The sequence below is a fragment of the Aulostomus chinensis genome, chromosome 20, assembly GCF_037954235.1.
Source record: "Aulostomus chinensis isolate RoL2024-O1b breed Wild chromosome 20, RoL_Achi_v1.0, whole genome shotgun sequence".
Classification (NCBI taxonomy): domain Eukaryota; kingdom Metazoa; phylum Chordata; class Actinopteri; order Syngnathiformes; family Aulostomidae; genus Aulostomus; species Aulostomus chinensis.
In genome coordinates this window covers 15,813,409-15,884,857 of record NC_141339.1, presented here as the reverse complement: position 1 = coordinate 15,884,857, position 71,449 = coordinate 15,813,409, and the positions used below count along the sequence as shown (strand labels likewise).

The 71,449-nt window shown below is 41.8% G+C and overlaps 4 protein-coding genes across 10 annotated transcripts; 3 read left to right on the top strand and 1 right to left on the bottom strand.

The window, feature by feature from the left end:
• The first annotated feature begins 12,032 nt into the window (after positions 1-12,032).
• On the top strand, positions 12,033-20,290 carry LOC147242986 (fibrinogen-like protein 1). Of its 5 annotated transcripts, none has more exons than XM_086188660.1 (10): positions 12,033-12,171; positions 13,064-13,102; positions 13,233-13,309; positions 14,942-15,157; positions 16,585-16,704; positions 16,779-16,893; positions 16,973-17,110; positions 17,197-17,413; positions 17,495-17,690; positions 17,764-20,290. In XM_086188660.1, exons 1-10 carry the CDS (start codon positions 12,144-12,146, stop codon positions 17,908-17,910), a joined length of 1,293 nt encoding a protein of 430 aa, XP_086044786.1. In that variant the 5' UTR covers positions 12,033-12,143; the 3' UTR covers positions 17,911-20,290. The 5 variants fall into 5 exon arrangements, with proteins under 5 accessions (XP_086044786.1, XP_086044784.1, XP_086044787.1 ...); XM_086188661.1 differs by having other exon boundaries at positions 12,055-12,171; positions 13,068-13,102; XM_086188658.1 differs by having other exon boundaries at positions 12,040-12,171; positions 13,068-13,309.
• A 325-nt stretch (positions 20,291-20,615) lies between these two features.
• Positions 20,616-36,644, bottom strand: snx9b (sorting nexin 9b). 2 transcript variants are annotated; one of them, XM_086188654.1, is made up of 18 exons: positions 36,310-36,644; positions 34,644-34,730; positions 32,533-32,607; positions 31,251-31,373; positions 28,974-29,139; positions 26,165-26,303; positions 25,754-25,841; positions 25,254-25,379; positions 25,014-25,131; positions 24,790-24,920; positions 24,508-24,611; positions 24,283-24,386; positions 23,443-23,520; positions 23,146-23,222; positions 21,670-21,759; positions 21,432-21,546; positions 21,259-21,350; positions 20,616-21,084 (listed from the first exon to the last, which is right to left on the bottom strand). In XM_086188654.1, exons 1-18 carry the CDS (start codon positions 36,319-36,321, stop codon positions 21,037-21,039), a joined length of 1,773 nt encoding a protein of 590 aa, XP_086044780.1. In that variant the 5' UTR covers positions 36,322-36,644; the 3' UTR covers positions 20,616-21,036. The 2 variants fall into 2 exon arrangements, with proteins under 2 accessions (XP_086044780.1, XP_086044781.1); XM_086188655.1 differs by having other exon boundaries at positions 25,754-25,838; positions 36,310-36,642.
• On the top strand, positions 36,365-44,144 carry moxd1l (monooxygenase, DBH-like 1, like; the record flags this gene model as incomplete). The annotated part of the gene is made up of 13 exons (XM_086189134.1): positions 36,365-36,433; positions 39,194-39,340; positions 39,942-40,094; positions 40,230-40,313; positions 40,608-40,763; positions 40,862-40,964; positions 41,777-41,949; positions 42,094-42,182; positions 42,349-42,445; positions 42,657-42,716; positions 42,983-43,104; positions 43,212-43,311; positions 43,407-44,144. Coding segments are annotated over 13 exons (1,515 nt in total), but the record flags the coding sequence as incomplete, so codon positions are not given.
• Positions 44,145-44,692: 548 nt separating this feature from the next.
• rps6kc1 (ribosomal protein S6 kinase B1) lies at positions 44,693-67,748 on the top strand. 2 transcript variants are annotated; one of them, XM_086189790.1, is made up of 16 exons: positions 44,693-44,885; positions 46,830-46,865; positions 47,667-47,787; positions 48,573-48,688; positions 48,767-48,860; positions 48,946-48,999; positions 49,086-49,511; positions 49,767-49,891; positions 50,517-50,615; positions 53,090-53,137; positions 53,795-53,927; positions 54,995-56,635; positions 58,091-58,180; positions 62,656-62,738; positions 64,843-64,938; positions 65,657-67,748. In XM_086189790.1, exons 1-16 carry the CDS (start codon positions 44,784-44,786, stop codon positions 65,756-65,758), a joined length of 3,366 nt encoding a protein of 1,121 aa, XP_086045916.1. In that variant the 5' UTR covers positions 44,693-44,783; the 3' UTR covers positions 65,759-67,748. The 2 variants fall into 2 exon arrangements, with proteins under 2 accessions (XP_086045916.1, XP_086045917.1); XM_086189791.1 differs by lacking the exon at positions 53,090-53,137.
• Positions 67,749-71,449: the final 3,701 nt, after the last annotated feature.

Here is a 71,449-nt window from a genome sequence, read left to right as displayed (position 1 = left end):
TACCTGAATGTATAATAAATATATTTGTACTCGCCCAATGCTGTTTTTTCACCTAAAAAAGTACTCCAAATGAGGGGAAAATCACCCAGGCTGGCAACTCTGAAGCTCAGGGCTTCTAAATAATCATGAATCAAACCGACATCACTTACAACTTTCTATTCTCTGATAATCTGGAGGTTTTAAACAAACAGAGGAGACAGTATGACATTTACCACTTTACATTTTACATTATTTGAGTCTCGAGTCTATGAATTTAGAGTTTTGATGTGGTGTAATTAAGTTTCCATTGCTTGAAAGGGGGAACCAATTAAAATGGGTTAATAGTTCTCTAGATCAAGGCAGCAGGATCCTCTAATTACACATCACCAGGAATAGACAAATAAATACACACACACACACACACACACACACCTGTAATTGCTATTTTACACATTCTTCTTGACTTTTTCATTACCCTAATGCAAATGAAAGAAGACTGATTGGCAAACAACGTGGGCACACAGAGCTTAAGTTGAAAGGCCACAGTGGGAGATGTTTTGACGTTTGGAGGTGTTACATAAATCAATCACTCACAAGCAGTCACATGAGCCAACAGGAACTGAACAGAAATCATCCCTGAGCGAGGAGGAGGCACTTTCCCCCCCATAAATGACCATGCTGCTGTTGTTGCTATAGTTACCAGGTCACGTGAGGTAAAATGTAATTTAAATCAAGGTATTACTGCATATCCTATAGTACGGTGCTCTGAAACAGCCTCTCTGTAAGTCAGTATTCACTCAGTGTGTGCACTCTTTCATATTAGCGTTTTATTTGCACGTTTCTCTGGATTACAAAATAAAAGCCTGAGCAGAACGGGACTGAAGTATAAAGAACTGGCCAGTACAGTTATGATGCTGCAGCCTCCAACAAAGTAGAGTGGAGAAGCCCACACACAGATCAAGTCACTGAAAGTACTACATGGATGAGTACAGTAAGTACAGTTTTATAAAATACTTGTTATTCTGAATGTCAGGGATCATTACTTCAAACATTTTAGCTGAAAGTTTCATAATGCAGGTTAGCTTCAAGTGTTAAAGCTTACTTTGGCAGGTGACAGAAAGCAGTACTGCCCCATGAACCCACTCTAGTTTGAACAATATAAATATATATAATTAAAATTAATACGAATAATTTGAAAACCCCAAAATGTAGCCTTGGGAAATGATGATTCTTTTTAAATACCTGATGAATTTACTAAGAGAATTTAGCAGTTGTTTTTAGATTAAAGCAATACTTGACCCAAAAAGTCTATTTTCCTTTCCAAGCTCTCACAAACAGTTGTTTTGAGCTCACAAAGATGTGTTGTTTTTTTTTCTCATCCTACATCAATACTTCATGACTCCAGAATGTAGAAAGAGCCGGCCATGTATAAGTAGCTGGATGCTAATAGTGATAGCTAACGACAGATACTCAAACGAAATGACAGAAACTGCCCAAACACATCTCCTAAATTTAAACTCTAAAGTGAAGTCTGGTATTACCCACAGCTACATTATCCACCCGTTTGGTCAGAATTCCACAAACGATTTGATTTGAGCGAAAAAAAAAGAAAAAAAGAAAAACCTTTTTCTTTTACTTGTACCCTGAAATCAGTGGTCCTCATAATCACTTGCAGAATCAGGTCACCAAATATGATTTCTACATTATAGATATGTAAGATCATGCGGAGCTATTTAAATAGATTTTCAGTGCCCAACAGCCTGCAGAACATCCACGGCTGCTGATAATACTGTTGCTCTAATTCAGTGTGAAAAAACATTGTGGTGTGATTCAGCATATTCCCAGTGTGGTTATGCGTTTATCTAACTATTTCGCTTCACACAATCGCTTTCTTATGAAAAAGACATTTGTAATGTGAGGCACTGTCGCAAGCATTTCTTTTAATTTGTGTTGAGCTGTAAGCGCCCTTATCATCAGTGTATAATCTGAAGAAACACGCGGCAGAACAAAACGTACCGCATGGGTAATGCAACAGACAGAAAACCACAATCCCATTTGGCATCATCGCTGGATGAAAGAGGAGGGCCAAAGAGAGACTCCACATTCATAAAACATTAATTCAGCTCATGCTGCTGGAGAGAGCCTCATGCTGGGAGTGTGGATGTTGCAGTAAATGCTACAATTTACTGTACGCATAATCGTCAGACGGAATTGCTGAACGAAGTAGCATTGACATGATTGTTAAGAAATATTAACCCAACATTGAGAGCTACATGATGGATAATAATGAGAAGCAGAGAATCAAGCAGAGCAGCAGTAAAGTGTGTCCATTTGTCACTCCTCATGAATTAATTAAATCTGGTTGCAACACTCTGTATTTCTATCCAAGGCTTGCCGTTTCCGCTTAGCCTGACCAGATTGTGAGTTAGTCTGGTGGTTGTCTCTTTCCTCCCCTGCTTGTCTACAATGCTTCAGCTAGGCAGTAGATTTGTATGGACATAGAATCAACAACAAATGTAAACTATTCCTTTGAGAAAGAAGGAAATTATTCCCAAATCTGATGCCGGACATCCTTAGCTTAGCACAGGTTAGCCGAACTAAGCTGTGACGCATATTACAGTAGTGTAGCACAAAAGTGGTACTTCACCTTAAATGGGTATTTTGCTTTTCAGGTACTCACAAATGGGTGTCATGAGGTCATGAAGATGTTCATGGTAGAGCTGAGTGGACCAGCTGGTGCATTTAGGGGAACCAACTTGATAGTCCACACTTTGTTCATGGTGTCACGATCCCTGTCTCGTGTTTCCTGTTTTATTTTGTAGTCATGTCTTGTCTTCCTGACCTCCCTCATGTCATTACCTTATGTGTCTCACCTGGGTGATTGCACCACCTGTGTCTTGTTTCCCCTCCTGTATTTAACCTCTGTGTTTTTCCCCTGTTCGGGGTTGGGCCATTTTTTTTTTTTTGTATATATCACATTATGTGCTGTCGTGGTGTGCAAACTAAACTAATTGTTGTCACGGAGTCACCAGTCTCAAGTCATCGCTCTCCAGCGTCGGGTCGCCAGTCACACGTCTCCAGTCTCAAGCCTCTTTTGTGCACCGTCCCACTCTGTCTGCCCTTGGGTCTACTTCCCTCCTCTGCCCCACGTAACACATGGTAGCGTTGAAATTGAAGTGTTAGGTTGTTTTTAGCTCAAATCAAACTTCTCACTGATTACACAGCATGAAGAAAACATGGATGTGATGTGGGTGAGAGGTTAAAAGTATGCCTTTGGGCTGTTTTGTTTCCTGTCAGTCGCCATTTGGTTTAAGCTTAGTATACATGTCTGACTCTTTCTGCGTTCTGGAGTAACTAAGAAATGTCATGGTCAGCAGTTCTCGCCACTGATTTTTCATTGTCACCCTGAAAACATCTCCACTCACTCCCTCAGCCAATCTCCTCAGCTAATCAGCCTCAACCACCTGCACCTGTCCCCTTGTTATTGAGGTCTCCCTTTCCCTCAGCTCTCTGCCAGATTGTTACACTCTTGCAAGATTCTCCATTATCCTTTGGACTGACTTTCTGGCTTTAACCCTGCTTGTTTCAGCCACGCTTCTGTCAGCCCCTACATCTCTGGACCTCCCAGTACCGACCTACGCCTGCACCTCGACCACGCTCCTGTCTGCCCTCATGTCTCTGGATCTCACAGTGTCCCCCTGCCCATCAAACAACTGCCTGTGTGATTGCATTTGGGTCGATACAAACCCCGTTTCAATAATACAGGAGGGGTAAATACTGTCTCTGCGAGCTTAAGACACCTATTTGTGAGGCAATTAAATTTTTTTGAAGGAAGTATTGTTCTAAAGTGTGTCTTCTGACACCTTTAAATCAGAACCAGGATTTGCTTTTGCAGCAATTTGATCAGCAGTAGCTCCTCTGTGCGATGGAGCAATACAGGATCACCCATGAAGCTGTTGCCATTTCATCGGTTTTCCTACCTCTGACCACTTTTTGTAGGTCCTGACCACCACAGCCCATGCAGGAACATCCCTGAAGAACTGCAGTTTTGGAAATATTCTGACCCAGTTGTCTCTCTATCACTTGTGGTGGTGGCTCAGATCCTCATGCTCCCCTTTTTTTTGTTGTTGCTTCCAACACATCAAGGACATAATGTTCACTTCCTGCCTAACAGCCCCCTTCCCTCCCAAGGCTGACTGGTGTAGACCTGGTTGTCTGTGTGCAGATTATCAGATTGAGGATAAATTGATAAAAGTTAACCCCTGAGCATCATGAATGTTAAAAAAAACAACTTCTTGGGGTCCTCAAAATCACAATTATTTCCCAGTAGGATTCAGTTTTTCTAAGACTGGCTTATTAGCTGAAGGAGGATAATCAGCGATTCTTCCGAGCTTTAGCACTAATGTTTTAATAACATGCAGACCGAATCACTACTAACATTCTTGTTACATTAGGAAATAGATCTGTGTTTGGGAGGACATGAAAAAAAAAATGTACATAGTTTCCATCTGGGAGCTTCCTTTCATATCATCAAATGTTCACTGAGTTCAACTGTAAGGATCTGATGGCTTTACAAGCTCTAAACCAATTTCCAGGTCACGCCAAGCGTGTGTTTCTCACGCCTGTGCTCTTTTCAGGTTGTGTTGGGTATCTCCGTGCTAAAGTTAGCAGGCCAGAGGGTATTAAGGCACGAACTGTCTCATTCACTCAGTTGTCTCAGTCAAATTTTGGGGGAGCTTTTAAAAATAGCTAAATAAAGTCCAGTAAAGTGTGGATGTAGTCTTATCTGCGCTCCTGGTTTTTTTTTTTTTTTGCCACTGGGAGCCGGGTGCTGTTTTATGTCTCTCCCCCCATTGCTTTTGATTTGCACCTTAAGGTGAGAGCTGAACTAAGTTGCATCAGCTTCAGTCGGCATTTTCTGAGATTTCTTTTTTATTTGGTGCATGAGAGAACGTGATGCAAGTCTGCACCAGAAACAACATGACTATGAAGGTCAGGAAGAGGACTTAAAAGAAGGACTGGTTTTGAGTCACTTTCCACAACATGCATTAGGTTGGGAGACCAGTCTGAACATTCACTTCCAAAACTCTGCAGGTATAATGTACAACCTAACATACCATGCATAGGACCTGCTGTTCTCGCTGATCTCACTCATCACCCAGGTACATCTTTATCCTGTACTCCTGTACACACAAACACACACACACACACACACACACACACACACACACACACACACACACACACACACACTTGGCCACTGAGTTCAGGAGGAGCCTCATTTTAAGTGTGAAATGCAGTTTTCATCCTTTCCACCAAGGTCAAGCATGATGTTACCACTGGAGAGACAAACAAGAAAAACAGAAGAGATAAGTGGAAGAAACAGGATAGAGTGCAGCTAGCTTCATTATCGGTGTGTGTGTGTGTGTGTGTGTGTGTGTGTGTGTGTGTGTGTGTGTGTGTGTGTATGTGTGTGTGTGTGTGTGTGAGAGAGAGACAGCAAGAAGTGTAGATAAATATCAAAACATAAAACCACACAAACAACTGATAGATATTGATTGATCTTGTATGATTGACTGGTGAGGATTCAGTGCACCACCACCACCAGCAGGTGACATTATAGGTTCAGCGTGCAGGTCACAGCTCTGGTTTGTGTTTGACATCCCGTTCTGTGTGTTGGAAGGTAATTTTACCAAACTGGACAGTAATCAGTCCGAGCTGCGTGGGAAGCACTTGGGTTTTTCTTATAAATCATTCAAGGAGAGACATGAGGAGAATATAAAGTTGGACAGAATGTATGATGCTTAGTTACATTAAATGTACCCCTCTTATCTGACATACTACCTCGTCTATATACTCAGCTTAAGAAAGGTTTTAAGGAACCTTTTCAAAGCTACTGTATACAATTAAGATTTAAGCTGCGCAAAAATAGAGTGAAAATTTAATACACAAAATAATGGCAGGAAAGAGAAGACATTCTAACAAACACTCGACATTTTAGATAATCCGTCCCATTTATGACAAAAAAAATCTCTTTGCAACACTAATTAAAAGACCTGAGTTCTCTACACTGCCGCATGGAAGAGTCGGTCCATTCACAGGAACTGCAAAGTGACAGCTGCGGTATTTTTAATGACTCTGCCGACAGGGCGGTGAAAATCATAAATGAGGCCAGGTGATGTTTCTGAAGTGTTTCTGCAGAGGAAGGAAATAAGCTTCCAGGATTCTCTTATAAATCATTCAAACAGGCTGGAAAAAGTATGTCAGACATGCATCATTACATGGGATTTACTTTGGGAAAAAAAATGGAATGTCAAGCAGTATCAAGGCAGTCTTAGGTTTGGTTGGAAAAATGGCAGATTTGGATGTGATGGTCCCTGGATCGCCAGCTTTCTAACTGTCAGCTCTGAATAAAACGCGTCACCCGAGGAGAGTTTGAGGAGGTGAATCAAGCATCAAGCCGCCTTTGCTCCCCTCCGAGCTGTTTTGCAGGTCTCTGTGATGAAGAGACGTTGACAATGAGGATGGAACGACCATTGCCATGAACACAACTGGCACGACTAACAAACGCCAGGACAAAGTGGAAGGAACGACCATTGCCATGAACACAACTGGCACGACTAACAAACGCCAGGACAAAGTGGAAGGAACGACCATTGCCATGAACACAACTGGCACGACTAACAAACGGCAGGACAAAGTGGAAGGAACGACCATTGCCATGAACACAACTGGCACGACTAACAAACGCCAGGACAAAGTGGTAGGAACGACCATTGCCATGAACACAACTGGCACGACTAACAAACGCCAGGATAAAGTGGTAGGAACGACCATTGCCATGAACACAACTGGCACGACTAACAAACGCCAGGATAAAGTGGAAGGAACGACCATTGCCATGAACACAACTGGCACGACTAACAAACGCCAGGATAAAGTGGAAGGAACGACCATTGCCATGAACACAACTGGCACGACTAACAAACGCCAGGACAAAGTGGAAGGAACGACCATTGCCATGAACACAACTGGCACGACTAACAAACGCCAGGACAAAGTGGAAGGAACGACCATTGCCATGAACACAACTGGCACGACTAACAAACGCCAGGACAAAGTGGTAGGAACGACCATTGCCATGAACACAACTGGCACGACTAACAAACGCCAGGACAAAGTGGAAGGAACGACCATTGCCATGAACACAACTGGCACGACTAACAAACGCCAGGATAAATTGGAAGGAACGACCATTGCCATGAACACAACTGGCACGACTAACAAACGCCAGGACAAAGTGGTAGGAACGACCATTGCCATGAACACAACTGGCACGACTAACAAACGCCAGGACAAAGTGGAAGGAACGACCATTGCCATGAACACAACTGGCACGACTAACAAACGCCAGGACAAATTGGAAGGAACGACCATTGCCATGAACACAACTGGCACGACTAACAAACGCCAGGACAAAGTGGAAGGAACGACCATTGCCATGAACACAACTGGCACATCAAACAAACGCCAGGACGAATTGGAAGGAACGACCATTCCCATGAACACAACTGGCACGACTAACAAACACCAGGACAAAGTGGAAGGAACGACCATTGCCATGAACACAACTGGCACGACTAACAAACGCCAGGATAAAGTGGAAGGAACGACCATTGCCATGAACACAACTGGCACGACTAACAAACGCCAGGACAAAGTGGAAGGAACGACCATTGCCATGAACACAACTGGCACGACTAACAAACGCCAGGATAAAGTGGAAGGAACGACCATTGCCATGAACACAACTGGCACGACTAACAAACGCCAGGACAAAGTGGAAGGAACGACCATTGCCATGAACACAACTGGCACGACTAACAAACGCCAGGACAAAGTGGTAGGAACGACCATTGCCATGAACACAACTGGCACGACTAACAAACGCCAGGACAAAGTGGAAGGAACGACCATTGCCATGAACACAACTGGCACGACTAACAAACGCCAGGACAAAGTGGAAGGAACGACCATTGCCATGAACACAACTGGCACATCAAACAAACGCCAGGACGAATTGGAAGGAACGACCATTCCCATGAACACAACTGGCACGACTAACAAACGCCAGGACAAATTGGAAGGAACGACCATTGCCATGAACACAACTGGCACGACTAACAAACGCCAGGACAAAGTGGAAGGAACGACCATTGCCATGAACACAACTGGCACGACTAACAAACGCCAGGACAAAGTGGAAGGAACGACCATTGCCATGAACACAACTGGCACGACTAACAAACGCCAGGACAAAGTGGAAGGAACGACCATTGCCATGAACACAACTGGCACGACTAACAAACGCCAGGACAAATTGGAAGGAACGACCATTGCCATGAACACAACTGGCACGACTAACAAACGCCAGGACAAAGTGGAAGGAACGACCATTGCCATGAACACAACTGGCACATCAAACAAACGCCAGGACGAATTGGAAGGAACGACCATTCCCATGAACACAACTGGCACGACTAACAAACACCAGGACAAAGTGGAAGGAACGACCATTGCCATGAACACAACTGGCACGACTAACAAACGCCAGGACAAAGTGGAAGGAACGACCATTGCCATGAACACAACTGGCACGACTAACAAACGCCAGGACAAAGTGGAAGGAACGACCATTGCCATGAACACAACTGGCACGACTAACAAACGCCAGGATAAAGTGGAAGGAACGACCATTGCCATGAACACAACTGGCACGACTAACAAACGCCAGGACAAAGTGGAAGGAACGACCATTGCCATGAACACAACTGGCACGACTAACAAGGATGCTGCTAAACTCTCTACCCTCTCTACCCTCAGCCACATCCACCAGGCCGTCAGGAAGCTAACCCCCCCCCCCCCCCCCCATCACACCCCCCACAGGATGAAGGACTTTTTTGCAATACCATGCCACCTGCACATTTTTACACACTTACTACCAACAAATAACTTCTGCTGCTATTACTGACTCCTTTTTGGACTGTGTAATTGTTATATCTTTTCATAGGATCAGTAAATGTCTTCAACCATTGTGCACTTTATCTGTTCTTAGTTGTCTGTATGTCTGTCCTTATTTGTTGTGCTTGTGCACTTCAGTGTTTAGTCTACTTCAGTATCAGTAGATGTCTTGTTTTCACTGTAGGATAGAGAGAAACGTAATTTCGATTCCTCTGTATGTCTGGTGCATATGAAGAAATTGAAAATAAAGCAGATGTATAGTGTATTAAACTTTGGTTAATTATACAAATTAAATGATTTGCCAGTGAATTTCAAAAGTAATTATGGTATTTCACTGAGGCAACTACAGTGGCTGTCTCGTGATGATGGGTGGGGGTTTGGGGGTTGCTGGTTCCATGCCAGGCTGGCTCCTCTAGAGGGCATTTCAAAGGCCCTGCGCAGACCTAGAATTAAGATCCAATCACACATATTCAGCTCTTACATTACTTTATACTCTACAATACTTTACTCACAGGAGGAATCACAACAATCCACACCCGGTGTGTCTCACATCATGTTCCCAACAAATCAAACTAGAAGAGTTCAAAAAGCTCCAGCAACACTTGGGGTTTATAGAAAAACTGATTTGAAGCCCTCATCAGGGTCATCAAGGTATTTTAGAGGTATTTTATTTACTAATGGTTGCTACAATGACTGGAATGCAAATTTTGAATTTCTATATAAATGCCAAATGGGCGGCACGGGTGCAGTGGTTAGCGCTGTCACCTCACAGCAAGAAGGTTCCACGCTCGACCACGGGGTCTTTCTGTGTGGAGTCTCCATGTTCTCCCTGTTCCTGTGTGGGTTCTCTCTGTTACTCCAGCTTCTTCCCACAGTCCAAAGACATCAAGAGGGGACGAGGCTGATTGATACTCTAAATTGACCGTAGGTGTGACTGAGAGTGTGAATGGTTGTCTGTCTCTATGTGTTGGTCCTGTGATGGACTGGTGACCTGTCCAGGGTGAACCCCGCCTCTCACCCTTAACAGGATAAGACGTCGAAAATGGATGGATGGATGAATGCAAACTAGTCAGCAAGACACTGCAGGAAATCGAACCCCATCCCAGGACACCAGGAGTACCATTACCAGTGTCTTCAACATGTTGATATTACATAAACCCTACATATTACGAAGCTCAAACCTTGTTTTATTTTTGTTAAACTCTTCATTTCATCTAGAAAATGGAACAAGCAGTCACTGAGTAAAGGAACACTTTAACCCAGATGGCTGGATTTGTGTTCCAATCAGATCTTTTCCAGGATCTAGGGATGTTTCCCCGAGCAGATCTGAATCACAGCCCTCCAACGAGAGAACTCTCATGTCGGTGTCGAGCAACTGCTGCTTCACCCTTAGTAACGGTTACCTCACCCTGTGTAATGGATATTTTGCCCTGAGTTACACTTGATTGGTCAACAGGCAGTCGGCTCGAGCAATAAATCAGTTGTTCCCAGCACAAGCTGTATCTTTTGTCATCAGAAATCAATCAATCAATCAATCAATCAATCAATCAATCTTTATTTATTTAGCGCCAAATCACAACAAATGTCATCTCAAGGCACTTTACACAAAGAGCAGGTCTGGATCAAAGAAGAGATTCAAATGAAGAGACCCAACATTCCCACATGAGCAAGCACCTTGTTTGCGACAATAAGCACAAACAGGATCACATTTGCGTTTCAGACTTGGAACAGTAGAGAAGTACCCTGAAACAACGCCATCCTACAGGGTGCCGGTCAGAAAGTAAAAGCAGGTAAGTAAAATCGATCAAACGCTGGAAATCAGCATATTTTGAAAATGATTTATAAGGAATATTGAGTCAAATTTTAATCTGACATTTCAAATTCTGGTTAAAAATGACAGACTGAAGGTTCTAACTAATTCAAGTCATGATTTAAGTGCAGACACAAGACATTACTTCATCAATCCAATGATAAAAGAACAGTTAAATAACTAACATTTACATGCCTGAACTTGTCGAACTTTTCGGAAGGAACCAACCCACTTCCAAAAAAAAAAATTTGACCAATGATTATTGCAAGTTCAAATTATTTTCTGTCTCCAAAAGCTTTTTTATAGCTATCTTCCCTTGTAATTTAGTTCTCATGATTGTTTTTTGTGTTGTTTCTGCTGGAAACATCAGGAGGCTCATTGTGGCCATGGTGGAGGCCAGAAGGTAATTAAGTTGTTACATGGTGCCACCGTGTGGCCTCACACACACAATTTGTTTCACTTGCACTGAGCAGAAACACCAACAGGAGCGACCGACGCATTAAAAAATGTTGTTTTACATGTATGAGTGGTTAAATGGGAATGTCTGCAATGCTAGATTCTTGTCTGCAGGGCCTGTGTGAGAGAATTAGCTCAGGTAATGTCGCTAAAGGTGTGCGGCGGAAAGAATCGTCATAAAAACTGATTTGGGGAACATTTGGTCACTTTATGACTGTGGGAAAAAAAAATGCATTGGCGAATTTGAGCCGAAGTGGAGGTTATAAAGAGGGGAAGAGCAGCTTGGTTAGTGTAATAGGATCAGCACCCCTCATACTCCCACTCACCTCAGCCTTCATTACCACCCCACCAGGATTATTTTGCTGCATGCTTGGTGATGTTCATTGGCTGTATCTAGTGGTGTGTGTTGCTCCTTATACTGTACATGCAATATGTCCTTCAGCCACTGACTACATGCCCAATGTACTGTATTTGATTTATTATATTTTGGAGTCCGACACTTGGACATGAAGCAGTTCCCTCTCTTCCACCCAAATGAAATGAAATGGATTTTAAAAAGCATTTCATATCATGGCAAGTAATGATTGAAATGGAAAATGAACAAACACATGAACAAACATGCCAGTTCAGTCTCACTATTTCCCATAATTTTCTCATCACTTTCCTATCTGTCCCCCTACCTCCATCTCTCAGTGGTTGTGAATCCTCTTACAGGTGGATTATGAGACTAAGATTTCTACAGAGAGAAAGAGAGAGAGAGAGAGAGAGAGAGAGGAAGAGAAGACAAGCACGAGACACAAAGGGAGAGAGAGAAAGAGAGCGTGACAAAGAGAAGAGCAACAATAGAAATGGCCCCTCGGCCCCAAGCGGGCCAGGAATGGGGTCTGGGATCGTCTGTGACTGCGGTACGTAGACCATTTTTCCATGCAAGTGCCAGATCTTTGTTTTAACTCGATAAGAGTGTTTGCTGCAAACAAGCAACACCATGTTTTGTCAGGTGTGTGATTATGCAGTTCTATCGTATTAAGTGAGCGTGTGGGTGTGTGTTTGTGTGTGTTTTTAATTAATCTAAGGCCTTGCTCAGATTGCAGGTATATGGTTCTAAAATCAGGTCATTTTTTTTTTCAGTTGTATTTTGCAAGTGATCAGATCAGATTTGTCGTGTTCAGATAGAAAGTTATGGCAGCCAATTTTCATGGAAAGTTGTGCTGACACAAAACTTCCTTTGAAATCCTAATTGATTGTCAAAGCTAAGGCATGTTAACGCTGCCAGTCCAAATCAGATATCCTCTGTACTGAATTTGTAGTGGTTTGAAATCTACTTTCAATTGGTTTTTGTGTCTCAGTTTGGACGCTCAAATTCCATTTGAAAGTGTCTCATTGTTAATATTTTTCTCCATGGTTATTGGAGGTCTTGCAGATAAATTGGCAGTGTTTGGACACACACAAAAAAAAAAAAATCAAATCTCATCACTTGCAAATAACAGTGTTTGCAGTGTGTACAGAAAAAAAAAATCTGAATTTACAGCTGCCTGCTGTCTGAAAATGGCCTAAGATGCAGCTGCAGCAATCTGATTCGAATCAGCTTTCAAACAATTTGTACATATGGAGTTCAGATTTGGGGAAAAAAAACAAAACAAAACTGCTTTTTGGCTGTTCAGGCTGTCTAAAATCCATCTTAAAACAGTCTGGATTCACCAAAAATCTGATTTGGGTTTACTTTTCCTAATCCACGTCTATCAATTTGTAATCAAACACTTTGATTGACAGTAGCTCTCTTCGTTTTCCCCTTGTCAGGCAGAGCGAGCAGAGCCTCACCTGCTGAAGTGCATCCAAGTGAGTCCCACCCCAACTTTCATGGAGAAGGCAGGGACAGACTAACCAGCCATGTCTCTCCTTTCCTTAACCAACCCTCCTGGCTGGAGTGTGTGCTCTGCTCTCTGTATCATCATCATATTGCTCCCAGTGGCCGAAGCAGACGATGTGAACGCCACCACGCAGATCAACGGCGGGGGTTCTCAGTGTGGGGAGTACACCAACCAGGTAACTACAGTAAACATCCTCTATGCTGTTACTTCATTGTTTTGACTCCAGAGATGAGTCAGTTCCGTGAAAGAGGAACTCAACATGCCAGAGCCAAAACGATTCAGTCCCAAAAGGCTTTGACAGCACTGAAAACAGGGATCCAGAAAAAAAATATCTGGAGGAGTTGTGCCTTGAGTGTGCAGAGGCTATAGAGAGGATAGGAAAGTAGAATTCTCTAGTTTATAGGACCGTATTAATGCAGTACTTGTTAAATTCACTATACAATCACGGATGAACTTTTACTCATCAAGAATGAAGTTTTTAAATACTACATCTATAATTATTCATATAGAAATTGTAAATAGGGGTGAATGATATGGCTTGTAGTCTCCTGCCACGTAATGTAATTAATCCACTGTCATATCTAATCCTATAATTGCAATGATGATATATACACTGATTTATCAAAATTCCAAGAAAACCAATAGTAAAATTATGGATAAAAAGTAAATATTTGGCTCAAATGCAGTAAGCTAGATAATTGAAAAATGAATATTGCAATAAAGCATCAATCAATCAACAGATTGAAGACCTAAAAATTTAAGAGAAAGTACATCAACTCCATTTATACAGCCCCAAGTCATAGCAGTTATCACGACACTTTACAAATATCCTCGCTCTTTAAATCAATGCAGATGCAAAAGACCCAGCAACACATGTGGGCGGCCATCTGTTTCGACCAGTTGCTGTAGAATACAGCGGTACAAGAGTCTAGTTGGAGCGGCGCAAAGAAGAAACAGAGGTGTAGCGTTCAAAGACATACCTCGACACATCTAAAGTTGGAGATGGCCTCACCTGAAAGGCTGCGACGATGATCTCTGACCCTCGTGTTGAGTTTTGGATGCAGCACAAAGCCATACAGCTCATCCTTTCTCCTGTCTTCTATTGCTTAGCTTAACAAGCATAAATCCTCAACGTCCATGATTGGCTTGAGACGGCGTGTGGTACTCGGTTCTGGTTTTTTGTGCTGTGTCGTTTGTTGTGTTGCAGCTTTACCTCAACTAACCTTAGCTACAGCTGTAGCATTGACAGCATGATATGGATCAGTTCCCAGTAATGCACCCTGTTTTTTTTTTTATTCTGCATGCAGCGTGTGTGTGTGTGTGTGTGTGTGTGTGTGTGTGTGTGTGTGAGTGCATATGTTTGTACCGTGTTTACTTTTTTCATTTCAGATGTTTATGTTTAAAACGCAATGAATAGGATCAGCACAAAACCTAATTTTGCTCTATGCAGAGCTGTACAACGTCAATAAAGGCTTTCTAGTTGTATTAATCCTAATTCAGGTGCAAATAAATTTTTTTGACCTTTAGACTCTTTCATATTTCTTTTGGCGTAGAAGGATGAGGTCAGCCTGTGGACATTTGTGAGCGCAGGACAATTAAAGCAATTTAAAGAAATAAACATCTGTTGGTAGAAACCAGTTTGGTCTGCCAGATGCTACAGTCCGCCAACCACCAGCTGGACGGTTTATTGTTTTTTTCACACAGAAGGTCAAAGTGACAGCTGGACTATTAAAAAGCTGCGTTTACATTCTACCAGTCAGTCAAGAAATGTGGGACAGCTTCTGTTGAAATGGTCTTGATCCAACAGATGATGGAGAATGGTATGTGTCGACTGGTGGCCACGCTGCCGCAGCTAGACGAGCAGCGATGCCCGGATATGTTTCGCTGCACTGATGAGGTTTCTTACTGGCTGCATGAGAATGAGGAGAGGAAACAGCAGATTACATCTTTAAAGGAGACCATCTCTGAGCTGCAAGAGGAGCTGAGGAACCACCGGCATCGCATCAAGGTCCTTGAGCTGCAGGTGAGACCTGGGTCAACTATCAGCAACAATCCTTTCAAAAGCTTTGAGTATTTGCTTGAGTCTGCCTGGAAACTCAGAGGTTCTTACTGCAATAGCTGCTTTTTCTCTTTAGTCCCTCTTCAGCCCCTGTGTGTTTGTGGTCACTTTCAGAACCGTTCTTCTGATATATGAAAATATTAATATCTGTAGCCTGTAGTATGGTTATTTTTTCATATCCCCTGTCTGGCTGTAAAAGGTATTTTTTTGCTATTTTGTGAAATTATTATTAAAAGCACCCTATTGTAGCCATGGAAACACACGTGTGTGTTGTGCACAGTTCTGCACTGTAACATGGTGCCTGGTCATCTGGCTGGCTTCCCCCCAGCATGTCCTTGACCTTAGTCGGTAACAGGATTAGCCTCCTACTCCTCCACGTGTTGTCTCATACGCCTCGGCCATTGAGCCTATACAAACAGAGACTCTCAGCTGTCGGTGGCCAAAGGTGGACGGTGGCCAGGGAGGGCTAATGTGCTGTGTATGTTGCACATGAGAGCAGTGCAGACCACAGGGCTTCAGGGTTTGTGGTAGCTAATGGGGGTTAGTGTTATCCTTCCTGACCAGGCTAGGAATAGACCATATAATGAAGTTTGGCTTTAAGAGAGGCCTCGGCCTTTTTGTCCTGGTGCTGACGTTGCATGTTGGAGCTTGTATGGATTGCCTGAATTAGGCTTAGCACTTCCTCATGGCAAAGGAAACAGATCTTTTAAAGATCTCTTAAAGCAATACTTTGCCCAAAAGTGTGTTTTGCCTTTCAAAAACTCACAAATAGATGTTTTAAACTCATGAGGACATTTTTTTCCCCAATGGCATCACTTCTTTGCAACTCAAGAACACAGTAAGCGCTAGCCACATATATTTAGCTTGAAGCTAATAGCAACTGTCAACTTACAACAGGTACATCAACAAAACAACAGCAAAATTGCCCGAAAATATCAGTTAACAAACTATTAAGTGCATTGCCTGTTATAATCCGTGTTTTCTTCATCCAGTCATAATCCATTACCACCTTGAATTGAGCTCAAAACAAACAGTTACCACTCTGGATGAGTGCTTTTCTCATGTTAGCGCCAAGAGTGAACTTGGGTTCAAACAAGTGCGTTGGACGCTTTTGCCGTTGCTTTTTTGCTGTAGATGCTGTTAACCATCAGTTGCCATTACCTTCAAGCTCAATATAGCTGGAGCATTCTGCATTCTAGAGTCACAAAGGAGTAAAGCAGGAGGAAAAACATCTCTTTGAGCTCAAGGCAACTATTTGTGAGTACTCGAAAGGAGAATGAAAAGAAATGCCATGATGTTTGGCTTTCAGTTATGGACTGCAAGCTCTTTAGACAATCAAAAACAATATCTGATGAGTATATTTGTGTGCGCTTTCATGTAAATTGTGTCAGGGTGAGGAGAAGAAACTTGTGAATGCATCCATGGAACAGCGTCTTCATGAGTTGGAAGTGCACTACGCTGAAGCCACAGCCCTGCTGCACCTGCAGGGCACGCTGATCCTCGACCTCCAGGTATTTTCCTACATACTCAGCAATTTAGACAAAGAGTTGTGATCAACTAATAGGTTGATTGCTTCTGTCTTTAGAGTCAAATCCATAATCTAACACTTTTGATGGAGCATGCAAAAAGAGGACCTGGGTGTTTGATCAATCATGTCCGTCCCAACCCTATGATGAGTTCTCAAGAGGCCCTGCATCCAGGTATGCACTCCCAAAAATAAAGGTACCACAATCCTCCAGCAGAGGGTACCAAAGCTCTGTGTCCTTTCTCCTCCCTCAGAAATTCAGCATGTGAGGAACTGTCCTGTAGACTGTGCTTCCATCTACTACAATGGAGTGAGAAGATCGGGTCTTTACTCAGTTGTGCCAGCAGTCGCAGGCATGCCTGTGGAAGTCTATTGCGATATGGACACAGATGGTGAGACTGCCCAGTAGCTGACCTGACACACCAGACATTACACTTGCTGTCCTTCCCTGTGTGATGGATGCCTTCTTTTGTCTCAGGTGGTGGCTGGACTGTTATCCAGCGGCGAGTTGACGGCTCAGTGAGCTTTGACCGCACTTGGACGGACTACAGGGACGGTTTTGGAGACCTGCACTCAGAGTTCTGGCTGGGTAATGACCACATCCATGACCTAAGCACCCAGGGAGACTACAGTCTCCGTATTGACCTGGAGGACTGGAGCAACAAGCATAAACACGCCATCTACCAGAGCTTCAGGTCAGTGTCATGCATGTTAGCGTACATTCTGCACTACCCTGTGTATCCTGTGAATGATGCCATCCCTGTGGGTGTGCGCAGGGTTGAGGATGAGGAGCACCAGTACCGTCTCCATGTGTCAGGCTTCAGCGGGACAGTTCAGGACTCTTTCAGCTGGTACCATGACAAGCAGGGCTTCAGTACTCCTGACAGTGGCAACATCTGTGCTGAGATCTCTCACGGCGGCTGGTGGTACAACCAGTGCTTCTACGCCAACCTCAACGGCGTCTACTACAGGGTAAGGGCCCATATATTTCAGTTCACTTTATTCTAATCAATATAGGAGTGTTTACAACTTCTGTATCCTGCAGGGAGGCCATTATACCCCTAAAGGACGCGGGCCCCTGGGTCCCGATGGGATTGTTTGGTATTCGTGGAAAGACTCTGACTATTACTCTCTACGCAGAGTCAGCATGATGATCCGCCCACGCACCTTCAGAACCCGTGTGTCACCATGAACCAGTGTCACCATTATAAGTGGCGGACAGTAGCAAGTATATTTTTCACATATCTGTACTGTACTCAAGTATTTGTTTCTTTCGAAACTGATGACTTTCATCACACTTCATTTCTAAGACAAATATTGTGCTTTTTACTTCACTGTCTAAGAAGGTTCTTGCTACTTTTCAGCATGAAGCTTCAAGGAGAGCCGTTGTTTTTCTTTCTAATTGCGATTGGCCATGAACCGAGTTATACTCAATTCGATTCAGGTCCTGAATTGACTTTTTATAGCCATTTCTAGAGGCTTCATGTAATATTGTGGTTCTCGAAGGAAATCATTTATTACAGTAAGTTTCAGAGAGCTACTAAAAAGACTGTAAAAAAAATACAGAACTATGTTGGTATTAAAATGGAAAATGTACCTTTGAATACTTTAGAAGTCCAGTTCTTTAACCCAAGTAAAAGAATCACTGAGCAACTCTTGTGCAGCGGAGTAATATTTGATCAAGTGTATCGACTTTAACTGAGGTACCGGGGATATTTACTTTGTCCACCACTCATTACCATGGCGACTGGGACACCATCACAGGGACATGAAGAGCTCATCAAGAAGGAATTGAATGCTAACTCTGTGAACTTATTTTTTTGGAGGGAGTACACTGAAGTATACCCCGTGGGAAAGATACTGCATTATGTGGTTGATTTGATCTGTATTCTCACTGTAATATTTTACTGCACATTTTTGGAAAACTGATACTGTAGGCTTGGCTGATTTTCCAGTCCTAGAATTAGCATTTGTCTCCCAAATGGAATCTTTTTTTTTTTTTTTTTTAATCCAATTGTTTATGGAATATGCTAAAAAAAAAAAAAATTTTATATTGATCAGATTTTCAGTCAAAGCAATGACTCTTCCCTCTTGCATCACCCCTTTGTCACTCCAGAATGCAGAAAGAGCTAGTAACTCACATTTAGCTTTAAGCTAGTGACGACTGATAGCTAACAACAGCTATGGCAATAATAACAGCAAAACTGTCCAAAAATGTCAGTTTACAAACTCTCAGGGCATCATTCAGTATAGTCTACTCTTTATCCAGATGTATGCTTGGTAAACCCCAAACTCTTGGAGCTAAAAACAAGTTAACAGCAATCAAACGCTCACACAGGGCGTGACCAGCTGGAGCATTCGGTTGAACCATCTCTTTCGCTTGCCTCCGTTCTTGGGAGCATGACACTGGAATTGTTGTAGTTGTTTGTTCCGAGCTGAAATCACAGTGTTTATCTATTAAAGTTGTGGATTATATGTTTGAGAGTTTGCGAACAGGCATTTTAAGGCAGTTTTGTTGTTTGGTCAGGACATTTTTCATGTCTATTACAGGAAGAGAATTCCTATTTCCTTATTTTGTATTCCAAGTACGTCACTCTGTAAAATATTTGTGTAAACTGGGTTTGAGTGGGGTTTTGTAATACAAATGAATTTTTCAACTGATGACTTACTGACGGCACTGAAAGTCTTCATCTGACTACTTTCAGAGGATACGCACATCCAGCTGCACCTGATGGCAGGGAGCAAAATGTGGGGTAAAAGGGCTCTTTCACTTCCTCCACTGCACAAACACGCTCTTTGACCCTTCACACACGCTGCAGCCCCATTCCTATTCATTTCCATCTCTGCGCAGGAATCTGCTAAAGCGAATAAGGGCTTTACTGTGCGTCAATCAGAGAGCACATAGTGTGTTGCGCACGGCACCACACCGAGAACAAGACAAGGTCTCTTTCTGACGGTCCCACACAGACACAGACCTCAGATGAGTACAAATCATTGTTTAATAAATCAAACAGAATTTTTGCTCCTCTTTCTCAGATACACTGTATTGCAAAACACTTCTATACATAAAATAGTATCTTCATGACAAGATGCACCTGATACATTCAACAGAATATATACTGAACGTGTGTATATATATATATATATATATATATATTTATATATTTTTTTCCATGTATCAAGATAATAAAACCAAGTGACAAGATTAGAGGTTGATTGAAAGCTGAGCAGTGAAAAGCAAAAGCAAAACTGCATATGACACAACACACGGCTCCATCTCAAACTCAGTACAGCTTTTTGCAATTAAACCTTCATATAAAAACACCTTCTTCTCACAAATGGACTAACAAACTTCAGCAGCTGACACACACCAACCTGGAAATTATTCATCAACTTTTGGCTTTATGGCAAATTAAAAAAAAAAAAAAAAAAGAGCCCTAATAATATTATATTTCTCCTGAAATGTAAACTGAAATGTCATGAGTGCAGGCCAGACGAGGGCAACTAAATCAAGCTGTTTAAAAAAAAGTTTCCTCAAGTGGGGAAAGCACGTCGGTTACAAAGGGGGGTGGTGGTGGTGGTGGTGGTGGGGGTGGGGGTTAGGGGCTTCCTGTTCATTTTTGAGGAAGTACAGATTGAAAAGAGGTTGGCGCAGCCAGCAGAGGACACACACACACACACTCACAGTGCCAACATTTCCAAGAGTTGAGATTTTCTAAAGGAACGCTCCACTGCCATTGTCACAACCTAAGAAATGTCAGAGACAGAGGGGAACACGGCTTTGGTTTCAGGTGTCAAGACAACATGTGCCGATCATTTTTATTAACGTGGAATGAAGTTTGAAGGATTGTGGAATATCGCTTTAAAACAAGTGGATGTAACATGGCTGTAGGTTGTACAAAAAAAAAAAGAAAAAAAGAGAGAAGTGTTACATTAAACATACACATGCAATGAGGCAATTTGTGGCCACAGACTGAGGCCTGGATGTTTTGCTTCTTCTATGACCAACTTAGGACCTTGGACAGAAGTGTGTAAATACTGCCTTTTTTCTTCCCCTCTAGTTTATAGGCCAGGAGTGTCAATGCCTTTCAGTGTGTTTATCAACTAGTCCATAAAGAGCAGCCGGCAAAAGTAACAGCATGAGCTGAGAAGAAGCAATAGAGGTAAGAAAAAAAACAAAAACCAAAAAAAAAAAAAAAAAAGGAGAAAGAAATTTAAATTAAAGGGCGGAAAAGAACGCAGAGTAAAGTGAGAGTATTTTGGATGTTGAGCTGGTTTAAACTCTCGTCTGGTAGCACAAGGCTGCCTGCTGTTGATTTCACATCGTCGTGAATTGACTGTGTGCTTGTTTCAGCTTCGCAGCAATCTGGGGGTTCAGAAGAGAGAGAGAAAAAAAGAGCATAAACACAAGCAGCGGGAGGTGGTTTTTAGTATCCAAGCACCACTCCAAGACTTTCTCCCCGGGTAGTAAAATAACAATGGGACATACTGTTACAAACTCCACCGTAGTGAGATAAATGGAGGAGACAAAAGCTTTTACCGTCTCGTAAAACTTGACCTGCTCCTCCAAGTACAACTGCATGACCCTGTTGTAGTCGTAGATGCGGTTGCTATGGAAGTGGTTCATCTCAGCTGACACCAAAAAAAAAGACACAGATTAGACGACATGTCCTGATAAACCTTTAAATATCAGAAGATTGGTACGTACGGTACCTTGCAATGAGTAAGACATGGTGCTGACTCGTTTAGCCATGGTGACTTTTTCCTGATGGGAGATTTTACTGGTGGCCACCAACTTGTCACCCTCCTTCACCTTGTCTATGGCCGCCTGAAAGAATTTAAAAAAAAAGAAGAATCACAAGTCTTCAGCTGTTTCCTATGGAGGACATACGGGTCAAACTTTAAGAATCCAGCCCGGTTATTTCATCACTTTGCTTTTCCGCTGCTTTACCTTATGGACACCGATGGTGTCTGGGAAGCATCCGAGCAGACCTTTATATTCATTGTTAGTCTCCATGAGGAAGTGGAGGTCCTTCTTAGGCTGGAAAGCGTTCAAATGCAGATTAGTGACACTATTAAATGAAGGGAACTCAACCATGAAGTAACACAGATAAGAAAGAACACAGGAGGAGAGCTTGAGTTAATGAGTAGCCTGGCTTCTCAGTGAGATACCAGGGATACAAGTGAACGTCCTACATCCAATACCAAATATTCAGCGGATGTATTCATTTATTCCTGGACTGCATCTGCTACAGCTTTTCTTCCCTTATCCTTGGATCGATCAAGGGAAAGCCTCCATGGTTTCTTGTAAAATCCAGACCACCGTGTTGTAGAATTTTTGGCCTCGGAGATTAAATCTTGTCCAGACAATTGTTTTTTTTGTCAATGCTAAACGGTACCGCAGACATCACATCGCTGAAGCTAACAATTCTACAGGGGCACCGACACAAACAGTGTCTGGATCTAAGCAAGCTTACCAGATGAATCCTCCCTCCAGATGCAGCTGGGACATTTAAAAAAAAAATTAAAAAATACACAACACATAAAATGCCCAAGTTTGATTTTATTCCTCGCCACAACACTGATCAGATGGCACGGAATGGACAGAAATGCCACATTCACGGGAAACATCAAAACTAAGGGAAGGCAACGACTTCATCCCACCACCTGCCGTTACGTTTGATGAAAAATGTTCATCAAATAAGATTTTAAATATTTCGTCGACTAAAAACAACAATAATTCAGGTAAGACTAAAATTAACGATGTCATGACAAACATAGTACAAAAACTGAATCAAATTTGGCTGATCAAAAAAAAAAAAAATACTTGGAGACATATCGCAATTAAATTAAGGTCTATTTTCATCAACGAAATTAAAGTAGTTGCAAATTTTTGGACTAAATAAAAACACCTTTTAATCAAGTTAAACCAAGTAAAAAGGATGCGATGACTACTTATGACATTGCAACGTGCACAAAATCCGTCAAAGCGTGCGAGATTTTAAATTTTGTAAAAAAACAATACTCTGATATGGCTGCCACAGGAAGTTTGTGTCGCATTACAGCAGGGACATGAATGGAGAGCAGTGAGTTGCAGGACCAAAACCTCATATTTTGATAGACAGTAAGATTTATGAAATACTAGAAATAAGTCTGCCCTTGGCCTCTTCCTTTCCAGAGTCCACCGACAGGACACCGGGTCTAAGGGGTCATCAAAAACAGCCCCAGCTCGGACGTAAACACCACAAGCAGGAAACGTTCACAGACACGAGAGATACGGCGGAGTAAAAGAGTGAACACGTGGTATGATTGATTAAAGGGGCCTAAAATAAACTTTTAAAACTCTTTCCTTCACTTTTTGTCCCCCCCCCCCCCCCCCCCCCACACACACACACCCTGCAGCAGCAGTAGTAACCCATGTACCTACCTGCTCTGCAACCATCTGTGCTATCTCCTCATAGGTCTTTCCTGCTGCTGTCATGGCATCAGTCAAGGTTGCTTCACCTACAGCAGAAACACAATTAGAACGTCACCACCGCGTTTCTCCAGTCGCTGTGTTTCAAAAGAGATTAACACGTGATCGCCGTGCGATACTCTGCATCTCCAACTGCCGTGTGATAATAACATCCTCAATCATTCAAGCTTTTTTTGTAGGTGTGGTGGCAAACACAAGTGATAGAAACACAGGACAAAATGGCAGCTGTTAGCATATCTGTGGTCGTACCTTGATATCCACTGCTGGTGAACACAGAGGAAAGGTTTTGGAAGGCTTTGCCAATTCTCTGGTACTCTTTTGGCAGAGCTAGAAAAAAAAAAAAGGACGAGATTAAAAAAACGTGAGCGCCGACATATGAACTGAGAATATATGTCTTCAGCTGACTCATTCTTAAAGGAACACACTGACTTTTTATTTTTACCGTTTTTTTCCCTGGAGCCAGACAAGAAGATGGACACCTTTATCTGCTCTGTGCTTGAAGTAGAGAGCTATGACCCGCAGAGTAGTGAGTGAGAGTGAGTGGGCAGGGTAGCATACCTCCATCCAAACAGCATTACTGGCGTCAGTATAACAAAGCTTGTCCAAAACATTACCGTAGAAATACAGGTTTTCAATTAAATTCTGTGAAATCTGGCATCGGATCAAAAGCTGGAACTACTTTCATGACTGGGCGCAGGGATTTGACGATGTACCTCAAACCCCACATTGGCTGATAAATCAGATAGTCTGCTGCTTTTAATTGTAGCTGACTTGGTGAGACAGGATAAAGAGGTTTACTTCTAAATAAAATCAAGATCCTGAACCTTACCCATTTGATGACATTACCAGATTGGCATGCTACTTCTTGCCACACCCTACCATTCTTTACGCTAAGCTAACTAGCAGCTGATCTCTGTGGATTTCAGTTCCCTCAGCATGAACAAATATCTTCTTGTTTAGCTCTGGGAAAGATGGCACATCAGCCGCTTTACCAAAAGTGTTCCTTTAGATATAAACAGTAATTATAGCACAAAGTGAAGGTGTGGTCTGTGTGGGGTAAAGCGTTTATTTAGCTTTGTGTGTACATACGGCCTGTACATCTCTTCCAGTGCTCTTGGCCTACAGTGAGGATTTCCTTCACCCCGTCATCCATCGCTTTGGTAAACCTGCTGAACTGCTCACATTTCTGTTCGCTGTGGATGACAACGGTAAAAATACATATTTCTCATTCTTTTTCCTTCAAATACAGTGATGTGTCATCCCCTCCCCTCTTTTTTGTCCTATCTGTGGTGGATGAGAGTAGATTAAACTCACACTTCTACAGGGTCAAGATCTGCAGCTTCAGGCTCTATCGTGGTGAAGATCATCACTCCAACCGTCTCATCTTTCTCTGCTTTTCTCTTCCCCATCTTCCAGTCCTGCACCAGTTAATAACCAGACATGGTCAGTTACCAGCAACTGCAGTGACCAATCAAGATTCAGCTAAGACGTAACTGAAAACGTGTTAAAATACTTAAGATTGAGCTAAAAAGGTTAAATTAAATCTTTCAGATGGGACTTTGAATCCAGAAGTGATAAAAATAAATAAAAGCAAACCTTCTCATCCTTGTAGGTCAGGAAAAGCTGGAATACTTCACTGCTGGAAATAACCGGGTGCCTGCACATCCGGCTCATCCAGCCCTGCAACCGCTCCATACGCATCTTAATAAACTCCTCCTCAAATCGCCCTACAGTACGAGGGGCACAAACCAAATACGTTGGCTTCAGCTCCTTCATGTTCATCTTTTCCAAACCGGAAATGATCGGAGCGGAAGACTTACCTGTTACCTGCTTGTCCGGTAACGAGGGGATGGGGATAGCTGAGCCAAACTTGTCCAGAAGCCTCTCATACAGCCAATCAAAATGCTTGTATCTGTGATTGACGGGCCGGTTTGTAGTCTGAAAGCACATACCACTGCTATGTACTGCAGGATAGTCTTACCACATTGTTTGATACTTGTTTTGATGGGATATAACAATTTAACATTTAGACTATTACAAATGTGTATGTGGCTACTTACGTTGGGCGTGATTTGGTACTCAATGTAGCTCTTGAGACCGTACATCTTAGAACCCTTCTTGGGATCAGCCACCATACAGTCTAACTGGGCTTCTGGATAAGACCACACCGGACCAACCTCTCCCAGCTGGGAATCAAACAAAAGTCCGTGACGTATTGATACCGATAGAAACAAAGAGAAAGAATTCAATCCAATTCTGTCTAAATACAGACTATATACTATCACTGTAACTGCCTCAATAAGTAATGACATACATGGTTCTCTCAACCACAAATTTTGTTGCGTTATGATTTCAGGTTGTCTCTCAGTCTCATTTTTTTGTTACCACCATGTATCTTGACCACCTTCACCAACTTTTCTCTTCAACGTCTACCGGGGCTCAAACATGAACTGAAGTGATTTTGGTGGTCAAAAGGTCAAGGTCACAGTGACACATCACACACTTGTACTTGGTACTTTAATCTTAACGTCATTTGAATCGATATGGAGTGATAACTTACATATATCGGGAGCTTGTCTTTGCCTTTAGCAATCTGCTTACAAAGGAGGTACAGCTCTGGACCTGATTTAGAGAACCCAGGAAACCTGCTCAAAGAAAAAAAACGTTTGAAAATAATGACTGTCCAACCGCAGCCTAAATATTTTTCTCTCCGTGGGGCTAAACTTGCTTGTAGGCTAGATAATGAAAACAAAATTGACCAAATTACCATCAGTCATGAAGGTCAATTTCATAGCGTACTTTTTAACAACTGGGGGATTGACTGTGTGTTTCTGCTCAAGAGATTGATAAAGATACAACTTCATTTTCTCATCAGTGTTAGTTTATCACCATCAACACAATTCTGCTGTTAGTTTTTCTTGCGCACACTACCATCGGAAGCCTTGTATCTCTCTGCTTTATCCGTCCTTACTTGTTGAGGGAGATTTTCATGGAGGTTGCATGAGCTCCAGCTCTCTGCATAGCTCCACTCTCTCCAGATTCAGACTCAGCGTAACCTCCAGTGGACTTCATGTCATCCCACTCATCATCCCACTCATCATCTTCTGCTCCTGAAGCAAGATTCAAGTACAAATGGTTGAGTTCTTAAATCACAGAAACACAAAGTACCACAACAAAGGATCAATTCTAAAGAGCAGCTCCTTATTAGCTTGTGTCATTCAATGCAGTTGCAAGACAAATGTAGGCACGATTGCTATCCATGCTTGAAATCAGCGAATTGGACGTTGCCCTTGTTGCTATGTTAGGATTCATTTTTTGTCACAGTCTTAGTTTCATATGAAAACAGAGAGTTTATTCAAAAAATAAAGTCAATCAATTCTTCCAAATTGTAACCAGTGCTAAAAATATCTTGTGTTTGGAAGCACACAAATATTTCAAGGCAAATAACGTTGAGCACAAGTCATGCTTTGTGATGTCAAGCAGATCTTAAGGTCTGAAAGTCGCCTCAAGCAAACAGAAGAAATATTTCTGCACTGACATAACAAGCAAGTTTGGCAATAAATGAATTGCGGCGTTAAAATCAGCCATTCGAAGCCACAAAGGACTACTCTCCCTAAGAATTTAGTTCATTCAAGAATTTGAATTTTTGACACTTTGTCTCACAATTGAACTCCCAATCAAAATATGGCATTTAGAATTTCTGAGAGTACTACACATAACCCTAGTGAGAGGATCAACAGAAGCCAGCCAGTTTGGCAAGATTACCAAACTTGATTACCAGAATTGTACTTAAAATCTGAGTTTATGAATATTTAGAGATTTTGTTCCCCTTCTACACTTAACAGAATGCAAAGACAGAATGTTTCCAAACAATTTGCTACAGTGGAGCTTGTTGGTGAGATCATAACGGTAACTAAACCAGGTTGACTTAAGCTGGCTTAGTTTAGCTGAACTGAACTGTACCCAACCTCTGAGCCCCAGAAAGTGAAAAAAAAATCCTCAAAGTGATTCCAAGTCACAGTGTTAAAAAAACAAAACAACATAGTGTAGCTACATGAGAGCTAGCTACTGAGACTGTAACGAGCTAATACTATCCAGCTTAAAGACGACTGGACTAGCTTAGCAAAATTGTAACAAACATCAGAAGCCCTGATTGGTTTAAAGTTTTTTTTCCTCCACCTTTAACATAATGCAACGGCAGCTGATTTGTACTTCAATTATATTGGCAGACGGTTCACCCAACCCAACTGATAACGTTCACGTTGAAGCACATCAAACCAAGTCCAAGACATGTTAGCATTTCATGGGATTTTGAACGTACAACTATAAGTATTCCTTAAATTCCACTGGCAATTCCCAAGACTCACACATCTGGAAGTTAATACAGTATTAGTATTAAGATACAAATTGAATGCCTCACATACATGCTTATAAGAATGAAAATTATTGTTAGAAAAGTATTAACTCAGTCTTCAGAAGTATGGTTTGCCAGTCAACGCGCGCGCGCACACACACACACACACACACACAAAAGGAAAACGCTTTCCACCAAGTCATGCAGTGATACCTGTATAATCAATAAGGTAAGGATAGGGGTAGATGTCTTTGGCGAGAGAGAAAGAAAAGAATAGTCTGTGAATTCTTCGGCTTCGTTGTTTGTCTATAACAAGAACTGGAGAATTTAAAAAATAGGTCAAGCAATTTGTCCGTCTGAGTCATGCGTGAGGCCCGAGTCAGGCCAGACTTTTCCACAGTCTGGTGAAAACAGAATCATGACTTGACCGTCCTGTTAACATATAAGTGAGCAGAACCACATCTGTCAGCTCAAGTAATACCTGTTGGTTCAAATTACTTGAACTTCAGGGAAGATGTGTTTCATAACATGTCAAGATATTTCAGTTTTGAAAATTAAAAAAAATTAAAAAAAAGAGTTTTAGCTCGTCTTCATCTTGACTTGACACGGAGTAAAAACAATATTCCTCGTCATGCTGCTTGATGATGAAAACAGCATTTGGTACTTAGATCATGAGAATTACTTGCCAAGTCCCTTAACCCATGTACTGTCTTCAACATCAACATGTAAAAACAAGGTCAAACAAAACTTAATGAATAAAGCACATTTTAAAACCCTAAAATCCATTTAACTAAATTTCTAACAGTACAAAAAAAAAGCACAAAGATGCTCATGCTCTTCTCAGACGTAAATTATGCCCCATTTACTCAGACAAATGTCAGAGGAACTGGGCTTTGGACAAAGCTAAACATTTATAAAGAATGTGTACTAAAACACTGAGTGTTGTTGAATGTAGCAACCTCCCCCATGATCATCCAAAAAACATCCCAAGATAAACCACTAACTCACAAATATTGATTTAGATGCCAGTGATACATTTACAGTCACCACATAATCTCTCTTGCATACGCACGTAGTCCCACATGTAAACTTTAATGTACTCGTCATATAGTCCTGCATGTGGTACTTCAGGCTACATGTATTACTGATGCAGTCCTGTATGTAGTAGTAGTAGTAGTAGTGGTAGTAGTAGTGATACAGTCCTTCCCTTAAGAGTCACGTAGTCCTGCCCTGTTATGGTCTTTGGGTGCATCAAGCTTGGATCGTGGCACTTCTCACATCACCCTCCACTTGCAGTCATGAATCTCTACTACTGGCGCCGAGCTCACAACTGCTGCTGACATGACAACAGCCTCGATTTACCTGCACTTATTATTTAAAGCTTCCTTCAAGTGCGGTTGCTATGCTAGCACACATCTGTTCTTACCTGGGCCCTGGTAAGCCTGAGGGTGGCCCTGTGATGTGGCGCTCCAGGGGTCATTTGCAGCACTCTTCCCGGTTTGGGTACCCTCCGGATTGGACGCCCAATTGTTGGACGCGCCTGCTGAGGGGTCCGCATTCCACACCGACCAGGGATCATTCCCATTGGTAGCCTGGAAATAAATAAGACAACACAGCAAAAGTAAAACACTAGTAAATGAGGGAAAGTAAATGAAAGATCAAAAGGTGGAAAGCGAGACAGTGCAGCGTAGAGTTCTGTCTAGTTTAGTGGAACTGAAGCCAACAAGCCTTTCCAAGAACCTTGTAACCCTGACGACTGCAAGTGTTGACGTCGATCTGTGAGGTGAAATGAATGCTTAACAACAAACCAAAAAAAAAGTCATAATGCTGCACATTTTAAGAGGCACAAGCATACTTCCAACTATTTTCTGCACGGAGCATCAAATGTTTACTTACAATCCAAACAAGCCACAATAATCCAAGCTTCAGGCATGCAAAGTCTACAAGAGAACCTTGTAGCGTGGGCATGCAACGCACAGGTCTGCATCTTGTAGGGTGCTATTAGCTTAATGCACACAGACGTAGCTCAATAAATCTAGCACATAACAAAAATATATCAACAAAACAAAAAAGAAATCAGACTTTAACAACAGACAACTGCTGCGCGCACATTGTCAAATGTACACAGTCGTTAAACAAGCAACGCCACTCCACGGTTTCCATTTCAAGTACATTATAAGACGACATTTCACAAAAGTCAGGGTTTCTTATTAAATTCTTTCTGATTCTGATAATCATCTCTTTAGTGTGATTAATGACATGTGAGATATGACCATCGTCGGCTCAGATTCTGAAGTTTATTCATGGTGCTGATTCGTCAAATCGAGATAAAGGCTGTGTGCGTCCATTGTATTGTGGTGTGTGTGTGTGCAGATGGGATCATGCTTTTTTTTTGCAGGCAATGGGAGGAGGATGGGGGGGGGGGGGGGGTTGCCAAAGCAGACCAAATCTGAGAGCTCAGAGGAAGGGGACTTAAAAAGGGGGTATAAACAACTGGATGGGGGCGGGGTTTCATGCCACTAGTTCCGCCCACCAAGTTACCTCATCAGGGGACGAAAGGTAGGGGGAAACTGGGGTGTCAGGGGTGTCCGGCTGGGGACTCAAACCCCCAGCATCCACCTTGAGGGAAGAGAAGGTGACATCATCACAAAGCGCCAACAGTGCAGGTTTACACTCACGCGGGAGAGGAGGCTCGGGTGAAGCTGTGTATAAATGTGTTTGTGTAGGTGAGAGAGAACCCAAGATGACTGTTAGCCAACACGCTTCCTGCCTTGACTCAACGTCTTTCTTCTTTCCACTGATGCAGCAGAACGCTCATTATACGCAGCTTCCTGCCTAACAACAATGGGAAAAAAAAACTGAATTTTGCTGAAGCAAAACAGTTATAAATGAATTGACCACAGTTGATACATCAGCAATGGCAGCTGCTCTCACTTCTGCATCTGCGGGGTTCACACAGGCTGCAACAACGTCAGCCAAAGCGACAACTCACTTCTCCTTTTGACTGTCTTCACAAGCCAAATACAACAAAGAGTGTGTAAGTATTATAGCAGGTAGTACCTCACCAAGCCTGTGCAATGAATCGTAATATTTCTTTTCAGAATAATGTATTGATATTCCAGCCCAGAGTACAGTTTTTTTTTTTTTAAGTACTCCTTTTCAATAAGACATCATGGCAGCCACTTTTATTTGTTCAAGGTGCAGCTGTGCAAATATCATTCTCACGAAGTGGATTAGAACTTTCTCATGAAGTAGTTTTGACTCAAGTTATTGATTTAATGGGATGTACTTATTACCAAATTAACCAAGCTGGAATACAGGAAATTGTATTTACAGGTCTATTTGGAAATGTTCAGTAAATCATGACGCAGAATAATTTACTGAAGACTGCAGAACTGTGAAATACGTTTTGTCCATCCATCCATCTTCTATGCCGCTTATCCGTTGCGGGGGTGGGGTGGGGGAGCTTCAGTTGCTGGACGGCCACTCTACCTCCAAGCCATACCACCCCCCCAATACGTTATGTATTGTATCGCAATATATTATGAGAACATCGTATCAGGATACATATCATATCGTGAGGCCCTTGCTCATACCCAGTCGCAATGACTGAGGAATCAAATTTTTATGCTGCTTTGACACTCAAGAAAAGCCAACAGATAAACCAAACACAGGAATTTCTTTCGATGGACGAGTGTAGTACCTGGTTTTGTGCCGGTGCCGCTGCAGGAGCGTAGGCGTCAAAGAAGGAAAGGTCTGGAGATGCAACATTTCCCACACTTGGAGTTGGTGCTGTGGGCCCTGCTCCGGGAAACGACTTGCCGAACTGCACGTGTAGAAATTTGGAACCAAAAATAAATAAATAAAAAGACAAAGAAAACAGTCCCGTCAGAGGTACAATTCCAGAATGATTTGATGACTTTTAAAGGTACATTCTTCAGTGGTAATGTGACCGATATGGCATTTCCTGGCTTTGCAAACTGGGTCTTTCTCTGTTTGTTCAAATGTGACAGCAGTGCCTGCTTTTACTTTCAATTTACACATTTGAATTTAGGGTTGTTTTTGTACAAAAGTCATTCCTGCTTGTCATTATTATTATTTTAGAATTTTTTGCAGCTCTTCTTTTGCCAGCTGAGTGCACAAAGACCAAGATTGGCAGCTTGAGAAGCCCTGCCCAGATGTTTTTCCATCCATCCATTTTCTATACTGCTCAACTGGTAAGGGTCTTTGGGGGGGGGGGGGGGGGGGGGAAGCTGAAGCCAATTTCAGCTGACATTGAGCAAGAGACAGGGTTCACCCTGAATGGTTTGCCAGTCCATCGCAGGGCCATCAGGAGCAATTAGGGTCTCAGTATCTTGCTCAAGGACACTTGGACATGGTTACTCGGGGAAGTGAGGATCGAACAAGTGACCCTTCGGTTACTAGACAGCCACTCTACCTCTGAGCCATGCCACCCCTCATGTTTTTCATTATATTAAAAAATAATTTAAAAACCATTGCATCGGCTAAAAGTAAAACTGCTCAGTGAGGTCATCCCCAGGTTTTTATGATTGAGAAACAGATTCAGAACCGTCTGGAGGCAGCTGGAGAGGTAACTGAGGGTCAGAAAAACACATCTATGTGACTCTGTTTGTGGATTTAAGCAGGCAGATAATATCAAGCTCCCCCTTTTCTACACACAGATACTTCCTTGTTAGATGTTACGTTGTTTAGAGTGTGGTTTAATGTTTAAATAGACTCTACAGACTTGATTTCTGATCAAATCCCCTTTGATTCCACTGAATGTCTTTGGAGTGAATCACATCCTCATGATGAAGTCAGAGTCACTGGATCAAAACGGACACCCACACAAAGACGCCCTGATCAGCAACATTTGAAAGAGTTGCATCCTGTTGAGTGTTCAGTTTCAGGCAGGAGGTAGCAAAACAGCTCAGTCCGCTGGAAGTAATTGTACCTCAAATGTACTTAAAGACCGTCACTCTTACCTCAATGTAGTCTTCCGGCACCAATCCAATGTCCCCTCTGGAGTTCTGTGCTTCAATCCAACCACCTCCAATATTCTGAAATAGCAGCAATGCCAGAATTCATCCGTGTTCAGTCATAGCAGTGACTTCCCCTTTTAATTTGCATGGACTGCCTTTATCTAGCTCTAAAAGCCACATTAACATGTAGTTGTGGTAAACAATCAGTATTTTCACTCTTTTGCGGAAGTATATTTGAATATTGCAGATGCCTTTAATTGTTTGGGATATTTAAACAGACAACAAGAAGATAAAATCCAAAGAACTTTTTTTTTTCCCACGCTGCATGTCTGTTTCAACATCATGTTAATGCGTATCCATGGAAACCATTTAAATTCATAATTCTGATGAAGCGGGCTTTTGCCCCTTGGTTGGTTGCGATGCCAAATTTCATTGGAAGATAAAATGTCCGACAATAAACAATGTTATTTTCATTTTAAGACCATTTTATGATGATAGGACGGCCACATTGTGACATGGCCCAGGGTGTGTGCGTGTGTGTGTGTGTGTGTAAAATTCTGCTTCTGAGGGAGATGAGACCACCAGCACACCTCATCTCAAACATTGGTGACATTCATTTTCTTACATTGGTTTAAAAAAATAAACAGAAAAAACACACGCATGTAAATGTCTATTGATGTCAGTGAAATGGTCATTTTCATCATTATCTGCCTGTATAAAACCAGAAGAATCCAATGTGGCTGTGTTAACCCTATTTGTCTTTTCATGGTCAAAAGACATCTGGGAGCAAATCTCTTAAACATAAGAAATATTGTTTTGTTTGTTTGTTTGTTTGTTTTATTTGGGCTTTGGCAGAGGTCAGTAGTCTCTGATATACTTCTAATTTCACTGGGTGCATGATTCTCAATTTCAAAGAATCTTAATCTTTTATAGGCCTCCTCTCAGCTCATCTCCTGTCTGAGACAAGCTGCCCGCCTCCTTTTCCAGCCCACTTTCTTCTGATTGGCCAAATTCTGGAGGCCTGCTGAAGGGCAGCGGCCCTCTGTTTCATGGCCAACGTGCCTGGAGCAGAGGACCATGCAAAGACATCTGATGTTAGCCCAACATAAAAAGTGGGGGAAAAAATGAATTTTGGAAACTAATTCATGCTGAACAATTAATTGAAATGTAATCACTATATGGCTCAATATTTGTAAATGAGATAATTATGTAAAAATGAACACTGATATCAAAATTGCGATATCACTTAAAATAACTAAAATCAGATTATTTTTTCTGCATTATTTTCATGTTTATCTCATATGAATATCTAACTGCAGTGTGAGCGTCTCTAACGCGGATACAACGGGAAATAAGGACAACAATACCAAGTTCCCTTTAAGGAACAAGCTGTTCAAGAATTCTGTGACGACAAGATCCAGGTCGCTTCAACATCTGTAAACACACCGAAAGCTCCCAGGACAAATTCCTCCACGTCACAGTTTGCTTATTCAGTGGAGAAATAGTCTCTCCATACAGTAGGAGCTAATTCGCTTAAGTCAGACTTTGATTCCAAAACTATGTAGGTCAGCGTGCAGTTAGTGACCCTTGAACTGTTGCTGACAAGCTGTAATGACATCATGTTTGCTCCCTCTCTTTTCCTTCCTTCCTTTGTACATTTGTGACCTTTCGTTCAAAGAAAACTTGAGATCATGTGAGTGGACCTTTATGGCTGTTTAGTGTTTAATACGAACTCCACAGAGGAGCCACCTGACCAGTAAGGTTTAAATTAGTAGCCTGAATAGCGACATGGATATAATTGCAGTCATTTCCTAGATGAGGAATACGAAGCAAAAATAAAAGATAAAAAATTAGATGTAAAAATTCAACTTCAGCAGGAGAAATCCATCAAAATAAACATTTTTCAGCGTGGCATAATGCAAAAAAAAAAAAGGAACAGCGACAAAATAATAGATCAATGTCAGCTGAAGATGTTGAATAAAAGGCTATCAATGCCAAATATAGTTGACTAAAAAAAATATTGAAGCACTACTAGTAGAGAATTAGATACTGCAATACTGCACCTAGTGTCAACTGACAGAGACCAGATGGCAGCCAGAGATGTAAAGCTGTACCTGATTGGTGATGGTGATGGTCTCGCCTTCTTTCACCGTCAACTCATTGTTTCCGGGCTCTGCAGTGAAGTCATATAAAACCTGTGCCTGAAGACAAACAGGGGACACAAAAAGGAAAAGGCAGCAGGATTACACCTTGTCTAACAGAGGCAGCAGCACATAAACCAACACAAACACCCCGGTAGTCTAAGGGAAGGGTGAAACAGGCCCGACTAGTTCTCCACGGCTTGTAGCGCTGACTCTTAACTACACTAGACACCCGCATCCACCAAAAACAGCACAAAACCAGACTCGGTTCAGTTTATTATGCCCTTCCCCTAAGGTCTGACAGGAGTATGGAGGCCCGACGCATTGGCTGCAGCAACATAAATGACAATATTGAGACAATACTCAGAATAAAACATCACCATTTAACAGCATTTTCTAACAACCCTAATGACTGGGATCATAATCGGACTAAGCAGCAATCATTTTAACCATGTATTCCGATTGTAACCACATGATTGAAGTGTTGTAGATATCTATACTCCTTGATCACATGATAAAATCCTACCAGAGCAGCATTTTTGCAGCAGTCAAACTGCTTCACAGCACATGGTCCCGCCTCTAGCGAGTGTTACAAACCCAGCAGAGTGCCATTTTCTGCATTATTAGTAAGAAAAACACTCAAAGTTTATCAGTTGCGAAAAAGCAAAATGATTTCCGGAAGGAAACTCCAAAGCAGAATGTTGTAATGTCCAAATTAACAATATTTACATGTGCTTTCTCAGTACGTGCAGTCTTGATGTAACATAAACTTGTCTTTAAAATTGAAATCAGTTATTATATCTTGTCAGCCATGTCAGTCGTAAAATGTAGGCACATTGAACATCTGTAAAATGTACACTATGGTGCTCACCAAATGAATTGATCCAAACATCTGGAGGCATGGTCGTATATATAGATGTTATTTAAAATTCAAATTTTGCTCCACTCAAAAATTATTATATGCTACTTTACTTGAATGTTAAGCAGAATGTCTGTGCAGTGCTTAGCATTTTAGCCGTTCGTATTAATTTCCCCATTCACGTCCCAAGGGGGACTAACTAATACTTGACATCTGGAACACAGCACCTTAGGCTAACAGCTAATTATTAGCAACAAAACAAAAAAAATCAAATGTAAGCATAAAAAGTTGGAGCTAAGGACCCACTGTTACTTCTTTCATTAGCTGGTTATTCTAAATGGAGTACACATTAACCGACTTATCATAAATAGTCCATGAAGAAGGATAAAAACAAAAAAAAAAAGTTTATTTCAATTAGCAAAACCCCACATGCGACAAAGACTCCATTTCCCAGCATTCCACGGAAGCATATCTGACCCGCACTAGAAAGGTAGTAAAATGTCACAAGACACTTTCTTAATGAGACACATTTTCCACACATAGCAAAAGAATTAACTCACATTAACAGCATACGTATGTGTTGTAATAGTCAACTACGCGTTTCTAAAACAGGATACCAAACTGTTTCGACTCTCTCCCGTGTAACTTTGCACACTGAAAGATAATGAGAAACTGTTTCCTTTACAATTCCACAGCCCGCTGATCGTCAAACTCATACGGGGGGAGCTGGAGACTAGCACGGTTTAGCATTAATGTAGCTAGGGGAAGTTATTGACGTACCTTTAGTGCCATCGTCGAAGCATTGATCAATCATTACAATAACAGGCCCTGCGGTTTTAAGGATTTCCAACCCTCAGCTGGACATTTCCTCCCGCTGCTTTTCCACCAACGAGAAGAAAACACGGTAATAATAAGTCCCGGTGGAGATCGACCGCAGCACGTATAGCTTCTAACACATGACCAGAACGCCAAAGGAAAGTCCACAATCTTGTATAAGACGATAGGAGTAGACAGGATCGGTGCAAGTTTGAACCGCGGAGAGAACTGCTGACAGTAGGGAGGGAGTGACCTGCTCCGCGGAGTGAAACCGGAAAGGTGTCGAGCCGATGTGGGCCTCCAAGACATGGCTGGGGGTTAAAATAGTCGGGGATGAGCATTAAATAAAATTAAGTGCTTTCGATTGATGAAAAAAACTATTAAGAACACAAATATTATGTTTTATATAGACATTAAATTCAATAAAAAAACCACAATATACCCCATAAAACGGAATAGTAGCTGGAACGAGTTGCATTCTGCACCATATTTCCTGAGTAAAAACGCATTTTTTTTCGCTATGTGAGACAGATCTGCATCAAAATTTCGTATTTTCTTCCTTTGTCCACTCTCTTTACCCCTTAGTTGGTTGACATTCGGCCGCCTAGTTTTGTTTTGTTTTTTCTTCCTAGACAAATCAACAGATGCAGGCGGAAACAACCTCGTTTAAATATTTGTATTACATTTAAAATAACGATTAAATATTTTATCATAATTCATTCGGATAAAGTATTAAAAATATATATTTTTTATAAATAATTTTGGGCTAAACAAAAGCTGCTACATTCCATAACAATGAAGGATATAAGTAAATATTTTCTAAAATAAAATAAAAATACTTCCTTTTTTAATTTTTTTTTTTAGATTATTATCAAAGGTTCAATGTGAGCTCAAGCTGTGGTCAAAGGTCGTCTGTATTATTCTAATGTCACGGCAGCTACTACGTGTGTTTGCTGTCACTGTTGTTGACAACACACAGCTGGTTCAGCGGCTCAAAGGGAGTGACCCTGAAGAAGTTCCTGAAATTACCGCTGAAGTCGACCTCTGCTGGGCTAAATGTGCTATTGCACTCCAGACAGACCATATATGACGTCCCTAATAATAATCCACCTCCTGCATCTTGACCCCCCCCCCTTGTCTGTATTCACGTCATACATTCCATTGCTCTCCGTTGTATAGTTTGAACATTGAGAAAGCTAAAATAATAATCAGTCATTATCTACTCTCCCTCACGCCCATGGGACGGCTGCTGATTTTTTTTTTTTTTGTGTGTGCACAAAACAGTGCTGGACTTTCACAGGAAAAAAGTGGAGCAGTAATTTTCCAAACAAGTAAAGTTGAATGGAAACTAATTTTAACACGTGAATAAATAAATACATCTATTCAAACAATAGAATGCCTCCACGCTGCTCGTCTGAAGCAATCCAAGTGTCCTGAAGCCTCAGCGTGCTACATGCTACACGCTACAGATGTTTCTGTTTCTGTTTTATCTCCTTTCACTTTAATCGTTATCCATCCATCCATCGTCATCTTCCGCTTATTCCTACACATTAAGGGTCGCGGGGGGGGGGGGGGGGGGGCTGGAGCCTAACCCAGCGTCAACGGGCGAGAGGCGGAGTTCAACCTGGACAGGTCGCCAGTCCATCGCAGGGCCAACACATAGCGAGACTAACAACCATTCACACTCACATTCATACCTATGGTCAATTTAGAGAATCCAATCAGCCTAGTCCCCAATTGCATGTTTTTGGACTGTGGGAGGAAGCCGGAGTAACCGGAGAGAACCCACGCAGACACGGGGAGAACATGGAGACTCCACACAGAAAGATCCCGTGCCCGAGCCGGGACTCGAACCCTCAACCTTCTTGCTGTGAGGCCACAGTGCTAACCCTTTAATCGTTATATAAACTTAAAAAAAAAAAAAACTAGCCAAAAATAGCAAGTGGAGTAGGATACACCATCAAAATTTAGAGAAATGAATGATTTAGTGCTGAGAATATCACTCTCATTTCTATGAGCTGGAGTGATTTTTGGCTGTCATCAAGGTGACGAGGAGAGAAAATCTGCCCTGAGTCAGCATACTGGCCATCTTGTCTTCTCATTCCTGCTCCGTCCTCATCACCTCCTCATATATCAAACACCCGGTGGTCTCATTTGTCTGTCGGTGGCAAACAGAACCGAAGGAACGGGTCGATTTTTCTTACTTTCAAAACTCTGACATCAAAGTTATGGAAATCCTTGGCTCTATAACTAAAATGAGTTCAAAGTGATTTGTAGTTCTGTTACTAGGCATGACTGTGCACTTTATTACTCTATCACCTGAGTTCATCTAGCTGAGCAGGTGTGTCGTGGGGGGGGGGGGGGGGGCAGGGGCGGGATGGGCAGGAGGGGAGGGTGTTTGGTAACTCCACATCCACAGTCAGCTCAGTTTAGAGAGATCCAACTTCACGGAGAGATCATGGTCGCTCTGCTTCCTTTAATCTACCTGGTCTTAGTCGGAACAAAAGAAACGGGGGCGTCGGATCACGACCTGCCATTTATGGAATATTTAGATAGTAACCATCTGGTCTGCCTCAAGTGGGGCTTCAATGACGTGGAGGGAACCATTAAGTTCAGACTGGTGGTCAACACGACTGGATGGGTGGGCTTTGGTTTGAGTCCGAACGGAGGTATGGCGGGGTCAGATATTATCATAGGTGGACTTGGACCGGGTGGAAGCTACTTCTCAGTCAGTTATTATTTCTTCCGTATTTTCGAAAATACAAATGTCTTCCGTATTGAACAGGAAACGCATCAAACATGTCAGTGTTTAAGCTTTTCTTTGTTGTTGTTCATCTCCATCCATCAGGATCGGTACGCGACTGGGAACTCCATGCCTGTAGTGGACACACAGCAGAACTACACCCTACTGTCTCTAAATGAGACCGAGGGACAAACCGCCATGACCTTCTCCAGGACCATTCAGTCGTGCGATGACCAAGACTTCCACATCACTGTAAGATTTTCTGACGCGGCTGAACAGAGGAAGAAGGGAAAAAAAGAAAACGCCCTACATACATGAAAATTCAATGATTTGTTTCAGCTCGAGTTTCACTGTAAAAGTACTCCTTGTGTTGAATGTGAAAGAGTCAGAATTGTCACGTTAAACATGAGAATATCTACACTAACAAAGCGATGGATCGTGGTTCACGACAAGGAAGTGGCGGTTACCATCAACAACATAAATTTCGTCTCGGCTGAACTTCATCGTTTTGGACTTGTAATCTCATCGCAAACTCACACTCTTCCCCGTGCTCGCCATTGTGGCTCATCGTTTGCAACACAGGTCTTTTTTGTGTTGCTGTTGTAAGGCTCAAGTTTCTGGCTCGTATCCATGCACACACTGTTAATGGGAACTATGGGAAATACGTCACACCGACTTTGATGAGGCGTTTTCAGAACTGAGGACCGTGGAGACGACGGAAAAAAGAATAGGTTTTGTTGTCTTGAATACATGAAATTCGACACCGTTTTAACCTACAGACCGACGTTGAAATTGAATCTCAGGGTATTAAACAGTCTTATTCACTGATGAAATATTATCAAATCTTTGTTAGGCACAACCAATTAAGCTGATATATGCTTACGGAACTACTGATGAGATTGGCTACCACCAGACCCGCAGAGGCACCAAGGAGGTCAACCTGCTCAATTACATGCCCAGGACCACCTCGCCCGACAGCAAATATCTCTCCGCCAGCGTGGAAAAAGTAAGAAAATTGTTATGTCTTGGTGTGACAAGACCATTACTTGTAAATTTTCTTTATTTTATCATCAAAGACAGATTACGGGTCCTTCACCTTTCTTTACCTTTTTTTTTTTTTTTTTTTTTTTTTTTTTTGCAGGTCGCCATTCCTACATTTCATACCTACTACCACTGCAAGGTCATGAAGTTTCCAACTTTAAACGATAAACGTCATATATATAAGGTGAACGTAGTCACATTCAACAAGAATCCGTGTCTTCATGGGGTTCCTAACATCTGGTTTGACAGCTGCAGGCTTGGAGTGATGCGAGAGCAGCAGATGTGGCGTACGCTTTTCCCTGTTACAGCTATATAAGGGAACGAGTGAATGAATGAGTGAATGAACGAATGAGCATCCGGTTTTCCAGCTGTCAGGATTACGGTGACGTGAGAACACCAGATACAACGGTATGTATCGGGGAATGTGGTTTACATGATTTCTTAATATCGGCCCCCTTTGTCAAATCTCTCCTCGTAGGTTGAACCAGAGATTGAGAACCTTGACCTGGTCCATCACATGCTGATCTACAGCTGCCCTTCCTTTGTGACATCCCCCTACGAAAAGCCGTGCTTCATGGGCGACCTGGGGGAGTACTGCTTAGGGGTGGTGGCGGCATGGGGCGTGGGAGGAGGGGTGAGGGAGAACGCAGCACTCTGACCCATTTTATCCTAACCTTCTTATTTTCTGCAGACTCACAACCCACCGAGTTTTTTTCTGGATTCATCCCTCAGGTGTACGAGCTTCCAGAAAATGCTGGTATTCCGATTGGAGGAGAGGAGAGTGAGAGGTTTTATAAGCTGGAAATCCATTACGACAACCCAACCAATCAATCAGGTACATAGGCTCGTTTGTTTGTTAAATGCAAATTGACATCGTCATTGGTTACAGATTAGTTCAATGATTTCTTGGGAAAAAAAAGGTTCAAATAAAAAAAAAAAACAGTTTGAAACACCCCCCCCCCCCATATCCAATGAATACATTTCTTTTAATTGTACAGTTGATGAACATGTTGTGTTTTCAGATATTTTGGAATGCTTTTCCTCTTCTAAAACAATACCTGTCAATGTGTAGGATAAAAAGAAGACAACTTAACCAGCAAAGCTTTTGTTCTTCAGGGTAAATCTGTTTTATTTTCAATGTCACTGGTAAATCAATAACAATTATAATTCTGGCAAATACTTACATTGTGATTTGTTTTGTATTTTTAATCAAATTGTCTCTGAAAAGAGCACACAATTCAAATTCAGGACAACTTTTTTAATAACAGTTCATACATTTTTTTTTTAATTTTTAATCACTTTAAAAATAGGTGTTTTTGACAGTAATAATAGAAAAATGCATAAGTTGAAATAGTGATAAGTACAGGACACATACCTCTTAAAAGAAAGTACCCTATGATTACTTTATATTTACTGCTATCTCAAATATTACTGTAGTTTTCATTAAATGATAGAGGGTCAAAGTAGACATCTGAAAAAGGCCTAAATGCTTTTTAAGTGCATTTTTTGTTCTTGAAACTGCACCATTTCTGTAAAAATGGTTTTGTGTGTGTGTGTGTGTGTATGTGTGTGTGTGTGTGTGTGTGTGTGTGTGTGTGTGTGTGTGTGTGTGTGTGTGTGTGTGTGTGTGTGTGTGTGTGTGTGTAGGCAGGACAGACAGCTCAGGACTGAGACTGTACTATACAGACCAACTCCGCCAATTTGATGTGGGCATCTTGAGCACAGGTGTGTTGCCATTTGGCAATAGCAATTATGACATCCCTCCTCGAGCCTCTTCGTTCCTCACCTATGGAATGTGTAATACCAGTCTGTTTTCTCAGGTAAGCAGTACTTCAATGTGGATTTTCAATGGAAGAGGTGTTTGTTTTTTTTTCCTATAACGAGGCAAATCCAAGGGATAACTTTTGTTGTTGTTTTTTTTCTTTATACCTTTGTAATTGATCGTCACAACTTTTTGTCTCCAGGAAATTCGCTCTGTGCCTGACCTCCAAGTGTTTGCCGTATTGTTGCACACTCACCTGGCTGGGAGGAAAATCAGAGTCGGACACTTCCGGTGAGAATTTTATATATATATATATATATATTAAATTGATTAAATAAGTTGTATCTTTCACAACACAAAGAAGAGAAAAGAAAATGTTTCCGGGGCTCCATATAAATTAGATCTATTTTAAAGTAAATATCAGTGGTAAGTTGGTGCTTTTTTTCTTTGTGTGTAGAGATGGAACCCAAATAGATTTCTTGGGATGGGATGAAAACTACAACTTTGAACTACAGCAGACGTTCAGTCTGGGCAACATCAAGACCATCAAGCCGGTAAGCTGAAGATTGGGTCAAGTAATGCACAGTTCCCAAGTCATGTCAGAAAATACAGCGCCTAAACCAAATGCAACTAGATATATGTTAATATTGTCAATGTAATTGTGTAGCGGCCACATGAAAGGCATTTCTTTGTCTTGCCAATTTATTGATTCTTAAAAAGGCGTTTCTAAGGAAAGAGCAGTAACGGTGCGTCTGCTTGTTGTAGGGAGATGAGATTCTAGTGGAGTGCACCTACAACACTGCCAACCGCACAAGATTCACTAAGGTGGGTAAACTATTACATCATCAAGTTTCACCTCCTTCTTGCTTTATGGAGCAGTCACCGCCCCCCCCCCCCCCCCCCCCCTCCCCGCTTGCATCTTAATTAGCGACTGAGCACTAAAGTGACAGGGCCTGAAATTGTACTTCAGTGGAGGTACTGTATGTGCTCTCTGACTGTTTTCTGGATTTACTTGTTCTACTACTTACAGGATTATACAAATGTAATTAATCTCTATTCATCCATGCTTGCCCTGGTTCATTCTTTCTCAGATGGGGGCAGCAACCAATGATGAGATGTGCTTGGCTTTCCTCTTCTACTACCCTGCAATCAAGATCAGCTCATGTTTCAGCGAACCCGATCCAACAAATCTATCGAAGACCTCGATCTACCTGTAAGAGCTCACGCCGTCCCTCGTGTCATCTCTGCTGAGACTGAGGTTTTTCATGCAGATATTTCCTCCTACGCTCTCTCTTAAATAACTGTCTTAATTTGTGACAGAGAACCTGAGGGCACCAAAATTCCAAGCCAAGAGGAAATTGTAGAGTATGAAAGTTTGCTGAAGAACCTGCCACAAATGCAACATATCTTTGGTGATGATGTAAGTTCTCTCGATGCTTTGCTCCTGTATAGCACTTGCTTTTTGTTGCATGGTTAAAAGAAAAGAACTTTTCCATTTCTCCTTTTTTTTTATAGGGTATATTCAAACTTTACCCAAATGGCACAATCAGGGAGATGATGAAAACACCAACCATCAGTTGTCCGAGTAACAACAAGTCAAGCAAACTTGAAACCATCTGGACTTTGAATGCAGCAGGATTCCTTTTTCTGCTGCTCTGTATTGCGACTGAGAATTAACAAGCCTTTAAAAAAAAACAAGAAAAACCCAACCCAACCTAGATTTTTTTTCTGCTTATATTTTATGTGTTTTTGCTAGTTAATCAAAGATCAATGTTCATCTTCATTTATAGGTTCAAAACTTTTATCATTGATTCTCATATTTATTTGCTTTACATCGCTGTCTTTAAGCTTTTTCTACACAAGGTTGTGAATTATATAATTGTGGCTATTGACTAAATTTAAGATTGTTTCATGTAATAAGAATTAGAAGAGAAATTACTTCATTTTGCTCATCCAAGCTATGATTAATGCTTTGACTTAATTTATGGTACAGCACAAATACATTTATATTCCTGATATCTGTGTGCTTGCACGGAATTATGCATTGTTTTGAACTTGTTCGCATTTATGAATTGGTCACATAATCATTCAATGAAAGAAATCTTCAATCATATATTACACTTTATCAATTGAATATGAATGAAAAAGACTTTATTCGATACATGATGATAATCAATATTATCAAGCAAAGGCATGTAATGTAAAAACATTAAAAGATAAACCAGCTAACACACTGTAGAAATTGGATACTAGTTTTTCTCTATCACAACCTGCCATGAAATATATTGATTAAAATTCTTCATAAGTACATGTTTTTGTGTGTGGTTGCATGCTTGTTTCAAATAGAAGATGTAAAACTTGATGCTATTATTACAAGAAATTAATAATAGAGATTTATTGATACATATTTTGGTTGTGCCCCTAAGCTTTTCAAATTTGAGTTTCTTGAAGACGGAGGGCAAAGTGTTATTTCTTTACCCTATCTCCTGTATTTTTTTTCCGAAGCATGGCTGAAGATGTACATTTTTAAAGTTACTTTTAATGTAACATTTATAAAGGTGCTAGGTGAGCTCATGCTATTAGCAATGATGCTGTGTGACTCCGTATTTTGTATATCGTGCTAAAACTCAGTCCTGGTACTTGCATGAAAAATATCTAAAGAGAAAGTATGTATGAAAACGCTTTTGGATAATTGTGTTTTATCAGATACGGTGCTGAGAAAAGTTGTTTTTTTTTGTTTTTGTTTTTGTTTTTTTTACGACATGGCCGGAGCAGTGCCATTGGTATTCCTCAGAGTGGCGCTCTCACCCATTTCACTAGGTTTCATTTTCCTCCTAAGGAATGAATGTGTACAGCTAGCCGGCTGGTAGCTTTGGCAATGTTGTTATCAGAATGATATCACAGCGGGACAGAGGAGAATTCGCTCGTTTTTATACTGTCACGGACCCTAAGAAGCACCAGAAAGGCTATACTGTATACAAAGTCACCGCAAGGGTAAGTGGAGGGAAGATGGGCAACATGACAGCAAGCTAGGCTAATGCTAGATGTCGTTAGCTAGCTAGCTAGCTAGCTAGCTCTCTAGCTGGAGCTGTGCTAGGCAAGCTAACATGATGCAAACATGAAATAACGTCAATTTAATTCTCTTGCTGATTAACTGACTATGACTAAAGCCTTTTTGAACACTGCGGACATATCTAACAGGTGTGTTTTACCCTATCACGTTAAATACTGAGCTTTTTCTCCCAGGAGGTTATAAATGTCAGTTCTTGAAGTACATTAGGAATTTGAAGCAGAATAATCCCGACACAAATTCAAAATGATCCCGTTTGTCTCCCTCAGGAGATATTTCTACGACATTACAGTTCTGACATTTTGAAATGGTGCTACGAAGGAAAAGCCACGACAGAATTCACATGCAGTTTGTAAACACTGGCACACTCATGGGCACAGAACATCACAAATGAGGTTCTTCCAAAAGCTGTTTCCTGATGATGGAGACCTTTAATTTAACCATTCCTGCACTACCTGATGTGACTTTCACCTCCAGATGGCTGGGGAAAAAATGAATAAACTAATAGAGTAAGGGGGGGGGGGGGGCTGTACTGGGTAGAGGAGGTCTATCAGGAGGGTGAAGATGGTAATGTCATCTATATTGTTGAGCCTGGGATTTTGAGTTTTATGCATACATTTTACTGATATTCTGTAGCTTTCATAGCAGAGTTAGACTTGGTGCTCCGGTGTTTAATCTTAAAGAGCTCAGAATGCTGAAGAAGTAGGGAATCAGGTGGAAACTGCTTGCACTCCATCAAGATGAAATGAATATATGCCTGGGGGTTATTACAACCAGGATAAGTAAGAAAGCTCAGAAACTGAATGAATGGATATGTTATGCTTTTCTGTGGCCCTTCTCTCTTCCACTTCCATATCGCATGACAAACGCCCAAACATAGGTCTAAAAAAAGCAGTAGTGAAAGCACATTCATTGAGGCCTGTTAGAGGCAAATCTGCCCTGAAATTTAGTGGGTTGTCGGCCCGTGTTTTATGTTTTCATGACATTTCATGATAATCAGTAGTCTTTGTGAAATCAGTGAAAAAAGTAATATCAGGGATGTCTCTGTATGATCTCAGGGCCCATCAAGACATTTTTAACTTACTGGAATCGGTTGATTTTATCTCAGTGTCACATAGAGTGACAAAAATTAAATTCAATCAATGGGCAGCAACTATTTTGATTATCAATTAAGTAAATGCTGTAGTCTTTTTTTTTAAGCAAAAATGTCAAACAATTCCTGGTTCCAGATTTAAATATAAGAACATCATTAAGTATATTATTCCATGTGATAGCAGACAGGAATGTTACAGCAGGAGATAGAATGTGTGGGTGGATGTCTAAAAGATGTGGGATGGTATCCTTATTCTGACATAGTCGTGTGTGTAAGCCATTGATCATGGGCATCATCTATCAGCCTGACTGTTCTTCAAACAGAACAGTTCCTGATTATTTAATTTACAAATGCAACAATATAAGTGTGTTTAACTTGATACATTTTTGGACTCAGTAGCAGTGACATGAGTTACTGCAAATTACTTAAAAAGACATTTAAAAATCCAGTTATGTATGGGTAGGGTTCACCAAGTGGTACAAAGACGGGGTCTTAATTTGCTACCAAGACATTGTAGTATAATTTTCCTTAAAAGTGTCACCTGTCTGTATGTGCGCTGTTAAGATTTCTCTGCCTGCCTTCAAGCCTGTTTATATGTTGGTGATGTCTCCTTCTTCCACTCCAGACTGGTCATTAGTTTTATAGAGCTCTCATTGTCACACAGCTCAGAGCCGAGTCCTTGCTCACCCTTTTTTTTTTTCCTGACACAAGAATGCCTTGCTAGTAGAACTTGAGTATGTAGCGTTCTGAGCTCTTTCATTCCTCTTCCACACAGATCATCTCGAGAAAGAACCCAGAGGATGTCCAAGAGGTAAGACACAGCAGTTCCATATGTTGACTTTCGGGCATATGGTGTATGTGAGCATTTAGATTAATATTCTTGATATGTGAACTTAAAATGTGCTGCTAATAAAATGTGCACTAGAATGAAATAAGTTCTTGTGTGAAGCAGGTTGTTGCCTTCACACATCGATTCAGGAATAGAAAAAAATCAATTCATTATCCTTTCAAAAACAGGAATTATACTTTGTTTTTTAAGGATAACTTTCACCTTTGGAAATGTTTTGTTCCCCTAATGACTACGTGTGTTTCAGAGTAAATATACATATTTTAAAATATTTGATATTTTATCATTTCTATAAAGATCTATGTGTCCGAAATCGAGTGATTACAAAAAAAAAAACATACATGCGTCCTTACATTTGAACCCAATAAGGAATGCTGCCTGGAACCAGTGCTAATGCAACAAGCATGATGTCAATTATCGCATGCGTGTCTGACAGAGACGGACAAACATATCTCCACTGTTGAACGGAGCTCCTGTTTGGGAGTTAGTCCAGTTTTTAGCACAGCAGATCTGGATTTCAACTGTAGACCAGAAAATTTTGCTTCACCCCACTTCTTTAAGACCTATTTGACCCAGGTTTGTGATGGAATTTGATTTATTTTCTTAGTTTAACTGAGCAAGATATATTATTCTTAGTTTTAATGTTGCATTGGAGCATAGCTAGCATTTGATTCATTGTAGTGCTGTGTTTAGTGGTTTAAGTTCATTTTTAAAGAGGTTTTCAGTTGTGTTCATTGGTTTTCCATCAACTCCATTTTTCTGAAGATAACAGTTTGGAAACGATACAGTGACTTCCGGAAACTTCACCAGAACCTCTGGCAGCTGCACAAGAATGTATGTAGCCAGTCGGAACTGTTTCCTCCCTTTGCCAAGGCCAAAGTCTTTGGTAAGCAACTTTATTTGATCAAGTCATATGTTTTAGTACACTGTCATTAACAATAACAAGTAGAGCCTAATTCGCTTATGAATATGATGACCCTCTGTAAAGCAGCCATTCTATAACTGTTTGACGTAGGATCTGCCCAAAAATAGGTGCGACTCACGACCCTCAGTACTCCTCGGAGGTGATTGAAGGGCACAAACACAAAAACGGCACCAAATTTTACGAGTTTTGAAGTTCTTAAGATAGTTTTATAGTTGTTACTGTTCTATTTTTACCTTTACAAATAAATAAGACCAACCATCCATCCACACACACCCACACCCACACACACACACACACACACACACACACACACATACACACACATCATATCCGTGTCCCAGAACACCTGCTCTAAAACAAGGAAAGAGAAACTGTAGTAATGACAGAGTTTAATGTTTTTTATGAACCTGTGGGCCAATTTTGCCTATTTCCCCACTGGAGGATGAATAAAGGTTTATCTCATCTTATCTTATTGAAGAACTGATGACTCTGCCCCCTTGAGGCAGCTTAGTGTTATGACTCAGTCACCACACCACAATAATGACCTCTGCCAAGTAGGTGATGCGTTGATGTTGTTTATTTGACACTTCTAGAATTGGGCCAAAGGACAACCTTTGAATTTATGGGTTCGATATTTTGAACATAGTGAAACCGTTTGTTTTTTTTTTTTACATCCCTGTTGGAGGTCCAGCTGCTGTTTTAGCTTCATAGTTGTTCTTCTGTGTTGTCTTTGTATTCATATGTAGGCCGTTTTGATGACTCAGTGATTGAGGAAAGGAGACAGTGCTCTGAGGATCTGCTCCAGTTCTCTGCTAACATCCCTGCTCTCTACAGTAGTCAACACATTCAGGATTTCTTCAAGGTAGCCAAACACACACAGATACACACAAACACTAACTGTTAGTAGAATATCACTGAAAAGTTTGGGTGTGTTCTCCAGGGAGGCGAGGTTCACGACGGCTCAGAACTCATTGGACCTGCTGAGCCCTTCTCTGACTTTCTGGCTGATAGTTTATCAGATTGCAGCTCTGATGGTTGGATTTTATAATATATAATCAATATTGCTCATAATTGACTGTGGCTTTTCTTTCAAACTGGATCTGTGGACATGTTTTTCAGTTCAAAGAGACATAAGCGGTGCAGAAGATTTGACCATCACATCGGAGTATGGAGGTATTGGAGTTTGAATGTTTTAGTTCAGATGTCGAGCTACTAAGAATATCGGTCTGTTCCAAGTTTAATGTCCTCTTCTTTTCCAGGCCCGTCCAGTGACAGTGACCTGACCTCTTTGGCAGTGGACACAGACTCTTTGGCGGAGTTAGATGATGGCATGGCCTCGGGCCGCACCTCCCCAAACCAGCCACAAGGGGGAGCCACCAACATTAGCAGTAGCTGCAGTCCTCGCTTGCCCTCCCTGCATGAACGCCGCACTCCATCTCCTGCCCTAGCTCCATCCTCCTCAGCCCCTAACCCAGAGGTCAGCTGGCCAGGTCGGACGCCACTGTTCTCTGGAGGTCTGAAGAAAGTCGGCGGTGGTAGTAGCCTTAAGGAAGTGAAGTCAGATTACCTAGACGAAGCCAGCGAGCTGATTTGTTTGGCTGTACAGAAGGAGAAAGAGCAGGACTACCAGGCAGCTTTTTCTTTCTACCGCAGTGGAGTGGACCTGCTGCTTCAAGGCGTGCAAGGTCAGTTGAATAAAAACTTCACTATTGTCCACTTGAGACCAAGAATTGAAATATATTCCAAGAGGAGTCTTCTCAGTTTTCATTATTTGTGAAGGTTTTTCACAAGTCACCCAAAATTTAGGGAGAAGAGGCATTTCATTTTCTGATGGGTTTTTGGTTTGGTACAAAAACACATTGCTGTTTTGTCAGTGAGTATAATTACAATATTGAAACTTTCTGCCCTGAACTCTCTTTAAATTCCTGACCTTTGCTCAGGTGAACCCAGTCCTACACGGCGAGAAGCAGTGAAGAAGAAGACCGCGGAGTATCTGATGCGTGCAGAACAGATATCCAGTCAGCATCTGAGAAGCAACATGGGTCAAGGGTCAACGCAAACAGTGGTGAGTAGGAGGGAGCAAAATAATACCAGGAATCTGTTTTAGAAAATACCAATATTCTTATACTCATTCATCCACTGGTGCTGGAAAATGTTTGATGCAGTTTGTAAAGAAGTACGTTCAGCTACACTTGTAAACTTCACACACTTAATCTCAAATGGAGACTTAAAAAAAATTTTTATTTCGGTGGCATGGTGGTGCAGTGGTTTGCATTGTCACCTCACAGCAAGAGGGTTCCAGGCTCAACCACAGGATCTTTCTGTGTGGAGTCTCCATGTTCTCCCTGTTCCTACGAGGGTTCTCTCTGGTACTCCAGCTTCCTCCCACAGTCCAAAGACATCAAGAGAGGACGAGGCTGATTGATACTCTAAATTGACTGTAGGTGTGACTGTGAGTGTGAATGGTTGTTTTAATCAATGAATTAATCATGGATGATTGAATTACCCAGAAAAAGGGGAATAATGAACACATTACTGAAGCAGGTGATGAAAAAGAGAGACTTATAAATCAAGCGGGATTTCAATGTTTCGTTTAGTTTTTTTGAGGAGGAGGACAGATTTTTTTTTTGTGTTACAGGATTTGACATGCTTACACACCGTAACTGAACTATTTTCTGTGTTCGGTCCAGGTGATGGGGGCACAGTGCTGCCCTCCTGCCAGCAGTGGAGGCCAGCAGAGTTGGTCTGATGATCTGAGAGCGTACCGAGTGTTGGGTGTCATTGATAAGGTCAGTTAACACAGTTAATACAGTCTTTCAACTTTACAGGCCAATTTCTGAGATTGAATGTGGAAGTCACAATTAGCAGTGAGTGAGAGATATGAAAAAAAGATGAATACATTATTGCACATCTGAAAGAAAATTACAACAAAGGTGAAAACAATAAATGTGGCACCCACAAAGTGATTACACTTGGGGTCCTGTAATTGCAAACATTCATTCATTTATTCATTGCTCCTCTCCAAATGTATGTGAGCGGTCCTGCTCTTCAGATTTCTTCTCCTTGTGTCCTTCTTTGACCATCTCTTTTATCTGAAGCAATAAAGCAGAATAGATTTACTAGATCATATAGAAAGGGCTGAGTGTGTGTATGTTTAGTGCCAGTTATGACTACCACAAGGTCAGTTTAGGTTGCTGGTCCTCTAAACCAGCTGCCGGTGAAGCAACTTCACCACTCAGCCATGAAATGACTTGGCAAGCGGCTTAGAGAGCAGCGCACAACATTGAATCAATGATGCTCATCCTACACGCGCGCACACACACACACACACACACACACACACCTATACACACTCCTATACACACTCAAAACCCTAAGGAAAATGTTGACACAATATCAACATGTGTTACTCTACCGAGAAGCGCCCTAAGTTCCACAATATGTCAGAAAAAAAGCAGCAGAAAAAAGAGGAAACTGAGCAATCCAGAAATGGTCCGTCTTTCCTCTTCTCTCTCTCCTCCTCCTCCTTCCTCCTTTCACTTTTAATGGGGACAGAGGAGACAGATGGAGAGAGCTTCTCACCCTGCTGCCCCCTGCCACTCCTCTCTACCCCCCTCCCCACCCCCCTTTCCCTGATGTTTGTGTCTTAATTATATTAGTGCCCTGGCTAGGACCGCCACTCTGTTTACTCACAGCTCCATTCATATCCATTTAGCCTGCACCTGTTTGGTCCCAGCCAGGGTCACATGGAGAGAACGCACTCACTAAACATACTCACTTATGCGTCTCTCTCACACACACACACACACACACACACACACTGCACGTCACACACATATGCTAAAGCTCTCCCCTCTTGACAGTTAGGGAGCACAAGAGCAATGGAGATGTCAGAAAGTAGAGAAGGGCTGGAGGAGGGAGGAGATAAAGATACTGGGGAGAAAGAAAGATGGAGAGAAAATGAGATGTGGAAAGATGGTAGAGATTTAGAAATGCTATGGCATATTTTTCCTCACGAACATCTGCTCCCAAATTTTGCAGCACAGGAAATAAATGTGTGCTTCTGAAATATGAACATAAATGGGAATGTACAACCTTTTGTCTCACAGATGGCTCATATGTTAATGTATGACAAAAAAAGAGCTGTTACTGTATTATTTCTTTTTATGATTTTTTTTCATTGATATTTGATTAGCTGTCAGAAAATGGTTGTAAATATTGCAGCTGTCAGTTAAAAAAAAAAATCCAATTAATAACATGTTTTGTAATTAATCTAAATTACTTGCACGTAACAATTTTGGCCGTAACCAACATTGAGAATATTTTAATTCACACAGATTTTAGATGAATAGATCCACATTAGTGGTCAAAATTGGACTTTCCATCATTGTGTTACAAAACCACAAAGAATCGCTTGTTTTGTCTGACCACCACTCCCGAACACACGCAACTCACAAAAATGTGATCATGATTTACTTTTCCATATTAATTGATATTTATCAGCTTGAAGAAAGCAGAGGGTTCATGATAAATTAAAATATAAGAAGATTTTTGTGTAAATATTTTGACATTGATATTGTGACTGTATTGTAGCCTAAATATAACAATTGATGCTCTCACAAACTATTGAAACAATGAGATATTTGATGATCATCCCTAATGTGGTCATGTGGGGAAAGACAAATGTTGAATGGCTAGAAAAGTCTGGAAGGTTGAGAAAATGAGATCACTTTTACTGAAATGCAATCCTTAAAACCCAGAAAGGACAACACTTGTGTCATATCGCAGGAGGACAATATAGACGACTTTGTGTTCATCAATTTACTTTAAAAAGAAGTGCCTTTGACTCTGGGTTTTTCCGTACTACCGAACTGGCCCCATCGAGATGAGACTTGGCTTACTGATACAGAACCAAACAACGGCGGTGTAATGTCACCCAGCTGGTGAATTTAAACAGCATTTGTGTTGTGTAACAGAAGCATGATTTGTAAACACACCAGAGTGGGCCTTTGGAGTAAGCTGTTGTAAACGCGACTTGTGTGTTGTGGCCAGGACTTTGCTTTGGTTAACACAGCGGGGTCTGATGGGTTAATGCCAGTGTTTCCAGTATAATTTAGGGACCTACATTTATCTTGCGGTGACCCTTGTGTGGGTCCTGACCGTGTCATTGAAAAACACTGCTCTGGAGGACATAACCACTATATCATCTTGGACTGTGTATGTCTACTCATACCTGGCAATTGATGGCACTCTTCCATCTCAGGTTCTTTTGGTCATGGACAAGAGAACACAAGAGACGTTCATCCTGAAAGTAAGTGTGTGTGTGTGTGTGTGTGTGTGTGTGTGTGTGTGTGTGTGTGTGTGTGTGTGTGTGTGTGTGTGTGTGTGAGTGTGTGCGCGTGCGTGCATCATCACCGTCCTGATTGTGTTAGTGTGAAGTGTGCCAGAAGCCCCTGTGTGTGTGACCGGTGTAATTGATTCTAATGGGCCTGTCCCTGTCAGCTCTTCTGCTCTCAGGTGTGAGACGTGTGCCAGATGCCAACGCACAGCGCAGCCACACATGACTACACGCACGTACGCACACATACAAGCGTATCTACAGACACTTGCTGCCAATGTGAACTTTACATGTGCTGATAGATTTGTGTGGCTCTTTAAAAAGTCACGCGCTGTATGGGGCTTGATGAATCCAGTGACTTTGGGTTGCCACGGGGCAAAGCTGGCAACTTGTTAATTGGAGATTTCTCCTTTACCACACTCCCTTCCTCATTTTTTATACCTTTATACTTCGAACAACCTAAGTGAGCACCCTCCTCTTCCTCCTCCCATGCATGACCTCTTTTATTTGGGTTAATTTAGCTTTTCTCCTCTTGTGTCCTTAAAGGCACATCGTTTTTTTCAGTGCTTACTTTGATTTCAATCACTCACCTTGTCTCTTCTTCCCCCTGCCCTTGTTTATTCCCTGCAGGGTCTGAGGAAAAGCAGTGACTGTGGGAGGGTTAAACGGACCATCATGCCTCATTCTGTGCCCCACATGGTGCAGCTGAAGAAGTTCATTGTCTCTGAAGACACGGTTTTTCTTTTACTGCAGTACGCTGAGGGTAAGGCAGACGTCTCCCTCCACCTGATCCGTCTTTTCTTTCTCTTCTCCACCACTTTCGCTGCCCTTGTTCCAGACAGATGTTTGATAGAGATGGGTGTGTGTCACAGGTCATTATTCGGAATACCAGGTGGCACCATGCTTCATTAGCTATGCCAACACCTGGGCCTCCTTACATCCTGCTCCCTGTAGGTGTGTGTGTAGCTTGTGTGTAAGTGAGCGAGTGAGTGCATACGTTCAAATTAAACCACATTTCGTCTAACCTATGGCGTTCTCCATAACCACCGTGTGCTAAAATCACCGGGCATTATCTAATAAAGCTAATTAATACCAGAAAATGCAGTTAAATCACAGCCGAGCCGTTCAAGAAACCTCTCATTGAGTCTTACTCTTTAACATGGTAAGCTGACAGGTTGAACGAGGATAGAGAGACAGACAGACAGAGGCAGTGACCTGAGTGACATTGGACGAAACAACATGTGGATGGTTTTACTTTCTAAACCATCGAGCTGCCCCGCTATCATTATCATCACTGTGAACTCTATCTATTCTCATCACACACAACAGATGCTGTCTTCCAATTGCTCACAATACAGCGCCATGTGTGCATGTGTTTTGAATGTGTGTATGTATGTGTAAGGGGTTACAAATTTAACATTATACTAAAACGCACTTCCACCCATGAGGCCAAGATGTCATGCTAAAACAATTATCAATGCATCCTTTTTTCTTTTCTTTTTTTTACATGCATGATTTTGTCCAGTTGCTCATTTAATAGAATCTTTGTAACATGTAACAGTTAGAGCATAATGATAATGACTCTGGGCCACAGTGTTAATAAAGCCTCTTCATTATTTGCTGTAATCTGAGGACTCTTGAGCTGATGTGGTTTCTTTGACTCTAAATTCTTAAATTTGTAACCACATCAGTTGAACAAAGTGTATAATAGAATGGTGTGGGGATGAAGTATTTTTCACACCAACCTGGAATTTAGCATCACCACTCTTGTTTTTTCTCTAACCTACAAAAAATGTGTTTATTTTTTTATCTCTATTCCTCCATCTATAGGTGGAAAGCTGTGGTCTCACATTGGAAAATACCTGCGTAACTCCAGCCCCGAGGAGAGCTTCGACATTCCTTTTATCCAGAAGAGCCACACAGCAGCTGTACACTCTCCACAATATGCTGCACCACACCTGGGTGAAGATTCAGCCAGTTCAGACTCAGCACCAGTTGCTGGTTCTGATGCGGCCACAGGGCTAAAGAAGGAAGGGAAGGAAGTCAGCGCTTCCCCTCATAAAAGTAGTCTCCTCTCCAGGCTTGTCAAACATATCGGGGCCCAGTTCGACTCTAGTGCCACCTCAGAGGAAGAGTGCACCACCAGTTATTTAACACTTTGCAATGAGTACGAACAAGAGAAGGTCGAATCAGATGCGCTTGAGGAGGAGGAAGAGAAAAGTGAACAGGAAATGTTGTCACTGGAAGTGCCCATTGGGACGACAACCACTTCTTCACGTAGCCGCTCGCTGCTTAGTAACGACAGCCTCTCTTCACCTATCAGCTCTCAGGAACTTGGCTTTTTCTCTGAATTGTCAGATAAAAGTGTACAAAACAATGACAGTGAGCAATATCGTGGAGAAGGGCAGGACCAGAGCGATGTCTTCAGTGCACTACCCTCCCCTTCTGTGCCTCTTGATCAGTCCAAGCACACACCAATGGAGTTTTTTCGTATTGACAGCAAGGATAGCGCAAGTGAGGTGACTTGCCTGGACTGGGGAGAGCAGCAGCCTCTGTCTCTTAGACAGACCTCCCTTTTTTCTACGTCTGACCTTGGCTCAGATGTCACAGAGGAACTTCCAGAGCTGGCTCAGGAGGTCAAGAGCCACAGCTCAGCGCTTTGGCATTTAGACTGTAGCGATAAAGGTTCCAATGAGTCCGTTCCAGTCATCTCATTTAAAGAGGCAGTAGTGGAGGATGAGGGTCATCCACCAGACCTTCTGGTCAATTTGCCTGTTATGAGCGGGACTGCAGATTCTTTACAGGAGGAATTAGACACATCTGTGTTGCGTCTGGGCCTGGAGGCCACAGCATCTCCGCAGAAGTTCACCCAGCCTGATGTTTTACAGCTACACAGCCAGCAGGAGGCAGAAGTTGAGCAGGAGCTCTCTTCTTTATGCATAGCTTCTGCCACTGGTGACACTAGCGTTGATACTTCCCCCTTGACCTCTCTGTGGGACAACTACAGCGCCACTTGTGGACAAAAAGCCTCTGAAAAAGAGGTGGTTGAGCCTTCGTGCCAAAATAAGAACCTGTTGCTTGATGCAGGCGTTCCAGTCGCTGACTCCTTCAATGAAGAACAAGAGCCAAGCACAAGAATAATCACAGATGTGATTCCAGCTCCCAGTGGGAACAGTGAACAATGTGTCATTGGCACAAATGGGACTCAGGCTAGTGCAGAGAGTTTATCAGGTCTTGATGGTGAATCATCAAAAATGACTAGTAATGGAGGTGGTGGTGAATTTGATAAAGAAGTATCGCGGCTGTTTGCAGAGCTGGACGAGCTTTCATTGGCTGCATCCCAAGCTCATATCCCTGAGGCGTTTGTGCGGTGCTGGGCCGTAGAGATGGTGACGGCGCTGGATTGTCTGCATCAAGAGGGCATCGTCTGTCGAGACCTGAACCCCAACAACATCCTGCTAGACCACCAAGGTTAGACCTTCACTATTAGCAGGGCCTTGTTTAGCATGGCACAATGTTTTCAACAAGACTCCACAGTCAAAGCTCCCTCTGAACTACAATGCACGACTGCTTAGCAGAGGTGACTATACATATCTGCCATTGTAGCTTGGTAAGACACATTGTAATAACATTTCTGATGGTCTAAAAATTATTAGTATAAGCTGGAATATTGTTCAAACAATACCAAAACTACTCACAAACCTTAATGTAAGACTGTCCAATCAACAAATGTAGACATGGACAGAAGACATCAAGACAATGAAACATGGAGGTAAGACGTTAAGATTATAAGGCAAAGATAATAATACTCAGCTGTATCAATAATACTTTTAAATAAAATGTTGACAACATGTACACTATTACTGACTAGAGGTACGAAAGGGCTTGGTAAAGAAAAAGATCCGTCTCTATACATTAAAACATACTTTTTTTCAGTTCCTATATTTCAAATTTAAGTTTTGCTATCAGTAATGGACGTTATATTTTATCACACAGATCAAAAAGTTTTCTCTTAAATCCTCTGGATATTTCAGCCCACTACCTCCTAAATGTTAGCATCTTTGAAAGGATCAAATGGATAATGAATTTTCAAGTAAGAAACATGAACTAAAGTATCAAAATTAAATCAAATTTTGAGGCCCTTGCACACTTTCAGCCTCAGGTATGAATGTGAAACAGTTACACAAATAATGAAGTGATAATATTTCAATGGCTGAAAAATGATAGCCACAGCAATACTGCCAGTTTAGGTCAGGAAAAAGGCTTTTCAGTTTGTTGGGTAGCCTGGTCAGATTTTGAACGAATGTATTTAAGATGTTAATTTGACTGGGTTAGCGTATGACTAACAGCTAGCGTGAGGTCATATCACTCAGGATGCCTGTTTGCTCCAACGAAAGCAATTAACAGTCATAGACATGAGGCCAGTGTTTCTGCTCATATTTCTTCGACCAGATTTCTTTCTTAAAGCAGGACCTCTCCTGTCACACTAAAAACAAAGCTCCAGAAGAGAAAGTGTGTGCAGGTCACAGTTTCCTCCCAACTTCTTCTTTTGTCGTCCTACAATCATCTCTCTCCACCTTGTTATCAACAAGCGTCTAATTAGCTGAGTGGCTGTTTTAGTCTCCCTGGTGGTAATTATTGTTCTAAAGGGCCCATCAACAGAGTAGTGTGGTGCATCAGTCTGGCTAGCCCGAGCTAATGGCCACGTCTACCTAATGACACCATTAGTTCTAATGATAGTGTTAACGGGTAGTCGCTAAACAGAAGTAATCGCTGAGGCTGTGTGCTTGAAAAGCTCATGGAGGGCTGTAGAAAGGTTGAAAGGAACAGGAGGAAGGAAGTGTTCGAAAGGTGAGCGAGCAAGTTAGAAAAGTAAAAAAGTCAGATGGACACCGAGATAAATATTTGATATTTCTGTCTCCTCAGGTCATGTTCAGCTGACTTACTTTTGCAGCTGGAGCGACGTGGAAGAGTCCTGTGACAAAGAGGCTAATGCCAACATGTATTGTGCACCAGGTGAGATGCCTTTTCTACGCATTAGAAGCCTTAGTTTGGGTGTGTTTCAGAGGGGTTCATTTTATGCAGGCTAGCTGGGTTCTAAGTTTGTCATGGTCTCAAACAGAGATTTGTGCAAATACATGCAGGCTTGATCACTACTGTCCTCACTTGTCTCCCAAGTTTTGATCTCCTGGAAGTGCTTGTAGTTGTCCTGTTGTCCTGTAGAGTGTGCCACTGCGCAGCTTTGAGCCAGCAGTGTAGCAACCCTGTGTGTCGCCCGCAACAGGCTTGTGGCAGCTCTGGCATGTTGTTTAAAAGCTGCCTAAAACAAACTGCCGCTAGACTCTGCCACCATGTCCATACTTAACACCTGTGTGTGTGTGACTTGCGTTATGTATATTGACATCCATGGCTAGATGTGTCCGATGCCTCCGCTTTAAGCGCATTGGATCGACATTCTGGATAGATTATGTGTGATCTTTCTTAACTGCAAAGCATAAAAATGTTAGTTAGACTCTTAGACATGCACAGTGACCTTTACTCCCTTCCCACACACTTCTATTAAGCTCTTCTCTCATATTCATCCTCTCCATCAAGCGAGGTGCTTCACTTCAGATTTAAAATTCTTCTTGTGTATAGAGTTGTGCCACTTTGTCAAACAGAATGCAAAAAGGCTTCAGCTAATATCCAAAGCGAATGGAATGGAATGGAAATATGTTTCAGTGGTCAGCGATAGATGACCTAATGACACGGGAGTAACAATGAGCACAAGGTGCTGTTAGCATCATGCAGCTGGAAATCAAAGTGCTAATGTAAGACATATATTAGTTAATATCAGCCATGAGTGGTTTCACACAAGCTTAAATGTTCAAATGGTGTATTTGACGAATACCTTAGAAAATGCACACCGTTGCTGTTTGGTCCAAGAAATAAATATTTGAAAAATAGCATTTTAGTTGGTCATCTGGTATGTCAGGTCACCAAATGTCAATTTAAACATTGGAAATTTTTACATTTATTTATAAAAACTTTTAAGAGGGGAAAAAATATATGATATATAATATGAAATATAAAGACCTAAATTTGATCCTCTTCAAACCAAAAAAAGTCAATTTAAAAATATGTGGCCCCAAAAAATTAGGCAAATTTGTCGTTAATACTCCTGGTGCCAGACTTATCACATTGGATTTTAAATGATCTGTAGTAATTAATTGTACTTTTGGATTATTTGCTCTTATTACTGATTTAAGTGCAGCTCAGTTTGATGACAGAAACAGAAAAATTGGGCATGCTTTTTTGGGATGGGATGACTAATTGTAAAAAGAAAAATAAAGCTCGCAAGCAAATTTATCCTTCTCTTAAATCACATTTGGGTTTTTAGTCACATCCAGCACACTTACACCTTAATATAACCTTGATTTGAGAACATTTGTAGGCCCAAATATGCCCCGAAAAATTGTGTTGAATATTTGGAGATAAGTCGGCTAATCACTGAGCTGACGTGGAATCAAACTGACCTCCACCCAGGTGTGAAAGGTCTTGTCAGTTAAGCGACTGTTGATCTCATGTGTATCAATGAATGGAGTACATCTTAACAGCCAGCAGGGGGTGTGTTAAGCTGCTGCTGAGCGAGAAGCGCTGTCCAGCTCAAAACAACTTTCTCTCTTTCATCAATCGCTCACTGTTCACCTTTTTCTTATTAATGTTAAACTCAGGTTTAAATATCTCAGTAAGCCTCTTTGTTTAGTAGATTCATATATCTTGTTTATGTTGAACACGTGCACGCACACACACACACACATACACGTGCGCGCGCACACACACACACACACACACACACACACACACACACACACACACCAGTGCAGAGGTGAGTATGTGTCTCTGCTGCCCTTGTTATGTATTGCTGTTTATCCAGACAGGGTCAGCTCTAGCAATGGCTTCATTCCTGATGACAGATTTATGAGTGTTTGCCAGAAAGCTAGCAGGGGGTCTGCTGTGACTGGTGTGTGTGTGTGTGTGTGTGTGTGTGTGTGTGTGTGTGTGTGTGTGTGTGTGTCAGAAGGAGGGAGAAACATGTTTTTTTAACGCACACATTCACACCCAAAAAAAAAAAAAAAATCCAGGGAGTGGACTCAGAAAATACACTGCCAGAGTATTAATCTGTTTATTCTACACTTCTGCTTTATTTACTTTGTCGCCATTTCATCATTACTGATAAACATCAGATGGCACATGTTTTTTTTTCTTTTCTAATAAGAAGAAACAAGCTGTTAGCACAACCTAATACGAGCTGAAAACAGATTTGTTGTTCTTCTGTGATAGAAGAAGTGAGAAACGGCTACTTGTGAGCTATGATGTCATGACAAGATTTTTGCTCTTTACCTGCCAGTCAGCGACATGTCCCCGTCTCGCAAAATTCTACCCTGAAACTACACCTGCTTCTGTATTTAAATATTGTTTTACAGTTCCCTCATAGTGAAGATGAGTCTTGGATCATGGTTGCATAGCGACTCCTCCTTACTTCCTACCTGTGTAAACCTAACTTCCTCTTTCAGTCGTGTCTGACGGTTAAGTTTTTAGGGAAGTCGGCACCAGAGGAGAACAGAGAAAGTTCCTTATGGCCCTCAGGAGTGAGGAGATGCTTTGTGATTAAGATACACCTCACTAGAGAAATGCATTGTTTAGAGGAAAGGGAAGAAGAAGAAGCTGTAAAGTCTATAGACTGTATTGTTTAACCACCATCAGTGTTTCTTTCAAGAGCCAACATGTCAGCAAAGGTACATAATTGCAATCGGTTCTTCTGAAACATGCAGCGCAAAAGTTGGGTTTGAATGACCCGTGGCCCGTGGATGTAGTAAATTCCCCTTCCCATCCTCTTTCTCTTCATCTCCCATTCTCCTTGCCTCGCTCTGACAGAGCGGTAAGTGTAGCCAGCTCCACTGTACTCTCCCTGCAGCTCCTTAGACATTAATCCATTGTGATGACATCGACCTTGCTCTGAGACTTGTGCTTGTGTGTGTGCGTGTACTTGTGTGTGTATGTGTGTGCGTGTCCAGTATTTCCCCTCCAGTGCGTAACTACGCAGGTATCACTAGTCCGTTCAATGACGATCTTCTCTCCTTGGCTGTCAAAACACTAGTCCTGGGGAGCCCTGAAGACTGGTTGCTCAGTTCGCTGTGTGTGTGAGTGTGTTTGTGTGTATACTTAGCGTGCACGTAGTATCATAGCCCTCTCTAACCTTGGCTGCAAGAGAGCCACACAAGCCCCCAGAGTTCCCGCCAGCCACCAGGAGATGAGGGGTCTTTGTCTCTCATGTTCCCTCAGCTGAGGAGCTTGGTCTCTGGGCACACACAGCCATGACCCTGGGTCCTGGCCCTCTAGGTGAACAACCCCTCCTCTGTCCCTCCCGCAGAGGAAAGTTGAGCGGCACAAGAGGCCATCTGGTACCCAGTGGAGCTAGCACGCACCCACACACTTTTGACTTCAGCTCACGAGTGTCACTCTTGTTTTTGTGTCTTGATTTAGCACACAAACTGTGGGTTCGGCTACCCCTGAATCAGGGTAGTGGTCAGAGTGGTAAGAGTTTGAGAAATTTTACTGGTGCAAGAAGGTACTTGAGGCGAAAGACTACTCTGTCGAGAAAAGAGGATTCAATTTCCAGGCCAGTGAAGATTTTAGGAGACTAAATAAAGTCAATTTGGAATAGTCATGGATATTTGCTTCATAAATACCTGCATATTAGAATATATGTGGTTCATCTCTTTGGGTTTATTTTGATGTACTTTGATTAATGCTCATGTCATCTCCAACTACGCCGCTTACTTCAGTTAAATATAACGTGCTACATTTTGACATTAGTTTTTGATTTTTTTTTTTAATGCGTGAATGAGTGGTCATGGAAAATTCATGGAATTACACTGGAAAAGAATGTGTGTGAACTCCTCTGAAGGAGAGACAGTGATATGGATTATTCAAGACGGTCTAAAATACGTGCAGGGTTAAAGAAAATGGGACAAAAATGTTACTCTATTCGTTCCCTTGGTGTCCCTGCTTTACATTTCTTGGTGTGTGTGTGTGTCTGTCTGTGTGTGTCTGTGTATTGTCAGAGTGTGTGTTTGTGTTGGAGGTCAGGTCATGCAGATGGTGTGAAGTTGCAGCACAGACGGTTTCCTCAATTTAACTGCTTTTTTATTATGCAAATAGGCCTTTTATGAGACACACTTGTGCGTGTGTGTGTGTGGGTGTGTGGGTGTGTGTGTGTGTGAGACTGTTTTTTTGTGCCCGTTTCGAATTGTTGGATGAAATATTAAGTGATCTGAGATGTCATTCTGAAACAACATTGAGGATGTAAGTAAAAATGTCCTTGTTGGAGGTTTTGAGGCATCTATCTGTTAAGTTTTCTTACTTCTCTTCTCCCCCGAACACATGATTTACTTCTCAGCAGCTTAACATATCGATTATTACTGTGTCTCACTCTCATTTTCTTTCAGAGGTGGGAGGCATCAGTGAAGAGACGGCTGCATGTGATTGGTGGAGTTTGGGCGCCATACTGTTTGAGCTTCTGACCGGCATGGTGAGTCAAAAAGTACAACAAAAAAAAAGAGCTTGTGTTTGTTGCTAAGGTGTTGTGGGATGTCTGTAGGTGTCTTGGCTTTCAACTCTCTCACACTCTTTATGGTCTTGCCAGGTTGATTCAGCGCACATGTCTGTATGTGTGTGTTTTTTTGTGTGAGTAGTTTGTTGTTTTGGTGTGAGTGTGTGTGTGTGTGTGTGTGTGTGTGTGTGTGTGTGTGTGTGTGTGTGAGGCCGCGTCTTGGCTGCCGTCTCTTACTCTGGTTCTCGGGGAGTGCCAGGGGTGTCAGTGTGACTTTCTCCCCCAGCCCGAGCTCCATCTGCTGGGCCAGGGGGTCAGCTCTCTGCAGGCCTCTTTTCTGGCTCCTGGAGCAGCGCTGGGCTCAGTGCACACTAACCTCAGGTCGGCGTTGAAGGTGAAGACCGGGGCAGCTCTCGTGGTGCTGCGACACGACTGGTCCAGGTTATGTGAGGGACCATCTTTCAAGACAGGCTCACGAGGAGTCAATAATAGAGCTGCCTTTCGTGCATACTAACTTTCTGTTGTCTTTAAGAACAAATACACAAACTCAACAGTATGCACAAACCATGTTTCCATCAGTTTTGACAAGTACTGAATTAGAAAATGAGAATGGAAATGGCTGAATTCAAAAATAAGGTGGAAACCTCCAAGTTGAATGAGCTCTGACGTAGTGAATCTCAAACATTACCTTGGACAGCAGCAACACGTCCAATACTTGCTACTACCAGTTCAACCGAAGGTAATCAAACGAGAGCTTGAGATAGCCACAACAATGACCTGTTGTGTTTTTCTACGCCTCCTGTTATAGCCATGCATGATGTCACCTCTACCGCCATCTTCTGACTGAAATGTGCACAACATAGCCTTGCTCACTGACTTCAAACCACTTGGCAGCTTTATTTCTTTCCTCTTTTTTTCCAACGCCATTTCTAAAAGTCCCTTGACATTAAAAATGGAAACACAACTACTGCCAGGGTGCAGGTGCAGAACGGCCCTTCAATTCTTCATTGTCTATTACATTTGAATAAATCCTAACTGATTGCTAGTGGGCGTATTCTCATATCAGCGCTGCCCATCAATGTCTCAAACATGAGCCGCTGGTTGTTAGGGTTGGTTGGTTATTATGTCGAACAATACACACCCACTTACCTGGGAAAAACAACAACTCAGTCACACAGATGTCTCCTTTGATGATTATGTCTGTGTATGGTCCTGGCAAGGAAACACACACACAGGCACACATAGTGTCTCTTGATCCTTGCAGGATAAGATCTCGCCTGGAGCAGTCTTGACTGCAGCTAGGAAGCCAGCCAGAACTCCTGCAGCACGTATCAGGAGAGAGGCGGGGAGGGGGGCAACCGATCTAACTGATGGAAAAAACACACCAGGTCCCCTAACACATACACACAGTTACTAACACACACACACACACACACACACACACACACACTAGCAAATCAGTGTAGATTTATGGAAAGATGTGCCTTAGCAACGTACAGTGATTATAGTCATTACTGTTAATTATTTGAACAATAAGCTTATGTTTTGCATTTAGACACGCACTTACAGGTCCTGTTAATAACTTGTAAGATTTTTTTTTTTTAGTCAACAAATTCCTCGCAATTTACTGAAGTACCACATTTATCTGGTCGTTTCTTTTTTCTTTTTTTTTTAAACCATAAAATGATGTGGGTTTTTTTTTTGTTTCACGATGCTCAACTGAACTGTTGACCCTTCCAGTAAACTTGCTATGAGGAATACACTAACAAAAAACAATATGTTTTTCCATGTTGTTCATTCTGTCACACACACACATACACACACACACACACACACACAGCAGTTTCAAGAAAAAGCAACACTGGTGAAATCCCGTCTTTTGTTATAGTTGCTGTGATCAGTGTTGTTTCAGGTGCCCGGGCCTCTCGGCTCTCCTCCTATTTGTCTCGTCCCCGTGTTCTCACGTTGACCTGGGCTCTGCGGGTGTCAGTATATATCTGTCCCTTCAGCTCGAACCATTCAGGTTCTCTGTGTTTGGATTGATAGTTATCTCTTCTTTCCACCACTTCTTCCCTCTCCGCAGTCTCTGCTCCAGTGCCATCCAGCAGGAATCAGTCGCCACACAGCTCTCAACATCCCCGAGTGTGTTTCGGAGGAGGCCAGATCACTGCTGGAGCAGGTGATGACTCGATACTGATAGTCACTAACAAACCCCACTGAAAGTGGATGCTCGTATTTTGTTTTTTTTTTGGTTTGTTGTTTTTTTTGTGGCTATAAGCCTTCATCAGTTTTATGTAGATTCCTAGAATGTCATCAATATATGATTTCTGAGTGTTTCCAAATGTTTTGCAAATACATTTTTAATGTAAATATGTTCATTTTGGCTCATAAAAAGGGAAATACATAAATGTGTTTTTACACAGATAATATCAACGTATCGTATCACACATCCGCACCATGGATCTTTTATCTGCAGCACTGAATCGATTTATCTGTAGTACATCATTTTACCAATCGAGGCGGCCTGAAATTGATGCAGCTGTAGCGTTACACTAAATGTGGCCCTTATCCGTGATCATTACACACCTCTTAGGCTATAAGCGATAAAAATATATATTAGATTTCACTAAGCTGGTCATCTTTAGGTGTGTTTTAATGTGGTTTGCTGGGACTTAATTAGGTTTAATGCGGCATAAATCCGCCATTAATCTTCATGTGCTTGTGCTGTGATGGACCTATAGATAGTCCTAACTGCATCATGGAGACCACGTGATGTTGGGATTACTTGCTGGATGCTGCATCTTTTTGTGTAGAAAAGTTTGGTGCTCTTCCGTTAATAACGTGTGGATTTTTATTTGTAATTACATTTTTTTTCCTTTTCTTTAAATGTCGTGCAGTTGCTCCAGTACAACCCAATGGAGAGACTGGGAGCAGGAGTGGCCGGCGTGGACGAAATCAAATCCCATCCGTTCTTTGCCAGAGTGGAATGGCCCAAGTAGATGCCGTAAAAACCAGAGCTGCAAACTGTCAACTTGTGGTGAACAGAACACACTCACAGAAAGAGGACAACTACCTGCTCAGATCCACCATGAGATCTTTCTTAAACTGACTTTGCCAAACATCAGTATTACCGTGTAAACTTCCCCCTTTTCTGGATTTCACAGAGGATTTATTGTCTCAATTTGCGGTGCAGGGAACACTTCTTACGTGTGGTGCAATAATTTATATATTAAAAGCTTGTGCTGACTGATGATCCACTACAACATTATTGCTTTTAAACTCCTCATTGAAAAGCTACATGCCAAATTGACATCACTCAGCCTGAGGGGTGACATTTTTGTTCCCTTGCTTTTTTTTTTTTCTTTCACTTTTAATAGCCATATTAATTCAGTCACTTTTTTTTCTTTTCTTTTTTTCCTTAAAGCGATACTTCACAGCTAATGGCTAACAACGGTTACAGCAACAAAACAATGCTAAAACTACCCAGAAACGCTCAAATCCAAGTGTTTGTGGAGCAAGAAGATTGGATTGTACCGGATCGTGAGGCTGGAGAGTTTTCAAAGTGACATTTTTGGGTAGTTTTGCCGCTGTCAGTCTGCATTAGCGTCTAGCCAAACATACACGGCTAGCTCTCTCTGCATTCTAGCGTGGAAAAAACAGGAGTTGTGAGCTTGAAACACCTATTTGTGAGTACTTGAAAGATAAAATATCCTTTTTTGGGGTGGAGTATAGCTTTAACACCATTACTTAATACACTCATTGCAAACTAAAACACTATCATTCCACGCAGGTTTGGCTGACCACTCTGCCAACGTTGCCCACTGAGATTAACAAGCGAGACCGATGACGCGCCCCTTTGTACTACCAGTAACCGTTAGAGTGACAGAGGTGAACTATGCAAGGTGAACGAACAACACAAATCTAGTTAGGCTTCAGATGTTAACTGTTTAGTTCTATTAAGATTATGGCTGGGATTTGGGCCAGTTTACCCTTCAGCATAAGCATTCTCTCTATGACTTAAGAGGCTCACAACTTTTTTTGAAACCTGCCCCTTTTTTGGGATTTTTTAAAATATAAATATCAGAGTAAACTGCACTGAAAACTACATATTGTGCATGTAAGAACATGATCGATGTAATATATTTAAAGCAGAGACATGATAATGAACGTCTTAGTGTTGTAATTACCCCTTTAAAGGCTGTGTGGAAGTTACACCCGAGTGAAAGTCTTCATTATGGACAACTTGTCAATCAAATCCTTCATAGTTGATTGTGTATGTTTTTATATTTGAGCTTCTCATCTGCTAACTTGCACATTTTGTAAGGCCTTCATTGAATTCTGTACTAAACATTTCTATGACTACACTGCAGGCCATTCATCAACTCTTGTATTATCAAAGGAATCAGTAACGTACTGCTCGGGTGCTCATAATAAGCATTGACCGAAAGGTAATAAGGCTTCTTGTGAAATTCTAAATATGCATTATTAAAATATGAATGTCTGAATTCTTTTATCAAGATGATGACACATTATTATGCACTCAGTAGCAGTAAGCTTTTTCCAGCTGCTGTAGCTAAAGCAAGAACGATGCCTTATTAAGGTTAATCAAGTCAGAATCATGCCTTTTTAACATTTATAATTCCTTTATTAAGCTTATAGAGGTCTAATTACCTCTTAATTGATGCTATATTACAAGCACCTTCATATAAAATGTTACAAATGGCTCCTGATACGGCCCTCTGAACAATGCAGATAATTAGTGCACTTTGATGCAGCACTCTTGTACTCCACTGTGGTATGATACACTTTCACCTACAAATACCGTAAATTACAAGGTTCATATCCACCTATTAACGATTTTTTTTTTGTCAGACATGAATACGTAAAGGCCAGTTTTTTTTCTTGGTTTCTCCTCACGTCACTCATGTCTGTGCTGTGTATCTATACCGGTCTGTCAATGCAGTCTTGAAAACAATAAAACACACCTGAATGAGGAAATGCAGTCGAATCGCCTGTGTTTATAAGTGGGGGGCGGAGCAGGGTGATGGAAACATTAACGGTGCATCCCAACCCTTTGGTGAGATATTTTAAATCAGCCCATGGAAAAAAAATCTGTATATACCTCCATCTTATTTAGAATCTGATTGCAGATGGTACACAAGCAGTTCGCCACACTAATGGTGTACTTGAATGTCATTAGCGGCACCCAGACTTCGTAGTCCAAGGCTGAAGCCAGAGGGCGTAGCCTACCTGTTACCTAGCAATTTGACAGCTTGGGACACTGAGCACTTCCTGTCGAGGCAGCCCATTCAGGTCAGTTAACCTCGCTGAAATAAAACACATTCGTTGCCTCAAAGGCAGAATGAAAACATTTAAAACTGCTTGTGTACTGTTAGGTGTCAAATACTTGTACAAACTGCTGAAATTACGATTAACAATATATTTTATATCAAAGACAAATGCACTAAGTTGTCTTTATATTGTAGCTTTAAAAACAACCTACTTTTATGTAGTCTATTTAGAGAAAACTTTAATTGACTGATCTTGCCATCATTTAATGCATTTATATTGAAAGACGATCATGCTGGTCCTGTGGAATGTTTGCTGCAACAGCTCAGTCGTTCGTTTCAAGACTCCCAAAATATAACGTCACATTCTAGAAGACGTTCTGCTTCAGATAGAAGTTTCAGTGACAACTAGAGGGGCCGTTTCAACTGTAGGCCTCTCCAAATTCCAAGCGTTGGCTCTTACCTTAAAGGGATAGTTCACCCATCCATCCATCCATCTATCCATCCATCCATCCATCCATCCATCCTCCCTTTACTCCACTCACAGTCACACCTTCAGTCAATTTAGAGTATCAATCAGCCTCGTCCCCTCTTGATGTCTTTGGACTGTGGGAGGAAGCTGGAGTACCAGGAGAGAACCCACATAGGAACAGGGAGAACATGGAGACTCCTCACAGAAAGACCCCGTACTCAAGCCAGGGCTCAAAACCGGAACCTTCTTGCGGTGGGGCGACAGTGCTGACCACTGCACCACCGTGCTGTGGATAGTTCACCCAAACTTGAAAATTCAGCCATTATCTACCCATCCTCACCTGGATGAAAATTTTTTAATCCACAAAACACTGCTGGAGTTTCACAGGAAAAGACATCCTGTGGCACGACGGTGAGTAGACGGTGACTGTGTTGTCTTTTTTTTGGGTGAACTTTCCCTTTGACAACATTGACAGTTCTTTAGTGAATCACAGGTTTTCCCCTCATGTTTCCCCCTCCCAACTGCATGCTTCTCTTGAGGGTGTGGCTTCAGTCAGACACCTGGCAGTGCCACACACCTGCAAATCAGTCTTCTGTGCCTCAGCACAAGCACCCTGGCGTCACTCCAGTTGTCTTTTTCGCCAGATTATCCACTCTGCTAAGCGGTAGCTATTATCTGCTGCGCTAAAACAGTTTTATCGCTTGTTTAATCCCATGTTTTCTTTGTGACACTAACCAGTTTTTTCCCTTTGTCAGATCCCACCGTGTCAGCTCATCGCACCTGATCCCCACCTGCAAACTGACTTCAATCAGGGGATTTTCTGCTTGCCCTCTGTGCTGTTTCAGAGCTCCAAGTCCTCTAGCCAGCCACTCTATCCACTGCTAGTATCCAGCCCTGCTATAAAACCACTTGAACATCCATCCTGCCTTCATGTCTGCTTTTGGGTCCCAAAAATCATTAAAGCTATAACACAACCCATTCCAAACAGGCACAGACTTCTGACATTAATCAGTTTCAATGGGCGCCGCAATAGTGACATAGAATCAAAGTTAGAGATTAAAGTCGGAAACCCAAGATCAAAGAGAGAGCAAAGTCAGAGACGAGTCAAAGAGTTCTGGTGATGTCTCACAACCCTGTGCTCCTCGATGGACGCTGCACTGGTTCATTGAAACATAGCAACAATTCTGTGTTTAAAATATTACAATGCCACCGACAGGGGTTTAAACTGTCGTGTAAATAATTGTGTTCTTCATGGTAGCTTTCCTCACAGACCTAAAGGGGGGTTGTCAGACTTTTTCACTCCACAAATAAAAACCTAGCCACAGAGCTCCATTTGTGTATAAAACCCACAACAAAATACAAATTTAGATGTTTATGTTGATGTGTTGGTTTGTGCTAGGGACCCCCACAAGGACCCCCTGAGGTTCGCGCACTCCACTTTGAGAGCAAACGTGATTTAGATCTCAGATTTTGTTGTCAAGTAAATGTGATGTAATAACAGAACAAAACTGAGTGTCGAACTATTTGAGTGAAACAGAAAAATTCATCACTTTTCCAAGTCTCCAGTCACCGTAGCCTGACTGATGTGATGTAGGGTCTGTATCTATTTCCATTCAGTACAAAAATGATCTGGTTCTGTGTCTGTTTCCAGATGATAAACCGGAAGTAGGCGTGGTCTTGGCAGGAAGTGTGTGTGCGCTTGCTGTTTTTAGTTACCTCCACCTCCCTATAGTGGCACATGGAACAATCAGAAACAATCTCTCCCTCTTTCTCTTGATTTCCTCAGTTTAACTAGCAATCTGAATAATCATAAAAACAGCATTTACGAATAAAAAAGTTTTTACTTCTCTTTGGAAAGGAAAATGAGTCATTGTGTTAATATTTTTGGCAATTATATTTCTACTTCTCTTTCAAAAACAATTGTTGCCTATTTGGTCCATACAACAACAACAAAAAAAACACAAGTTTGAAGCTCTGTTTGCTAGATGCTGTTATTCCAGCGCATCATTCATTCATTCATCAACGACCGGATGACAGTTGAAATTTCACTGGCCGACCAACATGGCAGTCATTTTAACCACCAGCACTATGCTCCATCTGTAACTGCGGGAATGGGAGAAGGTACTCAACTTAGATGCAGTACTCGACTCGTATTATTGGCTCCTTGACGTGATAGGGAAGCTCTGATTGGGTGAATGAGATGTCAATTGAAAGGTCAGAGTTCGGTGGCCATCTTGGAACCATCTCATCACTTGTTTTAACAGCTCAGGTGAATCATCCAGTGAAATGGCAATGGAAACTGATCACAGCTGAGCGAATACGAATGATTCTAAAAGCCTTTTTGGACATTTCTGTACATGCGAACGTGTTCTGGACTAAATCTTTGACTGCATATGAAGAGCATTACAAAAGGGAGTTCTGATGACATGGCTCAACTCTTCGGCCTCCAGGGTGAGTGGTGCAATTAGCATGATGGATTGTTTGCCGGTTCACTTCTAAATATGTTTCTGAAAGCAGCCATCGTGGTTGAATCTTCAAGTTGTTTACATAGATTTGTTCACATGAACCGTAGCTTTCAAATAGTGTGGCAGCAGCCACTTCTACTTAGCTTCAAGCTAACGGCGACGTTAGCCACCAACTTGCACCATGTCAAACAACACAATTCCTTGTGCGCTGAATTCATACTTCCATCTCAAAAATCTCTGTTCAATATCTGCAGTTTGTGTCAAGATTTAAGGGTGAATGACACAAAGTTGAGGATCTTTTGCAAACCTCAGAGATTCAGGACAGAAATCATTCCGGTGCCCCAGAAGCAGCCCCGTCACTCTGCCTGTGTTTAAAAGAAGGTGGGACTATTCTGAAGCTACAGCAGCAACAGTACTCTCAGGAAGCTGCTGTGACACACGCTAACAACCCTGTGACACACACTG

Coding starts and splice junctions, on each gene's coding strand:
- rps6kc1 (XM_086189790.1), top strand. CDS start 44,784: ATGATATCACAGCGGGACAGAGGAGAATTCGCTCGTTTTTATACTGTC. Junction 53,928..54,994: donor TTTACTGCAGTACGCTGAGG/GTAAGGCAGACG, acceptor CTCCATCTATAG/GTGGAAAGCTGTGGTCTCAC. Junction 64,939..65,656: donor CCAGATCACTGCTGGAGCAG/GTGATGACTCGA, acceptor AATGTCGTGCAG/TTGCTCCAGTACAACCCAAT.
- snx9b (XM_086188654.1), bottom strand. Junction 25,380..25,753: donor AAGACAAGCTCCCGATATAT/GTAAGTTATCAC, acceptor TTTGATTCCCAG/CTGGGAGAGGTTGGTCCGGT. Junction 24,387..24,507: donor GATCTTGACCCTGTAGAAGT/GTGAGTTTAATC, acceptor TGTCATCCACAG/CGAACAGAAATGTGAGCAGT.
- LOC147242986 (XM_086188658.1), top strand. CDS start 13,154: ATGTCTCTCCTTTCCTTAACCAACCCTCCTGGCTGGAGTGTGTGCTCT. Junction 16,705..16,778: donor CGCTGATCCTCGACCTCCAG/GTATTTTCCTAC, acceptor TTCTGTCTTTAG/AGTCAAATCCATAATCTAAC. Junction 17,414..17,494: donor GCCATCTACCAGAGCTTCAG/GTCAGTGTCATG, acceptor GGGTGTGCGCAG/GGTTGAGGATGAGGAGCACC.